The sequence below is a fragment of the Engraulis encrasicolus genome, chromosome 24 (assembly GCF_034702125.1).
Source record: "Engraulis encrasicolus isolate BLACKSEA-1 chromosome 24, IST_EnEncr_1.0, whole genome shotgun sequence".
NCBI lineage: Eukaryota > Metazoa > Chordata > Actinopteri > Clupeiformes > Engraulidae > Engraulis > Engraulis encrasicolus.
This window is the reverse complement of record NC_085880.1, coordinates 29,365,266-29,423,774: the sequence shown is the minus strand read 5'-3', so window position 1 is coordinate 29,423,774 and position 58,509 is coordinate 29,365,266. Positions and strand designations below refer to the sequence as shown.

General features: G+C 44.1%; 1 long non-coding RNA gene and 1 pseudogene across 3 annotated transcripts; both read left to right on the top strand.

Moving 5' to 3' along the window:
• The first annotated feature begins 18,218 nt into the window (after positions 1-18,218).
• On the top strand, positions 18,219-27,628 carry LOC134441061 (uncharacterized; annotated as a pseudogene).
• Positions 27,629-41,333: 13,705 nt separating this feature from the next.
• LOC134440738 (uncharacterized) lies at positions 41,334-44,072 on the top strand. 3 transcript variants are annotated; one of them, XR_010033022.1, is made up of 4 exons: positions 41,334-41,759; positions 43,018-43,107; positions 43,213-43,610; positions 44,057-44,072. It is a non-coding gene; the product is annotated as an uncharacterized LOC134440738 (long non-coding RNA). The 3 variants fall into 3 exon arrangements; XR_010033021.1 differs by lacking the exon at positions 44,057-44,072 and having other exon boundaries at positions 43,213-43,310; positions 43,517-43,983; XR_010033020.1 differs by lacking the exon at positions 44,057-44,072 and having other exon boundaries at positions 43,213-43,983.
• Positions 44,073-58,509: the final 14,437 nt, after the last annotated feature.

The following is a 58,509-nucleotide window of genomic DNA, read 5'->3' as shown; positions in this document are numbered from 1 at the left end:
GCTTTTGCATTTAATCAACATGGCATCAAATGTGCCATTTTCTTGTTGACAAAACCTGGTGTTCTCCTATCTATATGTCCTCTTTGTTGGGTCCATTATTGCCTCTGTTTATGCAGCTCTCACATGCATAATGAGAATCAGAGTCATAATATGCAACATGTGTTTGAAAAGTGTTATCTTCAGGCTTATTGGTTTTCTCACCAAGAAATAAATCTTTATGAACGTAGTCTGCAAATATAGGCTAACAGATAATCTTATATCATTTAAAAAAATACTGAAGGGTGGGTGCAATGAGAGCAAGGCAGGCACCTCACCCCACAATGCAGGCCCTTTATGAGAGAAATGTTCTCCCATCCTGTCACTAGAAACTAAATATCTGCTGTGGGTGTGAGTGCGTGTGTATTGTGCTTACAAAGGACTTATCATGTTTTATTTTATTTATTTATTTATTTTTATTTATTTATTGGGGGGGGGGGTTTGGGTGGTCGTGTCGGCCCGGCCCGGCCCTTTATTGGGAGGAATTTTGAAAAACTGGCCCTCGGGGACTTTTAATTGAGTACCCCTGCAATAGAATGTCTACCTGTTCCAGCGAGTCTCGCTGGCGAGTAGGCGAGGAGAGTACAAACGATGCGATGTGGGCGGGTTCCGAGATAAACTTATTTTATCTTCGAGCGACGCGAGTTAAGCGAGTAACCAATTGGAATGCAGAATACAGATTATTGACAGGTGACGTTGCCCCTGTGGTGTTCTGACCTCCCAACTTCTGCACGCCATCACACTTTGGTTAAAAGTGTTGAGGAAAATACATACAGTGTACACCATCAAAGGCTCATATGCATGGTTGTGCACAGCACACGATCAACGTTAAACAGCGTAGGCCTACATTTTGTTTCGTACGGACGTTACTGGCGCGGACAGCGGGAACCATGACAACCAGTAAATAAAATCACCCAGAGCGAGTGGCAAGTAGGCGAGTGAGCAAGTAGCGAGTAAATAGCAGCGACGTGTGTGTACGGCCCTTTAGCCTTCTCCTTGTCGGCCAAAGTTCCATCATTCTTCACAGAAGGGAACTTGTGCAAAGATATTCCTTCTGTCAAGTAGCCATTTTTGCAGCTGGCACCGTTCGGCCCTCCAGCAACACACTGCTTGACACTGCCCTTTGTTTTGGCACTAGCCGCCATTGATCTGAACAAGATGGAATGAGGTGAACTCTCCCCTTCTATGTCACGCATATCATTTGCATAAAATTTGCATGTCACGAAAAAAAGTAGACATAACACTTTTTGGGAATGTTTTAACATGACTTTTAGGACACAATATCACCCAGACAATATCCCATTTTATTCACAAGGCTTAGAACTTTCAGAATCTGTCCTGGAAATGGTCAAATTCCTTTACTTTGTTTTCATTTCATAAACCCTTTAAGGTACCTGATGAGGAAATAACAGCTAGTGAGATGTGCTGTAGATATTTTATACCACTGAATAGACTTCAGCGTAGAAAGCCTGATACGTACCCAATGTGGCACAAGACGCCAAAGCAACTCCGTTCAAAGCTAGGAGATGCAGCGCAGTGAGAGAGATAACGCACGCAAATTGGCATACTCGGTTGAGTGCGGATCTATACGCACAGACTCCACACAATCGACTGGCGTTATAGCCACTAAGAATTAAAAGTGCCGCTCTGTTGTAGCCAGCACATTGCTTGTTATAGGAAAACAAATTCAGACAATTGGTGTCGTCAGATCATCTGACAACCCCGGCAAGGCTGCATCCATGCTACACATATAATGCAAATTCTCACTGGACATGTGGTGGTATACCGGGAGGAGCCTCTGACCCACCTCCCGTGTCAGGAAGTTGGTCTTGTGTTCATTCTCCTGCCTCCTCAGCTCTCCTGTACCAGCACCAGGATGGATTGCACCGGGTGTGCATTGGGTTTTGGTCACTGGACATGCAGTAAAACAGACCGGCCCATATCTCTGCCTTCATCTGGTCCAGTGACCCCTGGTTGTTCAATATTGCTCCCCTGTAAAAGTTCTGAAGTGGTTTGCATTTTTTTTTGCTGTGAGCTTGCCCTGCCCTTTGCCCCCTAATTTGCGCTCCATCATTTTATGGGCATGATTAATGCATTCTAACTCTGACACTTCATAGCCAGGGTACGGATTCAGTGTCACCACCTCCTTGTGTGCTGCGCTGTCCCCATCTGCAAGCATCTCAGTGTTGCGCAGCTGATGTTGAGAAACAGACCTGGCCCACATCCTCCTAGCTGTGTCCTTCTCCATGGCCTTGCTAGACCCTGAAAAGTTTTTGGCGCAGTCATGGGTCTCCCTCCAGCTGTCGAGCTCCTCCTGCCTGATCTTGCCCTCCCGTCTAGCACTCTCTTTGAGTGTGCAGCCATGGCAGTATGTACTGAGCACCTCAAAGTCCACCACCCGCCCAGTGAGGATGTCGATGCACACCCCGATACCATAATGGGAGGTAAAACCCCTCTTCTGCCATGTGCCATCAAATGACACACTGATGTTTATGATGGCATCCTCATCCTCCCTGAGCATCTCAGCCACATCAGGATCAATATCCCTCTAGGCTTGCCTGACCTGGTTCCTCATCCTTTTCAGCGACTGCAGACCTCTCTCAATTTCTGCCACTGGAATTAATCAATAAAACCTCAAATCTTGTGATTTCCAAGTAGACTGATTTTAGCAATACCGTACATATTCATTCCAGAGGCAGAAATGTCCAATTTGAGAGAGGAGCGCAGCTGCTCATAAGAGACCACTCATTTTAGTTTTGTTTTTTTTTCCCCTTAGATATGTGTTGATTTATGCGGCCAATGCATTTACATATTTAGTCAAGGCAACACGAATACCCTGTGGATGAATCATGTGTCATAAAGACTGAATATTTATATGGAATTAACAATGGTATGTTTTAAACAGCCAGTGCTTATATCCAAAGTGACTAATAACACAGGACAAAACTGCTTTTTTTGTGTGTGTGATTTAGGCTACATGTAGGCCTAGGCCTAACCTGGTTCTCACTCGATGGTTGTTACCAACCATCTGGAATTTCGGTGGTTACCTAGCTGTTCTCTGCTGTGAGTAGGCAGGGGTTGTATTTTAAAAAAAAAAGATACTTGAAAAAACAGCCTATATAAAGTTTTGAATAGAACACATTTCACAAATCCCTTCAACACCACACAGCCCCATCATAAATTCAGTTATTGTGATGCCGATAACTCTTTTCATTGCCATAACTCTTTTCATTTCTCTTTGCTTAAACCTTTGATGAAGGATGCTGCGTACAGCATCAACCCAGGCGCCTGTTGAAAAAATTCACCGGTCAAGGAGCCCACCTATACTTCACTCGCCAAAGGCCGAATTCACCCACCTTTGGCAGGTGGACGGGTGCTAATTTCCATCCCTGGTGTGTTTGGGTGCGTGTGTGCAGGTCGGCGGGTATATTACAAGAAGTGTGTGTCTGTGTGGTGTGTTTGTGTGCGTGTGCGCAGGTCGGCGGGTATATTACAAGAAGTGTGTGTCTGTGTGGTGTGTTTGTGTGCAGGTCGGCGGGTATATTACAAGAAGTGTGTGTGTGTATGTGCACGTGATAGAGAAGGCCTATTTCCCCCTCCCTACTTTTCATCTCCATTGGGGACATGCACTTTCAATGACCTCCAGAAATGGGTTCTGGAGGCTGGCATCAGGGGGACATGGTTCAGGATGATGTCGTCCTTTTTCGCCTCCTCCACACCAACATCCTGCAACCTCAAAGTGGAAGGCATGTTTGTCTCGAACTTATTTTTAAGGAAGTCTACCTCCATGAACCGCTCCTCTCCATGTGAGGTCTTCACCCACATGGACCTTGACCCACGCCTCAGCTGGATGACTTTCAGGTTGGCAAGTTTTGGAGCTTGATTTGATTCATGAGCTTGATTTACACTGTAATAAATTGCAAGATCCATATTTAGGCATACAGTTCTTTTGGTGAAAGTAACTAAGGTAATGCAAAAGTAATGTAATGCCTTACATTTTAAATATAGTAATATTGTAGTGTAAGGGATTACTTTGAAAAGACAGTAATATGTAATCAGTAATGCATTACAGTTTTTGAGTAACTTTCCCAACACTGTTTGTGTCAGCATTCAAAATCAACTGAGCAGAAGATAGTAGGCTGGGGAAAGCATAATGTAGGGACGGCAAAGGGTTAAATCCCCTGTCAATGGCCTAATCCAATCACAGTGCATAAGGCAAAAAACCGCAGTTGATTCCCAGCTTCTGTGAGTCACATGATCAGATCCATCCAATGACCAAATTTATTTACTTTTATTGCGAATTAAAACGTGGGAGACATCCAGCTAAGGAAGTTACATTGGCTTAGTAGTCAACATTATTTATACCACGTACAGACCACACACTTATTTGCTGGTCAGTGCAAGTGAAACACTCGTGGTGGATTTAATGGATTTCCCCCTCTTGTCGATTGTTTAATATGGATTTAAATATCGATTTTAACTGTATTAACCCAAAATAGTGGCATATCCCTTTAACGCCATGAACGCCAAATCAGTATTATTCTGCTGGCTTCGACTAGCCTCAACTTTCCCACATAGCCCACTAGCTATCTGGCAGAAAGTTTTTAAAGCTCGCGGTGGATTTAATGCTGCTGCCGGTGTTGTTGGAGGTGCATACCTGCCAACCTTTTTTTAATAAAATTGAGTAGCAACTTATCGCGGCGCGGCAATTCACGGCGCAACAACTTGGCATGGCAAAGCAACGGGGTCGCCGGCGGGCCCATCTGAGAGGCTACTTTGTTTTGCATAGTCTGCCCTACACCTAGGGTTGCCAAATGTCAACAGGGAAGATACAGTATGAGACACTTCATTCAGGCAGGGGGGTCCTCCCCCAGAAAAAAATGCTTTTCTTAGATGCAATTTCCTGCATTTTAATGCATTTTAGCCTAACATCCCGTGTATCTTGCTCTTCACAGTACTTTGAACTACCATAATTTATTAAACTTTCATGAAAGATTTTTTTTTGTTTGTTTCACACCATAACACCAATAAAATGCTATGATATAGTGTGCTGGAATTCAGGCCTCTAAATTAACTTTAAGCTTACTGATCACCAGTCAATATTGCTGTTAATCTTACTAGTCAAACATACCACCAGTCTGGCTAGTAGGCCTAAGTGGCTATTAAGTTATCCTATGTACCAGCCAAACAGAGCATTTGGTCACTTGGGGGGTGTTAAGGAGCTGGAATTGAGTATGAAATTGAAGCATTTGCTGATTATTTTTTTGGCTGTAGAAGGTACATGTAGGAAAATGTATAATTTGATTATAAAATACCGAGGCATTTCAGTGATTTTATGAACAAAAAGTTGAATTGTAATGATTCTTACATCATCTCCCCCAATACTAATAAATGGTGATGTTGTCACCTACTGTGAAGAAGCATCAGCAGTAGAGAGAAAGATAAAGACAAGTGTTATCTAAGCTAGGATAATATCAGATTAATATTATTACCTTGGGGGCTAACATCAAAATCACACTTTCAGCATTCATTCAGTACAAAATGCGTCATGTAGTGGCTCTACTGAGGGACGGGGGCTAATGGCCAATGCTCTTGGAACTTGAGGGGCATCGCTTCTTCTTTTTTTCCCACTTGTCTGCATAATAGTAGGCCTATCTGCCCTCATGAGTTGGCTATTGTTCACTGTTCGGCACATATATGATGATAGGATAATTGATTGTATTAATAGATTGCCATACGTGATTACGGATAGTAGTCGTGGAGTGATGCATATTTGGTATGACGCACGACCTGTTACACCTGTTCACAGAATGGGCCATGACTCAGGGGGGAACAGTATTCCTATACGGTGTCATGGTAGGTTACGGATGTAGACCTACTCCGAGCACAACCGTTAGAACTATCGCTTTATTTTCCCGAGTTAAAATGATCCGGCGCAAAGGGAAACCGAATTTAGTTTGCTGCTAATCTGCTAATTTATAGCGCGGTCATCGACACATTTTCTCATTCGGAAGTAATCTCGTTTCGGTCCAATATCAAAACAAGCAACAACATATTGCCGTCAAATACGGCGAAACATTGGGTGAATCATTACGACAAACCTTGGCCTTTATTTATTTTCAAAAGTTTAGGGATTTAGCAACTGGACGCAATTCACTATTCCCATACAGGCTACCTTTCTCAAAGTCCATTTACCTTTGAAACGGTGATTTTGACGGTGCTCACTTGTAAAACTACAGCGACAGTACCAAGATGGATAATACATGATGACAGGAGGAGGACACTTGTTTCAGAGATTATAGGAGTAGGCTACATTAACCAGTCTCTCTGCTTGTGTGATTACGAAGCAAACTTTCTGTCGGCACGCAGCTGATGCCTCGGCTCGAGAGGAGCGCAGCATAACAAATGAAGACATCCAAACTAGCGCTCTGATTGGTCAATATTCCCCCCACACGTTGCTGGCCAATGGAAAGGCCAGCGCGAGACAATTGCAAGCAGAGCCATGTCTACGGCTCTGTCTGGTTGCAAGTCTACAGAGCAATTTATAAGGGCCCATGAACACACTTTGCTATTGGTTTTTCCCGTATTTTGAAGTGACAGCGCCGTAGTTTGATGTCAAAATCCGTATCTGCTACACAAAATGCGTAATGGTCGGCAGGTATGGAGGTGGTGTGTGTGTGTGTGTGTGTGTGTTCGTCATTGCAACAGCAATCCCTTAGCTTGCCGTCAGTGGACTGTCATTGAACAACAAACCTGAAGTGTCATAAACCGGTTTTATTGGCTGGGAATTGAAACATCGTAATATAGCCCAATACATCGCTTGATAACGGGCACTTATTGTGTGTGGTGTACAGTAAGTCCAGTTTGTAAAGTAGGGTTAGCCGAGTACATTAACATTTGCTTCTTCGTTGTCAACGCTACCTGCAGTCATCGCTGCTATAAAGTACCGAGCAAGATTAACTTTTTTTAATAGACCAAAATTCTTACCTTCATCTTGGTATTTACGTTTCAATGCCATCTCCAGCATCATTTTCCCTCGAGAGAATGCCATTCTTCACAACCTATAACTAGTAACAACTCTTCACAAAGTCAAACACAGCAAGCAACGTATTGCATGTACAGAACAACTTTTTATTTATGTGTGTATGAGGTGATTTAACAGTATGACAGTACACCGTAACTCCAGCGCGGGAATATTTTGATGGCAGTCATAATAAAGCAGAGAGCCGTAACTTCGGGGCAGTGCACAGAAGCTCCATTGGAATGTTCAGGAGTGAGTTATCATCAGAAGGCAGAAGGGCGCAGTGTTGCCAAAAGAAGATCAGCAAAAGTCGCTATTGGCTTGCTGAAAAGTCGCTAGATGACGTCATGACGTTACGTATGACGTCACATATGACATAGCGTCACGCACAGCGCGCTGATATACAGAAAACGTACCTACATCCACAGTACAAATAGGCGGTCCTAGCTACTTTTTGGAGATCAGAGCAAGTCTGCAGCCCTGCTGTGGGAAATGCTTCTGACAGCGGCGCAGTCAGAAAAATGATGAATTTGTCACTGAAAATGCACGTTTTAAAAAGTCGCCAGATGCACCAAACAGTCACTAAAGGCGCTAGATGAGGGGGGGTTTTTTGTCGCCAGTGCCCGGGATTCACTGCGGTCGGTGCGGCCAGTCTGCTAGTGCTCATTTAAATTCATATGCATAAGGAGCCGTTGTGGTGGCTTTTGTGATACGCACCGGATGTATGTAGGGTATGACCGAGTAAAGTTAAGTACAGGGTACAGTTGAGGTAAATCAAATATACCTGTGTAACAACAAGACTCTGATCTAATTACAAAGTGTAGGCATAACATAAATGACAGTCCCAAAACACTTGGTGAAGCACACTTTCCTGTTTCGGTTCCACAGGAATAATACCAAATGTGAATGAAAGTTGGTTCTTCATTTTTTTTTAGAAGTTCGTTGTTTTGTTTGGCGAGCTGCGAGTTGAGCTCGGCATGCTGGGGGTAGCTGGCCAGATTCTATCCGGTGCTGCATCCTGTCAGACATAATAAGCACAATAAAAATGTAGTGAATATTTTTTCATTTTTAGAATGCGTGTCTTTGGACATTTACTATGAGATGTCATTGTTTTGGTTACCAATATGGTTCCTCCAGTGGAGGCGATCCACAAGGAACCGGGAATCCTTAACGAACTCCGGGTCCCTTCTCAGCACGTAGCTGTGTAGATGGCACGCGTTGTCATAGATGACAACTTCCGGGCCTAAAACATAACACACATGAACAAAAGGGCATTATTTCAGCCTGCTCGGTGCCAAGTGGTCAGAGATCATGAATTTTACAATATGACATTTGGTCACAATTTTTCACTTTTGGCAGGTGGGGGTGAGGGCCCCTAGGCTGCAATCATGTCTAGCCTGTGCATTAATCTGGCCCTGACAGTACCCCAATATGACCCCCAATATGAGCATGTTGAACCCTTACACTTGGAAAACCTTGTGCGCAGTATCCTGGCACTAGGGGTGGGCGATATGGGCAAAAAAAGTTATCTCGATAATTTTTAGAATTGTCACGATAACGATAATTTGACGATAATGCTGTGCTGAAGAGCTTTCACTTTTTGAATTTAATAATATGCATATGCTGGACTGTAAAGTAATACTTCATCACTTGTCATGAAAACATATCCATGTAAATAAAAAATAGATTGATGATGTATTGCTAATGATTCTGTTAAGAGGACAGTCATTTTTGACTGGAAACAGTGCATTTGTAGATAGGAATCAGAACCTAACTATGGCAGCTGCAAATTGCATGTGTTGGATTTCACACATTGTAATTTAACTCACTGCGCGAGTCTAACTTAACATTACTTGTCCACCTAAGCAGTTATGATATCTATACATGCAGGTGGGTGTTTGAGTAGTGAGTAACAGCCAATGTAGTTGTAGAGAACAACATTGCTTAGCTTAGTTCGCTAACTAGCATGCTAACGCGATTTCTCAGACCAGAGACAAAGCTATTTCTCTTCCTAACTATTTGGCTTTCCATAATCACAGACAGTTGCTGATTAAAGCACATAGTTCCAAAACGCCCTCAGCATCATGTAATGACTGGTTTAATGGTTGAATTCCTCATGTAAATCCACCATTTGGATAACAGCAACTCTCCTTCACTGCCCAGCAGCAGAAAGCTGCACGAGTGACACGAGACCTCTCTCTCTCTGTCTGCTGAAAACGCTGCAGCCCGCCCCCTCAGCTCATTGGTTCACAGACTTATTCTCCAGTTCACAACAACATTACTATTGGCTCAAAGGCTTGGCTGTTGTCGCTGTCTGGAGGAGTCCTGTCACAGCGCTTTGTTGAGTTTAGCGACTTCATAAAAATATCTCGATATTGCAAAATTACTCATTGTCAAAACAACATTCACGATAACTTCGCAGACGATATGTATCGCCCACCCTTACCTGGCACATCTACAGATTCTGCCTTCTCCATCATTGTGAAGCCTAGACAGACACCTGGGCACAAAAAAACCAAACAACAACAACAGTGTTGAAAATTGATGGATGCAAAAGAGTTGATGAATGAGGCCCATTCATTCAATCAAGACAAAGTTAATTCATTTTACCATGCAGGCAGAAGAGGGTGAATAGCCTCTGAATGAGATGTGGATGTCGGGGAGCCTGCTTCTTGCAGTCAATGATGCCACTTCGCTCCGTTCTCACATCAACATCAAATATTCCCCTGTCCCGCACCATGGGAAGGGAAGGGAAATAGTCATCCTCTGGTTCCCTTGTTGTCAGTGGTGTGTTGGTGGGAGCCTTGTTTAAGGTGTTCCTGGCTTTTTCGTGCACCTTCCTGAAAAGAGGTATGGCAGCCTCTGGGAATCTCCCCTCCGCACCCACAATTTCAAAAAAAAAGGGGGCACTCCTCTGCCAACACCCTGAGGAGGTCCGGGTACTCCGCCACCCCCTTGAAATTCATGGCCTCCAGGTCCTGCGCCATCTTATTCACCCTCTCACTTGGGTGCAGGAGTGCACATGCAGGTGAATTCTGCGATGCCTCTCTCAGCAGTGCCTTGTAATTTTCTTCTGCATTTAGTAGAGGCACCAGAAATGGGGCGTGCGAATGGGCCAGTTGGACAGCTTCCTGTTTCCCTGCCGCTGTGAGGCCCTTGGCTACCAGCTTTGCCAGTTGGCGCCTGAGGGGTGCATGGGGCACCAAGACCCTTTCGGAATGACTGGTAAAAAAATGAAATAAAACACAAATAAATGTTATTATACTTACAGAGGTTGTGGTATTACTTATGGATTGTAACCAAGATTCAAAGGTGTTGAACTAATTTATACTCATCTCCCAGTTCGGCACTTGTGTGCCATAGTCCTCTGCATTCATCAGTGCATATTTGAGGTTATACCCCAAGGAGGTCCCATCCATGACCACAGCTCTAATAAGACAGAATGTGTGGTTTTGTTAATTTATTACAACGTATATGGCAAGTGATCACGAGAAAGTTAAAATGTTTCCAATATGAACATTGAACATACTTGATATCATCGTTGCAGTGTGGACACTGATATCCTTCGCTGAAGTCTGCCTCCAGGAGGTCAATGAAGGACAGGACTGCCTCCCGGAGTTTGCGATAGGAGAGGAGGTGTATGACCCCTCCATCTTTCAGGTGGGTATTGTACACCTCCAGATAATTGTACATTGTTGTGCTGAAAGAGTTTGTACTTGTAAGTCATTTATGGATTCAGTTATCACATTAACCCAAACATAGAAAACATTAATACCATACCAGAGGGGCAGTAACTAATTTGTTTTAAGGTGGTTAAGGGAAACCACTGTCTTTAATTAAGATGAGCATGTCATTAGAGGGGGGTGGGACATTGGGGGGTAGACATATAGAAAATTGACATGTTCAAGAGGTTGTATGTACCTTGAATTCAAGAAATGGTACAAGTAGTCCCTTAGGACCTCGTGGTGCACCAAGTAGGTTCCCATGTTTAAAATGTGGTCTTCAAGACCATCACATGGGTGCCTTACCCCGCAGGTCACGCAGTCCTGTCTGTGGACTTTGGAGACACAAACATTGGAGAAGAAGTTAAATAAAAAGTTGAGTAAGAATAAAGAAAGGTGTAGAGGACGAGGTATGTTCCTAGTTTAACTACTGCAACTACAGTTTTATAAATAAAATAAAATAAAATATTCTGAAATCTTTACTGTATATTGTCCTAAAATAAGTGGTGTTAATGTGAAATAAGTAGTGCATATGAAAGTGTAAATGTATTGTTACATTAATACTACATTACATGATATTACACGGTTATGCGGTTTCGGCGCCTATGATACTCACCATTCACCAGAGATGGCACAACTGTGGAAAGTTGTCGAATTTGAGGAGAGGAGTGCAGCAGTGGTGGCATCCAGTTGGCTGGCAGAGGTGGATGGCCAACTCAGCTGCTACTGGCCTCCCTATGGTCAAGAAAAGAACCAGAAGGCGGTCATCAATGGAGGCAGACCCAGCAACGGGAGGAAGAAGAGGCCACCAGCAATAGATTTCGATGCCACCCAGCTGGAAATTGAGTGGCAATTCCCCTCCCTCAGTCAAGGTGAATATCTGTACAATTTCCTCATTTGTTCTATTGAAAGACCTAGAAGTTGTCTCGCATGATAATACATTCACTTTTTCCCCCCAAATCATTTTAGCAACCCAGCCAGGCATGCTCAACAGCCAGCCGTTGATTGAACAAGGTAACTATACATATCCTTTTTAAGCTAAAAAAAACAAACAAACCCAACAACATCATGTAGATACATTTTGATCAACTGACTGACTGTATACTATGTTATAGGCTCACCCCAGGCTCACCACAATCATTTGAATGGTAAGTGAAAGACGAAATTAACCAACATACAAATGTAATTTTTAGGTCAGACTGTCTTCGTTTGTTCGGCTGTAGACCTAGACATATTTAGAGTGTCCTAAAAAGTGTTAAATAATACCTTCGCTTGTGTCTTTTCAGACAACCATTTTCTGAGTGGGCAGTCACCTCAGACGCGCCAGCCTTACCATGGTAAGTCACAGAAGAAATTGAATATAAGAATTCAAACTTTCAGATGGAAACAAAATTAAGGCACACCTTATACTAATCTAGATTTGACTCTCAACTACCTTGATTTTTCAGCCACACCGCAGCCAAGAAGCAATCAGTTGCTGCGTGGTAAGTCAATCTGATGTACAACAACTGGTTTCAACAATCTGTCAACAACAGTTCATTAATTAATTACCTACAATGACTTTGTTTCCTTTTTGAGGGGTTAGAAACTGTAATGTCAAAATTCACCCTATCCCGCAACGGAAAAAAGTCTTTCAAACTGACGGCTCCTACAACAATATTAGCATTTATCACCATAATAATTTCTTATCCAATTTATCGTCCAGCAAAATTTGTAATTGCGACAGCCCCAGTTTTAACCAATGAGAAAGCAAAGTCCTAATGTTAAAAAGTGTACCTTCACAGACATGGGGATCAGCACCATCATCGGCCTCCTTGAGCAGCTGAGGAAGGAGAACAGGGAGCTGAAGCGCGATGTTGCAGGTCTCTCAATGGAGATCAGGGGGTTGAGGAGAGAGATGGGGAGACAGAGGGAGACTGAAACCATGCCTCCCCCCCAATATAAACTGCCACTCTCCGCAATGGAGGACTTCATTAGGACTTCATTAGAACTGAAGCACTCCCGAAACAGAGACAGCTCATGGTACTTACCGAGTCTTTCCTATCCAGCCATCTGCAACACCTATAAAAAGAAACAAATACTTAGTCTCACAGCAAGCCAATCAAATAACGATAATGGGTTTTTAAAAAATATATATTGTGCTACATACTTTAATACTTGCTACTTCCTTGTTCTTGCAGGTGTCTACACTGGCACTCTGTGGTGGTAATAATGTGGGAGATGCCGTTGGGAGAATGATGAGGAGCCATAGAGGTAGAAAATAACACTAGAGAGGACCCCGCCCCCCTTTTTACGGCAATCTGTAGCGGCCATTATCTGTAGGTAGATCAGAGAAATGGAAATTAATGGAGAGCGAGGCTCACCTCTGTCAAAAATGGCTTAATCATGTGAAAATGTCCATCAACACACTATACAAGGACAATAGTTGAAGTGTGTTGCTAACTATGTTCATAAAAGATATTATTTGATTTTTAAATGTATTTTATCGACTCATATGATTTAAGTAGATATTTAGCCTGACATTTCAAATCTGGTCTTTGATTACTGTGTTACTTCATATTCACACAGTTTTAGTCAAGTTTTTGACAGGGGTGGGCGTGTTCTCCATTGACTTGCATTGCCTGAAGGTACCTACACTACCTACGTAAGTTGGGAAGCTCCATCTGCCATTTTCCAGTGCTGTCGCAAATTGCTGTGTCCTCTCTAGTGTTATTTTCTACCTCTATATGAGGAGCCTACTCCAGAATTGTTTGGCCAGCAATTTCACCTGGGCTGGGAAGGGGAGGAAGACGGCTTTCAAGGAGACAACAATGCACGATGTCCTGTTTGGTAAGTTGTGTTTGTGCATTAAGCATCCATATACAACCAGTGTTGGACAAGGTACTAACAACATGTAATACATCACTAGGTCATCTGAAAGGAACAACTTTGTATTACATGTGTAACCGAGGGTAGGTTGGAGATTTAGATAAAGTGTTTTAACGACTACGCCACTGGTGGCCTTGCACCACCAGATATACTTGTTGAACAATGGTTCTTAGACCAAGTTGTAAACCAGGGTTTCCCACACACAGGTAAGCAAGTAAGATCAGAGACGTAAATTCAGGTGAATAATCAAATGGTAATTATTTATTCAAAACAGAATCAAGTAGAGCGTTGTTAAACAAAACTGAAAATAAATCAAAAACGAATGACTCAAACTTAAAACAACAAAAAGGGCAACAACTGGGTGTACAAAAGGGCTAACAGAGCAGCAGTGGCAATCGCTCTGCCAAGACAAAAGGAAAACATAAGCTGCATGGACATGGGAAGGTTCACCTATTATGAACAATATTTACTGACGCTAAGCATGCAATACTATTTCATATGAAAATCATGCAATAAAAAGGTTAAGAAACGCCATAACACAAATCATGCAGTAATTTCAGGAAATCACACACACACAATTTAACCCTCTCGGCGCCACAGGTTTTTGCCCAAAACTGATGATTTTGACATGTTATATTCAAAAGGCTGTGGCTTAACATGGGTAATAGATAGAGCCTGACAATTAATGAGACAAATATTGAGGATGACCCAAAGTTTATTTTGGGAGTAAATTATCCCATCTAATTTGCATATTATGATGTCATATGGTGTCGGCCATTTTGAATTTATAATGAGTTATTGGATATTTTTGCATATTTTCAAAATATTTTTAATAATTTATCTAATTTAATTTATAAAACTTCCCCAGACACCTTCACTATTATGTTCTGTGAATACATTTTGGTCTAGAAAGCAATAAATTGTACACTAAAAGTGTAATTTGTAACTAATATAGTGCAACAATGTAGCATAGTGACAAACACAAGTGAATGGACGGTTGCCGTTTTGCCTGTAGGGGCTGGTCTGAAGGTGACAAGTTATTTTTAGTGCATGGAAACCCTTCACAGCAATGTCCAGCAAACAGATTATATCCACACTAGGGGTATTATGTGGATTTTGTCCATCTGTGTGTCTTTGAACCAAGTACAGCAGGCCTACAGTAGCCTACAGTAGGCCTGTCAGCGTACACCCTGAAGGACTCTGGGTATGGGCTACATGTCTAAAAACTTGTGCAAATATCTATTCAAACCCAGTGTTACATTTACTGATATACAAATAGGTGATATAAGGAAAGTGTGTGTCTGTGTCTCGGGCGCATACTCCTCTCACTCCATCCCCCACTGTTGGCAGGAATATGCGCACTTCTTTTGTCTTCATTTACTTTTCTACTTAGTATACAAGCTCTTCTACAAACATCCTGACCACTGTCACCCTCCAGATGATGAATATTGACTCTGTAACAGGCAAATTACGACGCGTTGCATCATTCCCCTGTCGTTGCAATGAACGTCGCCAGCATAGCGACAGTAGGCTAGCCTATACAAAGCAGCATGAAATTACCTCGCATCTCGATCGGAAAAAACCTTCCCTTCCTCAATATACAAGTCTCCTGCAGAAACGAACACTTCTATTGTGTACTTACAAGTGAATGAATGAAGGGTTTTCTTGTTACAGTCCCCATGATCGACGAATAGGCTGTCGATAGTTTCCCTCAGGCAACAGTAACATGGGAAGTATAACGCGGCAGAAAATACACTCCTGTTTGCATATTACCTCATTTAGGGGCGAAATATATGATGAATACATATGTACAATCATGACAAGTTACCATTTGAGTGCATTTGGTCGTTTATTCAGTAGAATTATCCACGTAATGTCACTACAAGGCTGCTTCCGTCTTTCGCGTTGTTTCACAGGGGAGAAGTTACTTCCGCAATGTCCGAGGTTTGTAGTTTTGTAGTTTTCTTAAACAAAATACCATATAAGGCGTCCCAATGTGTTTAGAACTGAAGTACTACATGTCTGCCACCCAATGGAGTGGAAGTTGAACTACATTTGATATCCTATTTGAAAAAAACGGCCGTTGTAATCAATACGGCATCTCGTCGACAAAAGTCGCCTGTGGCGCCCAGAGGGTTAAAAAAGCCATGCAGGTTATTTTAAGATTTCACCGTTAAAGGGACAGTTTGGTCAATTTCAACATGCAGTTGTATTGCTCACGCTACCCTTGACTTGTCAGTACCTGGTGATGCCACATTTTTCGGCTCAGCCCTTTCCGAGATATGAGCAATTCTAATGGGGCAGCGTTTGTTTACATTTTTAAAAAATGAAACATAGGCCAACTCCAAATATTTTCCCAAAAGGTACTGCTGTTTGCTAGTTGTCTGCTGATGTTTTATAACCTTTTGGATGTTTTTGGGAATAAATAAAAATGTTTTTTTGAAATGTAAATAAAGAGCTGCCCCCATTACAATGACCAGGATCTCGGAAACGGCTGAAGAAGAAAAAAAAAAATCTCAGGCACTGACAAGTCCAGGGTAGTGTGAGCATTACAACTGCATGTTGAAATTGACCAAACTGTCCCTTTAAACAAATCATGCGACGCTACAAGCAGCAAACACTATTCACAGATGTTGAACCACACACACACACAGCAAGCTTTACCTCTAGGCCTCGAACTGAGGATTAACCAATTGCGTCCGGCGTCTCCGGCCGTCACAGCAATGCCTACTCACAAAACAAGACACTGTTACACGTAGGGGTGGTACGGTTCACAAAAGTCACGGTTCGGTCCATATCACGGTTTCAAGGTCACGGTTTTCGGTTTTGTACGTTTTTTTTTTTTTTTTTTTTTTTAATAAAATGTATTATGCACTGGAAATGTATAATATAAAAAATGGAATGAAAATGTAAGCTTATCATGGGTATGTTGAATTTGACTTCATTCAACCTAACAAGGTGAAGTTACTGAAAGAGGAAAGATATCAATGATTTTAACATGCTTCCATTTATTTGACAAAAAGGGAGAATTAAGTCCTAACTTTTAAGTTGACAAATATTCAAATATTACATACTATAACACATTTGACGTGTAAAAATAAAACAGCTACACTCCTGTAGGCAATGGGACTAGGTCAGTGTAGTATGACTATTTTGGTTAATGGCACACTGAGAACGAATTGCACTTTTATTTTGATACCGCTTTCTGCGAGTTTTGCGCTTAGTATGAATCAGTTGCTTCCTATCAGAAACTGCCGGCCGTGAGAAGCATGGAAGTAAAATCAGAAGTCAAATTCAATTTTAAGTGAACAAGTGATAGGGTTAAGTTATGTTAAAAAGTGAAAGTTAATGTAACAAATAATTTAAAAAGATCGTTTTTTTAGAAGTGTAACGGGGTGAACTGTTTGTGTTCAGGGCAAGGTATGTCCCTCTGTTTTTACCGTAATATTGACGTCATGGGACTCTGCCAGCCGCTGAATGGCTAATTGGTCAGTGGCGAATAGGCCATGGTTTTTATAAAAACACCCGGAATAGTTGGCTTGTAAAGCTCCCTGGTGTTCAGGTGCCTGCAGAGGGCTTACCCTGTGTTCTTGTTGGTGCGCCGAGGTCCTGGGCACCAGCGCACCTTGCTACGCCCCAGCTACCAATGTTCGGGTTGGACAGTGTCTCTGTCACCCGACTGCTTGTTGCTCTCCACCCGCTGTCCAGTGGCGCGGAGAGTGCCATCGAGGGTCTTGGGCGATGAAAGCTCACCGTGGGCAGGTGGCCCATCGCTGTTTTGTCCTTTGGTAATTTAGTTTGCCTTTCTGTTTGATTTAGTTTGTTTGTTTGTTTTGTTTATTTCGGTCTAGCCACCCCCTTCTTTAGCTGCTTACAGGGCAGGTACCTGTGCGTTGCGCACATAGTAGACTAGTGGTGAATTACACCCAAAGGAATTATCATGTGTGTAGTGATTAGTATGCGAACTGGATTTGCTTGTGTATATTCTCACTCATTGAATCACTTGCTTGCCGTGGTGGCGTGCCTACGCGCATGAGTGCGTGTGTGTGTGCATTTAATCGTAGGCACCTTTTATACACAGTTAACCTGCCTTGGAAGCCCGCTGCAGTGTAATATCTGGGGCAGCCAATCTTTGATTAATTGTTTAATTTTATTTAGGGGTGTGGCTCCCAAGTGTTGTATGTTTTTTTATGTTTGTATAAATAAAGAACACATTTTTATTCCACTAACGGGGAAACACGTCTCTGTCCATATATCTATCCGAACCTGTTGTGCCTTTACTGGGTGAAATCAAAATATATTCTGGGGTGGAAGTCCCCCAGTGGCGTAGTCGTGCAATTACAGTTATCAATATTGATTATTATTTTAGGCAATTTAACATCTAAAGTTCCACTTGGTTACATTTGGCGTAGTAGTCGGCAGTGATAGATGGTTCAGAGACGCTTCTTTTTGTGTGGTTTAGTTTTTATTTTTTTGGTTGAAGGGCTTAGAAATTGGGGACAAAACAGCGGTGGGCACGGCGCGGGACGCAGCAGCGCACTGTGGTCGTCATCTTCATCCTCTTGTGCACTATGGCGACTTCTCCGGCCCATTACGACGAGCTCCACGAGTGGTCGGAGATCAAGGCCATCATAAGACGACAAGGGGAACAGTTGAACCAGCTCTCGCAGTGGGTGGACAGGTCCAATGCAGGCCCCATCATTTGTTGGCGGTGCCAGGAGCCTGGCCACTTCGCAAGAGACTGTGAAGGGGTACGGGTTCCACCCCGAGCGCAGCCATCACCACCGGCAGCCCAGTCGGGAGCCTATGGGCGCCCCCCTCCTCGTCGACCCTCGGGGGGACTGCCGTCTTCAGAGTGGAGGAGGCAGGGTTCGGACCAGGTGTTGCCGGGCACAAGAGACTTACCGTCCATGTCCACCTATCCAAGTTCAACACCATCCTGGGCCCTCCTGCAGTGTGTGTGCGTGTGCGTGTGCGTATGCTTGATGGTGTTAATCCAATCATTGTTCACGATGTAAGCAGAGTGTCCATGAGGGAGAATTCAAGTGGTGTGCGTACGGATATATGCATGCCAATGAATGAATGAATGAATGAATGAATGAATGAATGAATGAATGAATGAGAGTGTGTACCTGGATGTGTGGGTGCGCGTCTGGGTGTCTGCACCTGTATGTATGAGTGCGCGTGCTTGTAGTGTCTGCTTACTTGACTGGTCTGCGCACATGAGGGGGCGCTTTGCCTGTGGATACACTGGAACGGCCTACTGGTAATGGAAACGTCTATCGTCGGGACGACGATTCTAAAAGCGGGGGGTAAATGTAACGGGGTGAACTGTTTGTGCTCAGGGCAAGGTATGTCCCTCTGTTTTTACCGTAATATTGACGTCATGGGACTCTGCCAGCCGCTGAATGGCTAATTGGTCAGTGGCGAATAGGCCATGGTTTTTATAAAAACACCCGGAATAGTTGGCTCGTAAAGCTCCCCGGTGTTCAGGTGCCTGCAGAGGGCTTACCCTGTGTTCTTGTTGGTGCGCCGAGGTCCTGGGCACCAGCGCACTTTGCTACGCCCCAGCTACTAATGTTCGGGTTGGACAGTGTCTCTGTCACCCGACTGCTTGTTGCTCTCCACCCGCTGTCCAGTGGCGCGGAGAGTGCCATCGAGGGTCTTGGGCGATGAAAGCTCACCGTGGGCAGGTGGCCCATCGCTGTTTTGTCCTTTGGTAATTTAGTTTGCCTTTCTGTTTGATTTAGTTTGTTTGTTTGTTTTGTTTATTTCGGTCTAGCCACCCCCTTCTTTAGCTGCTTACAGGGCAGGTACCTGTGCGTTGCGCACATAGTAGACTAGTGGTGAATTACACCCAAAGGAATTATCATGTGTGTAGTGATTAGTATGCGAACTGGATTTGCTTGTGTATATTCTCACTCATTGAATCACTTGCTTGCCGTGGTGGCGTGCCTACGCGCATGAGTGCGTGTGTGTGTGCATTTAATCGTAGGCACCTTTTATACACAGTTAACCTGCCTTGGAAGCCCGCTGCAGTGTAATATCTGGGGCAGCCAATCTTTGATTAATTGTTTAATTTTATTTAGGGGTGTGGCTCCCAAGTGTTGTATGTTTTTTATGTTTGTATAAATAAAGAACACATTTTTATTCCACTAACGGGGAAACACGTCTCTGTCCATATATCTATCCGAACCTGTTGTGCCTTTACTGGGTGAAATCAAAATATATTCTGGGGTGGAAGTCCCCCAGTGGCGTAGTCGTGCAATTACAGTTATCAATATTGATTATTATTTTAGGAAAAGTAACATCTAAAGTTCCACTCTGCTACAGAAGTGTATGCACAAGAATGTTTCACAAAACTCCTGTGAAGCTGAGCATGTTAAAACAGTCAAACTTTATTTTGGTTAGGCTATAGTTTTAAACATCAATGTTAACTAGGCAACAGCACAAAGTCCCCGTCATTCCATCAGAGTTTAGCTACATATAATTAGGCCTACAGTTGATTGCAGTTAAGGAGAGCGCAGTGAATCTGATGGATATGTTCATATCTCGCATTTTGCCGTCCGGAATCCCCAATCAATGCCACGTGGATATAGCCTACAGTAGGCTACTGTAACGTAAGTCATAGTCTACTTTGTTCTGCTAATCTGTCATTATTTGTAAATTCATGCTCATTTAATTTAAAGTGGTCAGAATAAAGGCTGGGGGCAATCACTTGCGCTAACGTGGAGAGAGAGGGGAGAGAGGGACGCTGCTGACCGACCTGCACTTGCTTGTAGGTTGTAGCCTAGTCAGCTGGTGCATGCTGTTACATTTATGCCTTTCAGTTGGCTGATAGAAATCAGTCTTTCCACACGCAATATCCTACGTAGTCTTTGTGTTTTATGCTTGTAAAAGTAGTAGGATTTTAATTGCGTCGTCCGCCGGTGGTCACTCTTTTTTTTTTTTGGAAACCGTGGGCACCGTGCGGTTGCGCACTACCCCGTTCCTTGACATGCAAACCGTACGGTTTCGGTTTGCAACGCAAACCGTACCATGCCTAGTTACACGCCAGCCACAAACAAATAGACAATTCAAAACTCATTGCTTTCAAATGCATGTAATCATAAAACGTAATGAAACATACAGCGATCGCCAGTGCCAGGGCGCTCCTGGCGTTCTCTGGACAAAACCTTGGGAACAGAGAACAACAAATTGATTATGACAGTCTTTACATTACATTTTGTTTTACGTGCATGTTTACAAAGTCTTCTCCAAATACCTGCGGTACGTGAGTAGTTCACCTAACCGGACATAGGTCTAGGTCCACAGCACAACACCTATTTTAAAACATTTCATTAGGTTCTTACACCGATCACTACGTCTAACACAATCAGTTACAGAGCATAAATACAGCACATACCTCGGGCAGCGAGCACAGTGAGAGTGGGGATGACAAGTCAGAAGAACCAGTGACCCTTTTATGAATGAAAAGTTGATTGAGTAGCTACTGGCATGCTAACCGGGGGGGGGTGTCAGCAAGGGACTACTACGGTGGCCACGAGCAGCCAACAGGCTGCCGGTTACACATCATATGTGTTTTATATTAAGTTCCCCTGCAAAAAAAATATGAACTATTTATTTTCAGAATTTGTATCATCACATTTCATATGCAATTGCACAACTTGTCAAATGATGACAGTCCCATATCTGACACCCGCAAATTCCCTACCCGCCTTGACTAACAAACGTGCTGCTGGAAACACTGCTATAATTGAAAATATAAGGCATTACAGCATTTTTTGCATTACTTCAGTTACTTTCACCAAAATAGCTGTGGGGGTAATTTTGGATCTGATGATTTACAGTGCATATCAAGCTCACAAGGACTTTTTCATCTCCTGTACAGGACTAAAAAGTAGGTTGAGGAATAGAACTAGCTTCTTTCTGACCCGCCACAGTGAGCACCATTAGAATCCAGGTCATAGTACAATGCCTACTATCTTAAATTACTTAGCTTGGTATTGTTCCCTGTAATAGCACAGAAATGAATTACATGTGTTAATCCCAACACAGTACACAGGTCAGTAAGCTGCCAACTGCCATGCAAAAACATCCCGCTTGTAACCAAATGCTAAATGAACAGTTACCTAAAGCAAATTACTGCCGAAACCAGGTGGGTGTTAGCCCACCATGCGGCTCTGGGAAAGTTCACAAAAGTTGGAAAGTAAACCGACCTACCGTAACGGCAAAACAGCACACTTACTAACTAGGGGTGGGCATAGATAAAAAAAAATTAATCTAGATTAATCTCACTGTAATTATGAAATTAATCTATATCAAAATGACTCATTCAGAATAGGCACGCTAGCGAAATAATGCCAAAAAAACCTTGGGGTTTCTTAAGACAGATTGCGCATTAGACCAAAGCTCATCTTTTTTTTCCCAAAATGCATCTCATCTTCAAAAAATGGTCATGTTGATACTTGGTTATAAAGCATATGCACAAGCACAAGCATGAAGCATAAGATAGGCCTACTGAAATTTGAAAATGAACAGCGCTGTAAGTTGTAGAGGCAAATACAGATAAATCTATCAAACATTACATTTATACAAAATTATTTATTATTTAAAATACTTATATTTATCATTACTATTTAAACAAAATTACCTCAACGATTCAGCATTTCTAATGGAGAGAGAGAGAGAGAGAGAGAGAGAGATCTGCCACTGACTGTAAAAAAAAGAGAGCAGCGGCTCCTTTAAGAGAAGGAGGAGCTCTGCGCGCAGTAGGCGCAGCAGCCCTCAGCAGAGCCAGCCAACTGGCTATCTAGAACCGACAGCACTGGCACACTGCGATTTGGGCAAAACTGGCCAGGTGTTCTCAGAGTTAGAATGCCAGAGGAGTTACAGCTCGAAAAGAATTCAGTTTGCAAAAAAAAAAATCAAGCGCGACAACCGCGAGGATTGTTACCTACCGTTTGACATGAGAATATCTCACTGAGTCGCAAATGTGCGCGATTACAACACAAACATTCAGCGAGAGTAGATATTGACAGTTTCAGTTTGACAATCTTCAAAATGCATATCACACGGAATGTTTTACAATTATGGCACAGGCAAGATTTCTGGAAGTTGTTTAGGCTATGTGTTCCATGCAATGCGTGAGGAAATGAAGGCTATGTCGGGCTGGAGTCTACTCACACACAATAGCCTAATGTCTCTTTGTGCTTCACCTCAAACAATGTCTCTTTAGTCTACCACTTATGAAAAAGCACTCAAACAACACCTACCACGGCAGAGTGATTAATGTTTCCAGCATGCAAACATTTCATATTTAGTAGGTCTGCTGAAGCAACAGGTGGAGAGGAGAAACGACTGGAGCGCAGTCTGAACGCGTCTGTCAATTAAACGCTATGGTGACGTGCATACCCAAACTCCAAACCTACATTTTGAGAATAGATTAACATGCGATATTTTCTTTATCGCGCGACAAGACTCTCACATTATCGCAGCACGTTAACGCCGATAACGGCCCACCACTATTACTAACAAAGGCAAACAATAAAACACGGAATAGGTCGCAGTCGAGTTCAATCAATCAACGGCTGGCTGTTGAGCATGCCTGGCTGGGTTGCTAAAAAAGATTTTGGGGGAAAAAAGTGAATGTATTGTCATGCGAGACAACTTCACGCCTGACAGCGGTTAAACTAGCTTAGCACATGCTTACCTAAACGCTGGAGCCTGTTTCTTGCCTTCTTGAGTCACGGCCGGGGAAAACGGAAAGTATGATGTTATTAGAGTCAACTGGCGAAAGCAACAATTGGGGGAGGATTACTACATTTGATCACCGCCAAAACATTTTCTTCCTCAAGCTGAAATGCATTCCTTCATTTCCAGTACGCCCTGGCAAAAAATAGCTTACTGGGTAAACTGTTTGCAAGCTTGAAACATGATCTATTTTTTAATTTGAGACTAGATTACAGTAGATTGCATGAACAAGAAAAACACACAACAGATAAAAATAACAGATACCTTCGTGTAATTTCCCAATGCTCTTCTTTCAGACACTCTACAAAAGCAATTGCCGGGCATCACCCACGCCGCTTTTGGGGCCGCCTTAAAGAACTGGTTGAAGTATGCTCCGGAGAGAGATGGTGGAATGAGGAGGAATCAGGTAGGTTTGCGCTAACCGGTAAACCATGATAGCCAATGACTATGTAGGCCTATCTAATAATGCTGCATGAAATTAATTTTTGTTTTTGTATTTCTGTTTCCATTTAGATTTCTGCGCACCAGGAGGAGGAGTAGGCCAGGATTGACAAAAAAAAAAAAAAAAATTACTTTGCAAAAAACTGTTCAAGTGTGTTTATGAATTAATGTTAGACCAAGGTGCACCTTTAAAGACGTTTGCAATTTATAGCATCCTGTTGTAGATAAAACAGGACGTAGGCTACGAATGACCAAAATTCAACCTTGTCGACCATATTATTGATGGTTGAATAAAGGGTGAAAAGGGGGTGATTCTCTGCCGCCACACCGCCAATTTTCAACGTTGTTTCAACGCAAAACCATATGAGCAAACGGGCGTTGAAACAACGCCGCTGATCAACGATTATTCAACGCCGTATGGTCGCCGAACAGAACGATGATTCACCGTCTTTTCAACGCCCTTCTGCTATCTGGGAGTCCCTTAGGGCTTAGGACCTTGTGGTGCACCAAGTAAGTCCCCTCAAGTAAGTTCTACAACTGCGCTACGTAGTATGTTTATATGCATGTAGTAAGAATGTACATACCTATTGCTTTCTCCACTGTGGCCCTGGTGTAAAGCACCACACTGTCAGTGCAGGAGACTTGGAGAGCAGTGCCACACGCAGGGCACTGTCCTCCGTCGTGGTGGAGGCTGACTGTGTCCTCTTCGTCCCTCTTCAGGGCATGTACAGACTTCCTATACTGTGCCTTTTGGTATTAATGTAAACATTTACAGACGGTGGAAGACAGAGAGAACAGTGTGAAAGACAACCTCTTTTCCTCAAGTACTTTCTTGGATCAGTGTATGTTCTGATTACTTACCTTGTACTACTTCTGAATAGTGCTGTTGGCAGTAGGTGGACTATCTTGCGTAAAAAATTGACAATGAACAAAAGTAAGTACTTCACTTGTGTTGCCTATGTACAAGTGTATTGGATGTGTTGACAGATGTGTTGTGTTGCATACCCGCTCAGTTATCGGGATGTCGAAAGGTATTAGCTTCTCAGATATGGCTTTTTTTTCCCGCACGTCTGGGAAGATGGCATCTGCTTTCATGACCTCCCTCAGTGCAGCTGTTGTGGGATTGTCATTTTCAGCCATGTAATCTGACAAGAGCTTCATATGTGCACAGTTTGGAGCTGGGCACATTTGGCACAGTGTTTTGCCACCATTAGTGGCGCAACGGATCATCATTGATCCGTGGTCCGTTCGGACCAATCATTTCGGTTCGGCACACACATGGTCCGCGGATTGATTTATGAAATTGTGCGCATGTTCAATCTAGTCGTTTGGGACGTCTACCTCACGCACTGCATGGAACACAAACAACAACACAAACTGTTCCCGAAATCTTGCCTGTGCCATAGTTGCTAAACATTCCGTGCGATAGCCTACTGTACATGCATTTTGAAGACTGACTGTCAAACTCGAACTGTCAATGTCTAGAACTACTCTCGCTAAATGTTTGTGTTGCGATCGGTTGAGTTCAGCGCATTTGCGACGCAGTGAGATATGCTCATGTAACGTACCGCGATTGTCGCGTGTGATATAAAACTTTGGCAAACTGAATTCATTTTGTGTTGTGACTCCTGACATTCTCAGGACAGCGAGCAGGTTAAATCATCTGGTTAGACTTTCTGTGCGCTCTGATGTCCCTGCAGAGTCTCCGCCTTCTTAAAGCAGCCGCTGCCCTTTTTAACAGTCAATGCCGATTCTCTCTCTCTCTCTCTCTCTCTCTCTCTCTCTCTCTCTCTCTCTCTCTCAGAAATGCTGAACCGCTGAGGCAATTGTGTTTCAATAAAAGATTGATACAATTAAGGACATGAGTTCTGGTCTATGCGCCATCTGTCAGTAGGTCACAAGACTTTAAGCCATTATTTTGGTAGTGTGCATATTCTCAATTAGACATTTTGATATAGATTAATCTAGATTAATTTCATAATTGCAATGAGATTAATCTACATTCAAAAAATTATCTATGCCCACCCCTAACAAAGACACAGCTTATGTTTATTTGTGTTATCAATTTAAAAAAAAAAAAAATAATGATTTTTTTTGCTGATCCGAAAAATAATCCGATCCGTGGGCTCTGATCCGAGGAACGATCCGAACCGTGAGATTTCTGATCCGTTGCACCCCTAGCCACCATGTATTTTTAAAAGTGCACAGGCCTGGCCCTTTTGAGCAACAAAAAACTCTGACGCGAAAGGCACGGATGTAACTGTCTGAATGAGAGAAAGCATAGATTGAGCTGTCAAGAAACAGATTGTAGATTAAAATGTGTACAGGCAATTCATTGTATGTCAATGCAATTCATACCTCATTGATAAGAGTTGCGTAGTTGTGCTCTGCAGAGAAGGTGAAATAAAGCCGAAAGCGGGCGGAGTTAGGAGACGGGCGGAATTAGGAGACCTTACGATATAGCATGGGCTGAGGGACAGGTGTACAACTGTGATGAAACTGGATTTTCCATGGAGAGGAGCAGGGGCAAGGTACTGGCACGCCGGGGAGCCAAACACCCATACTTGCAGGCCCCCGGTACAAGGGACCACATAACCGTTCTGGCCTGTTTCAATGCAGCTGGGGGGGATGTACCACCGTTTATAATCGATAAGAAACACTTCCCTGGGGGCCGCTACACTGAAGGAGGGCTGCCCAGCGCCCTCTATGGAAAATCACAGACGGGGTACATAGACAGTGAACTGTTCCTGCGGTGGTTGCAGCACTTCCTCCTGCATGCAACACCAGCACGTCCTCTGCTCCTGCTTTTTGATGGACACAAGTCACACCTCTCCATAGATGTAATTGAGGCGGCGAAGGGGGCGGGTGTCGTGCTCTTACATCCCTACTACTCCCGCCGCACACCTCCCATGTCCTACAGCCCCTGGACGTGGGATTCTTTGGCCCTTTAAAAGCAGATTTTACCACGGCTGGCAATCTCTGCCATTTCAAAAATAGCTATATAATCAACAGAACTGAATTCACCAAAGTTTTCCGCCACCCGTACCAGCGGGCTAAGGCAAGGGGGGTTGTGCAGGCAGGATTTAAAGAGTGCAGCATCTACCCCCTGGACAGGAATGTCATCAAGTCCAGCCGCCTCATCGCCTCTGGCCGCAGCAGCACCACCACTACCACCATCACCACCACCACCGTTACCGGTCCGTCCTCCTCCTCTCCGGTGGGAACCTCCGCATCCCCCCAACCATCACCACCATCACCACAACCATCACCATCACCCACCCATCCCCTGGTGGCAGCAGGATTAACACCCCCTGACCTTGCGGCGGTTCTGACCCGGGTCGACCAACCGAAGACTATACAGAGGAGAGTCACTGGTGAGGCCCGGGTCGTCACTGGAGAGGAGTACGAGAGACTCCTCAGTGAAAGGGAGGAGAGATGTGCTGCGGCCAGAGAGGCTAAGGAGCAGAGGGCCGAACAGCGGAGGGAGAGAGCCAACACCATCGGCACTGGAGCCACCAACCCCAACCCCGCCGGGGCCTCCAGGGGAGCCCCCAGCTGCAGAGACAGGCCTAGCCCCTGCTCCACACCTGTGCCGCCCTCAGCCCCACCACCCTCCACTTCCTCTGTGGCAACGCTGAGGACTCCAGCCCGTGCCTCTTCTTCCTCCTCTTCCTCCACCCCTGCAGCTACCTCCTCCACACACAACACAACAGAGAAGACCAACAATCCCCTGGCACCGATGAAGGGTAATGTTAGGAACAGTAACCCAAATGACAGGAAAATTTAACACGTTCAAATTACTAAATATTGATTAATAATAGTAACACATAACAGGCTATTGCAAAGTTAAATTTATTTATTTATTTTTTGAAAGAAGAGAAAAAGGAAGATGGCAGATGAAGGGGGCAGACAAGCACTCATGACACAAGATGAAGGTGAAAAAGAATGATAAGCTAAATAGGATGTAGACATAGTTAGTATAATGTAAATAAGTAACACTATAACCATTGCAAACCTTGCACTTTGTTTTCCTCAGACACATGTGGCAGATGTCACAGAGTTTTTCCACCAGGTGAAGAAGACATAGTATCATGGGTGTACTGCCCCCTGTGCAAAGAGTGGTACCATTCGAGTTGTGAGGAGTTTGAGGACTGGGAGGAGGAGTTTGAATGCCGGAGGTGCCAGGGGATACGTGCCTGCATCATGGCTGAACTTAAAATAAAATTTACTGAGTTTTGATTTTTTTTTAAATATTGTGTGAGCTTCTTTGAAGGGGGAAACATTACACCATGCACCAAAACATGTGTCCAAATGTGTATAAAAAGGCTATTGAATATATTTATATTAGGTGGAGAAACAAACCTCAGTAAACACCATTTCATTGAGAGTAATAGGCCTATATTTTTGTCTGCAGTAACTGTCACACCACTAGGTGTCTCCCTGACATATCAGTATTGATTGATTTAAACTATAGACCATAGGTTTGGACATTGCAAGTTGTGAAGTTACTGACGACTCTGGACACATCCATTTGAGTTACGTAAGATAAATACGTTTTAAAACGATTCCTTGCTGCTTTCCCATAATTTTAACATTGTATGGTATTGTTAGGCTTATATACTTTGATCACAACTAAAACACGCAGTGAACCACGAAATTGCAGCGAAACAATAACCGGACAGCATTACGAGTCTGCATGGAACGAGGTGGGCGGAATTAGGAGCCTTGGTAAGACTCGCTAACTTTACAGCACAGTGAGCACTAAAGCGTCAAATACGAGGTCAAATGTTTTTAATAAGAGTTAACCTATATATGAAATAAAACACGAGCCTTTCCGCTGCTGAAATATGTTTTGTTATCAAACCAATACGTTTTCTAAATGGTAGTATTTTATTACTTAGTAGTACGAAATTTTGGTCAGGGTGGGCGGTATTTAGCGACTTGGCTATACATGAACTCAGTTCAGGTAGTGAGTGACTCCAATGTCCTGGCTGGAAATGAATTCTGGTACTCGTTAACGAGTAGTATATCGCAAAACAAGTAGTCAAGCCCTTGAACCATTAAAGCAGCTTAAATGTATACTTTTACCACTCCATTTTGTAAAGCAGAGCTCATCAAGCCCCAATCCTGGCAGTTGAGAATTAAATTCCGTTTCCTTGACAACCCAAATAGTTTACTTTGAGCTCGCGCTACTTCCGCAGGCTGGCTGGCCAGCTTTCATGCTGTCACATCCAAACTTTTTGACAGAATTTCGGTCCGTGTACCATTCGTTCTTTTGTTTTTTGATTCAGAACCAAATAACAAAAAAACAAAAAAACGGCTGGTTATTTCATTATTTCGTTTTAGTGACAAACAAAAAAACAAATTTTAATCTGTATTTCCAAATTTTATTTTCTACTTCATTTCAAAATAACGGCAAAGAAAAAAAACAAGACGTGCTACTTTTAACTTTTGATATTTTCATTTCTCGGCCGTATGTGCCCCGGAAGTCAAAGCTGACCTCGATTAAATAGGTTAAAATCATAACTAAATCCATACTGGATGTTGTCAGAAGAGGTGTTTTGTAACATATATGTGAAATTCACAGTCTATAACAAATCCAAACTGCAATATTTTTATGAAAATGAAGGCTATCAGTTGAGAGCTTTCATATCCGTCTACCTAGCCTGTACGCGCCAGGGTCTGTGCCAGGAACTGCATGGACTGGCGCCCTCTGTCCATGGTGCTGAAATCGAGGCACCAAAGATTCTTTTAGTTCTGACGTCTCTGGCAGCACTACCGTACTCTTAAGTATGTGTGAAGCACGTTACAGTGTCATGAGGGGAGACCAAACAATACTGTTGTACCCTTTGCCGACATAAGGCTCCCACATGCACGTCACAAAACAATAATCCACGCGGCGGGGCTATTTTGATTATATTCCTTCCAAAAAATGTCAATATGTCACAAAAATCAGTAATGTGCATTGTCCGTAATTATACCAAACTAAAAAAAGTATACACGTTGAAGATAATCCATGTTACAGAACTTCAACAAAAATGCGAGCTATAGCCTATGGCACAAATGGCCATCCAAAATGCTAGTTTATAATAAAATAAATTGAGGCAATTACCACAAAAACAATAGCATCAGTGTTACACTGGAAAATGAAATATGGGCTAAAACTTCACCCCCTATCATAAGTAGACCTACAGTAGGTTACACTTCTGAGTAGATCTAGGTGCGATCATTCTCTCCTGCATTTGTGGGAGTAATTGAATGTGTAAAAACACGTTGAATACAGTGCCAATGGCCATTTTCAGTAATGCTTGGGGAATTAGCCTACTATTTGTAAACCTATGCGTCTTGTTTCACCGTCGTGCTTGCATTAGCATGCCAACATTACATTTGCCAAACTAACATTGATGTAGTGCTGACATTTTACTGTAGCCTATCTCTACAAAATTGTGAGTACATTGAATTTAATTAAAGTCTCTCAACATGGCTTGCCATTCCATGAGGGATAAGGAGAATGTAGCTCACACACACGGTGCGTTCCTTTGATAGATGCCTGCTGCGCTGCGCGCATGCATGGTGTAGGTTTAGACAAATTACAGTGATAAACATATCCAGGTCAAAAATACTGATGTAACATGGTGAAGGTGTTGGCTTCACCAAAAATTCCCCAAAGGTTCAAAAGGATCCACAAAGACAAGTGATGTAGAGGAAAATAGAATTTGGTTTTATTTTATTTTTTTACAATAAATACAAAAAGGAAAGAAAATAATCAGAGGCTGGCAAAGCCAAAATACTACAGTGCCTGTGGCCCGATAACACACAAGGCCTTACTGTCACACAAAAGCAGGTGACCCTCAACCTTGTTCAGTATATAGTGAATACACGGCACCCATATATGGCAACCTCACAGCAAGCAAAGTATGGTTAAGGTGACTCACATTAAACCACAGCAAATCAGATGTGTTCTACACACACTAACTACTACCAGTGATCACACAAGTGGGGCCTTGCTGTGAGATAAGGGCGGATGGTGGGCACAAGACTAGGCCAGAGCCTCGAGTTCACAAAACAAAAAAGGGACATACAAGAAAAGAATATAAATTGACTTGGCCACAAAACCAACACAAAAACTAAAACATTAATGGCTTGGAGGTACTAAAAAGGGAGAGGAGAGAAGCGGCACAAACACCCCTTAACACTGCGCCTCTGCCACAATGGAGTCCTGCGTGTGAATCTGTGGGGTTACGGTGAGTAAACCCGGTCAACACGAAACACACCTCCTGATCATCCGACTCGTTGTGCATCAATTCCTCAGCGGCGTGATGAGTTACTTTTTAACACGAAACCGTGTGCACAGGTGATGTGCCACATGTATCTTTAGCTCAACGCTAACAAATGCAGACAAAGCCAGTCCAATTACAGACTGGCCATGAGATCAAGCTAGTTACACTGTATGGCGGGTGGTTAAGCCACAGAATCTGTGCTAAACTTTTTGTCTGCAGCCTTAAGCTGCAGACTCCCCATACATTCTGTGCAAAGAGGCTTTGAAACGGTCTACTCATCCATTTTATCCTCTTCCTGTGATGTCTCAGTATCTCACTTCCTGTTGAGAACCTAGACATGAGTATCAGTGCTCCCTCCGCTGGGAGGGAGTGTGTACGTGTGTGCATTAAAAACAAACAAAAAAAACCTTTTTAAAACAGTAGACCTGGTCACATCCACCCCAGCAATGAAAGCTCACCGTCCCGGTGAGAACATGACTTTTTATAACCGTCCTTGGGGGAGAGGGGGGGGCATTGGGATTCGCAAGTTTGCAGACAACGGCCTTGTCCATCAACCTCCCCAACCTATCCAGTCTGTCAGGTCATGAGGTTGGTTGGAGCAAATTCAATGGCCTGCTATGCTGGCCTGTCTTGATCCATGCTGACCGTCTTCCGGCCACGCCAGTGGGGCAAGGATGCTGTCCATTTTCCTCTGGGGGTGAATCTCGGGCCCCCACTTGCAGGTGATCTGCCGTGGGCCTAAGGGTAACCATGTGCATTTCTAGAGGTGACGGGGCCCACGCTTTTGTGCCGTCTTCGGTGTCCGTGTCTCTAACCTGGGAAGGTGTGTGGGCTGAAGCATGGCTGTTAAGCCACTGGATCGGGCATGGATGGGGAAGGCCACTGTGAATTTTCATTTGGGACTGAATCATGAGTCTCACTCACTGCATGGCTTAAGATGGCCCAGTGGGTCACGGCCTCTTTCTCAGAGGCAGACTGTCTCTTGTCAAGGACGCTCCTGCACGGTGAAGTGCATCCACTCCTAGCTCAGTCACTAGGATACCCTCTTCATTGCTCTCCTCTGCTGAAGATGGTAGACCTTCGGCACTCGTTGGTGGGTGCAGCCATCCAACGTCCCACGATGTGAGTGTGCTGCCGCTTCTCTCCTCCAAAATTAAACAAAAACAATCTTCCTACCTCCAAGCCAATAATACTGACAAAACCTGTCAAAAAATAGAAAGAAAGAAAAGAAAGCTCAACTCTAATCACAAGCTCTGGGATCCTGCCGACTACGCCAAATGTAATATGGTGAAGGTGTTGGTTCACCAAAAATTTCCCGAAGGTTCAAAAGGATCCACAAAGACAAGTGAAAATAGAATTTGGATTTATTTTTACAATAAATGGAAAAAGGAAAGGAAAGAAAATAATCAGAGGCTGGCTAGGCCAAAACACTACAGTGTCTGTGGCCTTACAATCACACAAAATCAGATGAGCCTCAACCTTATTCAGTATAGTGAAGAAACGGCACCCATATATGGCAACCTCACAGCAAGCAAAGTATGGTTAAGGTGACTCACATTAAACCACAGCAAATCAGATGTGTTCTACACACACTAACTACTAACAGTGATCACACAGGTGGAGCCTTGCTGTGATGAACGAATGGTGGGCACAATACTAGGTCAGGGCCTCGAGCTAACAAAACAAAAAGGACATACGAGAAAAGAATATCAACTAACTTGGCCACAAAACCAACACAAAAACTAAAACATTAATGGCTTGGAGGTACTAAAAAGGGAGAGGAGAGAAGCGGCACAAACACCCCTTAACACTGCGCCTCTGCCACAATGGAGTCCTGCGTGTGAATCTGTGGGGTTACGGTGAGTAAACCCGGTCAACACGAAACACACCTCCTGATCATCCGACTCGTTGTGCATCAATTCCTCAGCGGCGTGATGAGTTACTTTTTAACACGAAACCGTGTGCACAGGTGATGTGCCACATGTATCTTTAGCTCAACGCTAACAAATGCAGACAAAGCCAGTCCAATTACAGACTGGCCATGAGATCAAGCTAGTTACACTGTATGGCGGGTGGTTAAGCCACAGAATCTGTACTTAACTTCTTGTCTGGAGCGTTAAGCTGCAAACTCCCCACACGATCTGTGCAAAACGGCTTTGAAACGGTCTACTCATCCATTTTATCCTCTTCCTGTGATGTCTCAGTATCTCACTTCCTGTTGAGAACCTAGACATGAGTATCAGTGCTCCCTCCGCTGGGAGGGAGTGTGTACGTGTGTGCATTAAAAACAAACAAAAAACCTTTTTAAAACAGTAGACCTGGTCACATCAAAGGCTGGGGTATAATGTAGCAGGTGTACCCTAATGGTCTCGTCAAATTATTCCCCTGAGCCGTCTCGTATTGGTGGATTTGGCGGTGCCACTTCCTATTTAACGTCACCAGTCCCATGGGTGCGTAATTGCTGTCTTCCGGGGTGCCTGTTTGGTTTGGTGGCACGGTGCGCGAGGAGCTAAAGTGCGATATGAAAGTATGAATGTTGGAACTGGTGAGTTCACGCCTCTATTGTGTAACGTAATTGTTGGCTCAGCGTGTAGGCATACTGGCGCTAATCTGCGTTCTCTTGTAGTTGTGTGCTCATCGTTGACGGCCGTCCTGCAACGGCGTGTGTGAGCGGTCTGGGTAACGACCGTGGTTGATTGTGGTTGCTGCTTTCCTCTTTGCCCTATTCTATTCCATTCGCCTGGTAGGTGCATAATAGAGTTTTCTGTCCCTGTACGTTGTGTGTCGCTGTGTTTCCGTGTTAAGATCCTAATGGGTATTTGCTCACCTTCACAGGTGAGGTGGCGGTTTGGATAGGCTGCGCCCCTGCCAGGTTGCTGTCTTGTCCACCTGTGTTGTTCCGGTGTGCGTCCTTCTCCGTGCATCCAAGCCAGCGACGGTGACGGTCGCTGGTTTCCCCCCACGACGCGCAGTCAGCCCACTGCGCGATACATCTACATTGTAGTGCTAATTGTATGGACGGTCAATAAGCCGGTGCGCTACACCTTCCCTCTTTTAGGCCGGTGTGGGTCGTATGCAAACATTGCATTTCCATCATTTGTTTTAATTTTGTTTCTGTTGCATGCTGTGCTTTAAACGATTACATTTGCATGGTTTTGTTTTCTTTACTTTTGTTATTGTTATTATTGGTGTGCCAATTCTCTGACGTGGTCCCCTTTGGACGTGTTTGAATTGCATGGTGTGTTTTGTTTTATTCCCTTTGGAAAGTGCATGAATTGTAGGCCTATGCCCATTGCACCTAGCTACTCTTGGCAAGGTGATCTGTCCAAGGCTCATGGACCATGAATATGCAATGTACAGTTTTAAATGTTGAATATCTATGTGTACAGAAAATAAATTGTATTTTTGTATCTCACGTCTTTGTCCTGTAGAGTGACCGAACCTGTGTTGCCTTAATAGTATTATTGAGCTTAACTCATTTTCCAGGGTGTCCCCCTGGTGGCGTAGTCGGGATTAACAACTAAAATTAGTATTTCCAACTCTAATTAATGAAGCTAAAAACCACTCTGCTACACTAACAGGAAAAGAGGGACAATAACAAAGGGAATGAATTCGCCAGGAAGACAGAATTTATTTGGCAAACTAGATACTTTCTAGGGTTCATGACAAAAGAATGCTTTAGATCTGATGGCTACTGATGTGGGGAAAACGTGTCAGAGGGCAATTCTTTCCGAGAGTCCAACAACACAATATCAAAATGCCATGGTGGACGCGACCTGCCACCAAAAGTCAGCTCCTTTCGGTTCATAGAAAATAGATGCCTTAAAAAAAATCCAGATCCCATTAGGCTATAACTATGTCTCGACATTGGTCCAGAAGACAGCTTCGCTGATAAGCCTAGCTAATAGTTGTAGTAAGTCCACACCAGTGTTCGGTGGTCGTTGTCGATTACAGGGATTAAAGTTCTCCGGCATATACCGGATTTCCGGCTTGTAGCGATTGCCCGTGGGTTAATTTTTTTTTTAAATACTCGGAAATAAATTGACGGTAAATAAAAAAAAAAAAGACAACCGTAATCCCTCCTGCGTTTGTCAGCCAATGGTAGCAAAGGAGCTCACTAAAACTAACATTGTTAACCAATCAGAAGAAGAAGGGGGCAGGTCTTAGTGTAGTGGGCGAGACCGTTACAGGAAGTAGTTCGACTACGCCACCCCCGGGGGTGGAGCCCCCGGAGGAAATTAATTAGGGGTAGTTACAGATACCCCGGACCAACACACAATGTACCCGCACAATAGATTACCAGGCAAACACAGGTTCGTGCACAATGGAGGCAGAGACAGTGGTGACAATTAATAATTCAAATCTTTATTATTCTTTGCGTTATAAAAATATCTTTTTCTCACTCTTTGTAATAAAATATAAAAAGGTACTCACAATTCACAAAGTGCAGTGGGGTGGGTGTGCTGTCGCAATCACCCGCAGATCGATAAACACTTGCCCCAAAGTATGTTCACGTTCACAGTAAAGCTCAGGCCTCTATTACTGCGCATTTTGTTGCCACAGTGGGGGAAAATACATTCCCGCACCATTTTGTGGCTTTAGCAATCCCACTTTTCCTCCGTCCTAACGCGATCCCTAAATTTTGCTCATCGTTCTTTGGATTGCCTACCTGTAGAACTACTTCCTGTAACAAAACTCGCGTGACGTCAACGAGATTACACCTACTTTTAATTAGTGAGATTCACTGAAATGAAAGCATTGCTCTCAATGTCAATTATTTTGCAATACCATAATAATTTAAATGGCATTAATAAACTCAAATCCGACCAATTACGCCTCTGTAACTTAACATTTAGACAAATTCAGATTCATGCAACGAAACTCTCACGTGATTTCACAACCTGAACGAGACTTGCATTCGTTTTGAAATCAAGGCAACAATAACTATATACTGCTAGGTTAGCATTACTACATGTTGTGACATGACCAGTAATATTGCAGTAATGTTTTTAATACTTGAACACAGTTGTTTTAGAGAAGATAATTACTTCGGATATGGGAATGTCGGCCGTCGACTCCTTGGGCTTTCACATGCACGCGCACACCAACAACAGGTGAGTGACAGTCTTCTTATAAAGTTGTTTTGCAACGTCCCCATGGCAGTAACATGATAACCAGGCATATGGTTTTGATGGTAAGGCTTTTGGCTTCATTGCCGGATGGTTCATAAAGAGGTTTGATGTTTCTGTGGCGTGCAAGTTGTTGTTTTACGTGAGAGGTTTCAAAGTTGCCCCTTGGCTGCCACGTATTTGGCTAGTTTGACAGGTTGCGCAAACGGCGCAATCTTCGCACAGGGAGCGCCGAATTGCACCATTTTTTGCCTACGGTCAGTATTTGACCACCTCTAGCAATGGGATTTCGTTTCAAATGCCCCGGAGTGTTCCTTTAAGACCCACGAGTGAAAATATCGCACAGTGTATGCCTGGCTTTAGCAGACTCAATCTGGTCAAATCTGCCAACTATTTCGCTAGTCTTGTGAGAGGCAAATCAGTCTCCCTCCCCACGAGACCACACAATGCATTTTCAGTGGCGGGTAGAGACAGACGGGACACATGATGCATTACGGTGTGGCAGATTTTGTGGTACGCACAGGAATTCTCATGCACATGTACATCTGCTTGTATGCGGCTACGGCAAGCGATATGGGACAAAGATATGGCAGGAATCGAATGTCAACATAAACCGAGATTACACAATCTCGATATGGTCACCAAATGTTTTGGGACTGTCATTTATGTTATGCCTACACTTTTGAATTAGATAAGTCTTGTTGTTACTCCGGTATATTTGATTTACCTAAACTGTATCCTGTACTTAACTTTACTCGGTCTACCCTACAAGCAGATACAGGGGGCATGAGAATCCGGTGCGTATCACAAAAGCTACCACAACGGCTCCTTGGGATATGCATATGACAAATTTAAATGAGCACTAGCAGGCTGGCGCAGGCGCCTTTAGCGACTTTTTGGTGCATCTGGCGACTTTTTAAAATGTGCATTTTCAGTGACAAATTCATCCTTTTTCCACATAATTCTGACTCTGTGCCGACGTCAGAAGCGTTTCCCACGGTTAAGCAGGGCTGTAGATTAGCTCTGATCTCTAAAAAAGTAGCTAGCACCGCCCATTTGTACTGTGGACGAAGGCATGTGGGCACGTTTTCTGTAGATCAGCGCGCTGTGCATGACATTGTGACGTCATAACGTCATCTAGCGACTTTTCAGCAAGCCCACAGCTACTTTGGCTGATTTTCTTTTGGCAACACTGAACATAACCCGTGGCCACACTGGTCGTTTGGTCTGAGAACAGAATTACGTCTGTGTTGCTACTTTTTCAAGCATATGCATAAAATATGGGAGTCAGCTAATAATTTACATGGTAGCCAGCCATTAGCTAGCTCTGTCTATTCAGAGCGCCTCTCATTCACTTCGTTCATTGGTGAATCACCAGTCTCTGTCACTACTGTCAGTCAGTAGCAGAAGTGGTCGTCCAATGAGCATTTTAATCTGCGCAAAGGGGTGCCACTTTATCTCTAAATGTCCCCAGGTAGCAAGCATACGTCGGGCCAACGTATGTGGTTGGCTACATCGCCCCCAACCCAAACGGCATAAAGCCAACGTTGGCACGGTCGTCTGACCTTAACGACACTTGCCCAACGTTGGCTCAATGTTGGCACGGTCGTCTGACCTGAACGACACTTGCCCAACGTTGGTCCAATGTTGGCACGGTCGTCTGACCTGAACGACACTTGCCCAACGTCGGCGCACTGTTGTCACAGTCGTCTGACCTAAACGACTTTTGCACAACGTTGGGCCAACATAGGCATGGTTGGCGACCCGGGAATGGCCTCTATTTCGATGCGAACAAAAAAACGCAACACGACCATACCCTTATTAAAATGAACGAGGGGAGTTTATTTCCCGGCCGGATGGATAGCACCCTGCCAAGGTGTCACAAATTGTCATACGGTAATCACAAAGACATAGGCTACATCTCCCCTCCACCATGATACATCTTCCGAATGGAGTGTATTTCCCGACCGGATGGATAGCACCCTGCCAAGGTGTCACAAAGTGTCACAATCACAAAGACATGATACATCTCCTCCTCCTCCATGATACATCTTCCGAAGGGAGTCGAACCCTCGCGGATACAGCGCGTGTTAGCAAGGTAAGTGGCTATAGCAACAGAACTGTTTTACCATTATTAACATTTCACTTTTACGAATAGCCAGCCAGCCGAAGGTAACCATTTCTGTTTTAATTGTTTTATTTTATGTGTAGGACTGTTATATATCTGTCTGTTGTATATCCCCCTTCTAGGTTTCTGCTAGCACACTCTGGCGCTGTAGTTGTTAGCAGCCGAGCTATGTTTAAACATAGATTTAGATAAACAAACCGGCAGATAGCAAACGGTAGCTAACAGCATTAGCTGCCGGTTGTTTCTTGTGATTTCCGCCATTAGCTTAGATAAAGAAAACCCCCCTTTAAAGAATAACACAAACTATGTCTGACGACAAAATTTATTCCCAAAGAACCATCAAAAGGCACGCTAAATGGAGGGCTGATGTTATTCTTTCCGAGCTAGGTAGGCCACCGACACCAGCTAGTCCAGCCCTAGATTGTACTGCTGCTGCTGCTGACACCGAATATGTAATGATAGATGACGCCCCCATGAGTGACGTAGGTGATAGTGATAGGCCCACGTCCCTTGATGTAGGCAACGTCGTCTGGTTTGACGCACTGGATTGTGAGGAGAGTGATGAGGATGAGTGTGGAGATGATGATGAGTCTGCCAATTTTTTTGAGGGACAGCTCAAAGAGTGGGCAATAGAGAGCAAAACACCATTATCACACCTAAATAAGCTACTACTCATTCTGAGGAAGCATCATCCTAATCTCCCAAAAGATGCTCGCACCCTTTTAGGTACACCATCGGGGTATGAGGTGAGAGAAGTTGCTGGTGGGACCATGCACTACTTTGGGATTGAAAAGGGCATTAAACAAATATTGCAATCGATGAACAGGTCTACCCTCCCAGATAGTATTCACTTACAGGTGAACATTGATGGCCTACCATTATTCAAAAGCAGCAACCAGCAGTTTTGGCCCATTTTAGGACTGGTTGAAGAGGACAAAATGAAACAGCCATTTATTATTGCGCTGTATCTGGGATCCCACAAACCAGACAACATTAATCATTTCTTGGGCGATTTTGTAAACGAATGCGGTAAACTAAAATTAGAGGGAATCGACACAATAGGCAAAACTGTCCTTATTAACATTTCTAAATTTGTTTGTGATGCAGCTGCAAGAGCATTTGTAAAAAACAGCAAAAGTTACAATGCCTACCACGGCTGTGAAAAATGCACCCAGGAAGGTACTTGGTCTGAAAATGACTGCGCATGCCGAGAGGACGCTGGCGTGTCTGTCGCCGCTTCTCGCATCTCGCAACTTATTTTTACTACTACACTGATTTCGGATCTAGCTTCTCTACAACCGAGACCAAAATCCGCACCAGGAATTGAACTGTTCCATCTCGCCTGTCAAGTTGGTGTTTTGATGCTGTGTTGAGCGATTGGTCTACTGTTTATGCCGCGAGTTTTGGAGAACTCAACCAAACAACAGTACTGCGGTTTGCCTACCTCCTTCGTCTTTGGTGTGTACAGGGTAGTTCCATACTGCGACCTTGGCGTCTTTCTCCACCGCGACGCTCTACATCATCTTCGAAACTTTTCTGCTCGCTGTCCTCATCTTGTTAGCTGTTGTTGCCCTCCTGGGCGCACCGCTGGTTAACAAGCCAAGCTAGCTGACAAGGTGTTTGTGACTGTCGGTGGCTCCCTCTCGCCATGGCGCTGATCAAATACACCATAGGTGACCTCCTGAAACTCAACTCTGTCGCTATGTTCTCTCCAAGTTGCCTCGAGGTTATTAAATCCCTTCACCTCCTGCGCCGACCACCCTATGTGCACAGGGCTGTTCGTCACAAGTTTGTTTACAATACCAACAACGTAGCTTCGGCTATTCCAGTGGTTAGATGCTTTGCCCCTCCGCAGAGACGAGCTCAACTTAGGCCACGCCCCCCACCTGCCAATCTCCGGAGCCTGATCTGCATTGACAGCTCTGCACCCTCTACCAGGACTGCTTCATTCATGTTACAGAACATCAGATCCATAAATAACAAAGCAGTATTTATTCATGACATTATCACAGATAGAAAATTGGACTTTGTATGCTTAACTGAAACATGGCAGAGCCAACAGGACTTTGTCAGTCTCAACCATGCTACTCCACCTGGGTACACCTACACACATACACTGCATGAAAAGAGGAATATGTGGATGAGTTTTGCACCTTAAACTGCCTCATACCTCAAGCCACAGCATTTGCGGCTCCCCCATGCCCCCCTCCCATCCCCTTCTTAGGAGAGCCTTTAATATGTAAATGCCAGTGATCAGGTCGGGAGCTGCTACAGTCAATTTCAAGTGGGGTGGGGTGGGGTGAGGTCAGGTGGGTGGGAGGGAGTGGGGGGTCGGCAGGCCTGTTTCTAGGATTTTGGGGTCCCTAGGCAACGGGATTGTTGGGGGCCCTAGGGCATTTTTTGGCCTTTTACTAAAATGTGTGTGTGTGTGTGTCTGTGTGTATGTTTGTTCACGCTGCCCAGTGGTGTTTTTCAGAATCACTAACCATTAAACCAGGGGTAGTGAACCTATGTCTCGAGGGCCCTTGAGGCCGTTTTATCCGGCCCCTGATATCATTATAATGTTTTGCAACTTCACATGAAATAGGCCTATGACATATTTTGCAGGCCTAAAGGAATCTTAGAAATTACATTTCCAATGCAATTAAGTTAGGCCTATATTCAGGGGACCTAGAAAAGGTGGGGACTGTTTTAAATGTGTCTACCTTTAAAGGTGTCTATATGTCTATATAGGCCTAATGGTGTCTATATATGCCTAAATTTCATGGGGAAATCCTGATTTGTGTTCATAGTACGGCCCCCGGAGGATTTTATGACCATGGTAGGAATTTGAAGTGGCCCTTCGAATGAAAAAGGTTCCCCACCCCTGCATTAAACCTTTCTTCTAGCCACAGCTCTGCTGTCAGTACATTTTATTATGATACTATAAGCTCAGAAATGAAGTTGATCAAACATTTAAATGAACCGAATAGAAATCAGAATAGAAACATCTGAATGATCTTTCTTGGACATAGCCTACATTTTGAAGTGACCCTTTGAATTAAAAAGGTTCCTCACCCCTGCTTTTGAGGAAAAACATCAATGTGCTTGGCCACTCTGGTTTTTAAATTATTCTGAACTAGCAAGGATTGTTCAAGGAAGTTCAAAACAGACTGTCTCTGGTTAAATTAGTTCTACACCAAGCCTTTAGGTGGCAGTACAACTAATTCGCACAATGCGAATTCCACACACAAGCCACAAAGAAGCCATCTTCCGCGGTCAACAACACCGACCTATCTGAACAACACCACGCGCTGTCTGTGTGGTTTCACTGTTACAAGTTTCTTGGCGATATGGGGGAAAGTTCCTCACATACCAACGGAAAATGGGCTTCACATACATGTAAGTAAATTTTACTCAACTGTGGTTTAAAGTTTCAGTACTCAAGAGCGATTGAATAGCTCCTCTGAACACAGATCCGCCATTGCTAAGTTGTAGCACAAGTCCCCTCAATGAATGTGACTACTCTTGTTGCTGCTGTACGCTAGTAAATTCTGACAACTTGCGAGCATCGTAATGACAAAATGCAGTAGTGAAACGGTGAATATGTTAAGTATACTTGTTGATGGAAAGTTGTTTGACATTGCTCGTTCTCAATTGCCTTTCCCCTGCCTAAAGATGATTCCCAGTTTGTCGCTCCCAGCGCGGTTCGATCCCCAGTCGGTTCGCTCCCACTAGCCAGACTATCGAGCCCACCGAGCTAGTTATCTTTTTGATGTTAGTTTTTTTGTTACGTACCCTAAACCTAACCCTTACCTTAACCCTAAACCTAACCCTGAATTGCTTGTATGTGGTAGTGTATGATAATACGAGAAATGTAATCGGGTGGGATAGAACGCCTGGGATTGATAGAATCACCTGGGACTACACGTCCGGGAGTGATCTTACATGGGAGTGACCATCTCCCAGCGCTTAAGATTGACAAAGGCTACGTTAGCATGCTATTGCGTTAGCTCATCAACTAGTTGCTGGGCACTGCTCATTTTTCACGTCTGCCCGGCATTTCGCTGATGAACTAACGCTTGGACGTCTTGCCAATGTATTTTACAGCGGCAAAAATGCATCTAGGCGACGTTGGCAAGATTGGTGTGCCGTCTGGGTATGTTGGTTTTCAGTGCTGGGCAGTAGCGAAGCGACTAGTTTAATTACATTCCCTAGTAGCTTGGTCGTAGCGTCATTACTCGACTAACGTCCCTGTAGTTAGGAAAGAAATAGTTTGGAAATCAATGTGAAATACCCTGGCATTTGCAACAGTAGGCAACCTGTCCTTAAAAAGTATGGGTCCTCAAAACACCACTTGTTGCACAAATAAGTGTTGCAATAGAGCACGCCACCCCGAAATCAATGTGAAATACCCTGGCATTTGCAACAGTAGGCAGGCAGCATGTCCTTAAAACGTATGGGTCCTCAAAACAGCACTTGTTGCACAAATAAGTGTAGCTGGCCTCTTCAAGAAATTGAAATTATGCATGGTCACTTTTTCTTATTGTTTCACGTGGAGGTTTACTGACATTGTATAAATAATGTAGGCTAGTTTATGTCCATGTATTATATTAGGACCCAAGGTTAATGGGTTATTCTGTTTACCATGTTTTCACAGGCTGCTGTCTCATAATATGGCGAAGACGAGTCACTTGAAGGCCTAACAGCTCTTATGAGGAGCAGTCTTGCCATAGAAGACTGAAAGAATGTAAGATTAACTTCTTTGTGACCAATATGACTTGCTCATTGATACATTAGCTATGTCAATATGAGATGCATGGCAAAGTATTTAATTTATTTGTCTCTCTTCTAGGAGCTGTAGAAACAACAGGGTGCCTGCTGCAGTATGACGAGGACGCCCTGATCATAGAAGGTCCAGTGTCTTGGCAGGGTGAAATGGCACTGATATCGGTATGTGGTGATATCAGTTAAAATTAATGAATTAATTCTCATATCTGAATAATGTGAACACTGGATTTACCACACACTCACACACACCCTAGTCCTAGATGATACAACCAAGGTTACTTTTACCACAGCTCTGGCACTGCATCAAATTTCTTTTCTTTTTTATAGAACTGGACAGGTCATTTATTCGTTCCCCTTGTTTTTTGCAGTGTCCTGCAGGATGCTGTGTCCTGCAATCCTGTGTGCTGTGCTACAGACGCGTGTGGAGGTCAACCCGAAATGGGCACAGTAGAGTGAAAGAGGGTAAGCTTAACCTATAGCCTACGTCAGGGTTGGGGAACCTTTCTCATTCGAATGGCCACTTCAAATTCATCCGAGGGGCCATAAAAGTCCTCCAAGGGCCGTACTATGAACACAAACCAGGATTTTCCCTTTCACTTTAGGCCTATATTGAAGGCAGCCACATTTAAACAAACGCCAACTTCAGGTTCCCTGAATATAACTTAATTGTATTGCTAATGTATTTTCTAAGATTCCTTTACAAAATATGTCATATTTCATGTGAAGATGGAATTGCATTAAAATTATATCGGGGGCCGGATAAAACAGCCTCAAGGGTCGCAAACGGCCCTAGAGACATAGGTTCCCCACCCCTGTCCTACATTGTCAATATGACTTGTGCTACTTTATAGATAAGTTGACAATGCTGTGCATTGCTATGTTTTGATTTATTTTCTTACATCCTACAGATCCTGGCAGGGAGACAGCAGTGTCCTGCAGGATGGTGATGGGCAATCTTACAAGAGACCACAGAAAACTGATATAGTGTAAGATTATCCCTGTTGGGCTCAATATGTCTTGCTTATTGATATATTTGCTATGTCAATATGAGGTGCATGACGAAGTATTTATTTATTTGTTATTTCTACAGCTCCCAGAAGTGAGACTGAGTGCCTGTTGCAGTATGACGAGGAAGCAGTGACCAGAGACCTTCAGTAGACCCTGCTGGCATGATTGGCGGCTGAAGAACATAATCAACAGCAATGTTTACTTTATAATATTGTACATACCTGTATAGTCTGCACTAAAATGCTGTACCTGTACTATTTTTCCTCTTACTTTCATATTTACCACGTATTTACTATGAATTGACAACTTTTACTCAAATCCATTTTTGTATGTGCCCTGACTAAAACTATCCTTAAACCTAACCTGTCAGAGGTGTAATAACAACCTGCTCTTAGCAATGTGGCAGCAGTCTACTTGGATGCAGCGGGGAACATAGAACCCTTTTTTTGAAAAAGCATTGTATGTTTCTGAGTTTTATGAATTGTGCCCTTCCCAAACCTAACCTGTCGTAGGGGCCTATGAAATCCGTTTTATTTTTCCTCATTCAGTTTTTTTCTGATTTATTTTTTGCCAAATTGGTTTTTTTTTTTTACATCTTATTTTCCCCTTTCATACCCCCCCCCCAAAAAATAAAATAAAAAATAAATTCTTAGTTATTTAGTTCAAACTGGTGTGTGGACAGAGCCAACCACTCATGGTTGAATGGTAGGTAGAGAAAAGAAAAGTAAAATTACCTACTAGCTTTTTGTAATATCAGCCCTCAAAAATATTCCAGGTAATAAGGTAGCTGTATTGTAATTGTACATGCGCATATATTCTGTGAAATACACGTGACGCACACACCCAACTAGAAGGCGAATTCACTTCTGGTGCATTGAAGTTGTTGGACTCTGGCTGCATCAGGTTTTCTCGAATACTTGGCTATATTGCAACGTGCAGCTTAGAGACATTTTGGGTCACGTTATATGTAGGCATTAAATAAATAGCCTCGCAAAGTCCCTACCGTCTACCGTTTCACTCAAACACATGTTTTACAAGACGGCCGTTTTCTTCTGATGGTGACTTGACCCTTTTTCAAAGTTGATGCTAACTTTTAGTCACTATGCACGGAGAGCCGCCCGTCTTTTCTGTGTCGCATCGCATTGTCTTAACAGACGGTCAGGACAACGCGTTTATGCCTGACCTCACCTGTTCGACTTGGCAAAATTTGAGTGCTGTTGAGTATTAAGATTTCTTCAATGCTCTGACGGCCAGTGTTAGGACGTGGGAGACAATCGGAAACGCCGCTTGGGAGAGAGATGCCTGTTTGTTTCTGAGTTGTACATTTGTGACCTGAGTAGGCTACTGTACATCACTGCATATAGCCTAGAGTATATTGTTTGCAGGGTATGTGTGTAGTTTTAAATGATGTATATTTATGAAATGCACGGTTCCTGTCTAAGTGTGTGTACATTGTTTGGTGTGATATTAAAAGCATTTAAAAAATTCATTTTCATTTCATTCATTTTCATTTTATCAATAAATTCACATCATGCATGCTGAAGCCCCATCACAGTGCAGTCTATAATGATGTGAATATAATGATGTGAATATACAAAGTAAAATCAACCTAGGTATATTAGTAATAATAATTTTTGCATAATTATACGGACCTACTGTATAGGCCTACGGTATGCATAAATTAATCCAACGTGACCAATAGAAGGTCGTAGCTGCCGACCCTGCTAACCAACAGCGCAGCTCTTTTACTTTGAGTCACGTGTCTTTTTCGTCCAATAAGAGCAAGGCTAGTCCGCGTTCCGGGCTGGCTGTCATTGCCTTTCATGTTAATCGTTGGGCCATTAACACCCTGCTGTGAGACCTCTCCACGGCTTTGATTCGCTTCCGGGCGATTTACGTGTCACCAAAACTGTTAATTTCGCATTCTCTAAGCGCTCAAAATCAGACGAAAGTTAGGCAAGTCCGTGGGCGATTTGGGACGAGTTCATTGTCACAAATCCCCCTTTTCGTGCTGTGATAAGGCCCGCGGACATGGCCGCGGTGGTGGTCTTGCCATCATACACCACTCTGATTTTGTGGTCAAAGAACATCCTGTCAGTGCATCATCCTTTGAATGTCTCCATCTCACAGTGAATGGCGCTGCACAGCTACAACTGGTCCTCATCTATCGGCCTCCCAAACCCTCCACCAGCTTCCTCCCTGAGCTCACTGAGCTGCTTGCTGCTGTCTGCCCCATGTCCCCATCGACCATCTTACTGGGCGACTTCAACATCCACGTGGATAATAGCAATTGCTCTTTTGCGGCCGACTTTTTGTCACTTCTGGACTGTTTTAACATCACTCAGCATGTGCAGGGCCCCACCCACAACAAAGGACACACCCTCGACCTGGTATGCAGCATTGGCACACCCCCGCTACACCTCGAGTGCACTGACCTGGCCATATCAGACCATCGTACAATTCTGTTCACCGTCAACGTACCCCATCGCAGACAAGTCAAGTCAAGTCAAGTCAAGTAGGTAGACAGGTCATCGGCTGGGAAAATTAGGCCTTTCGTCCTACCGCACTTTTCTCTGTGGATTACTGACCAGAAGCCCTATTGGAAGAAATTAAAACATGGGGCCACGTCAATTTTTGCTCAGAATTAAATATGGCCGCCATTTTCCAAAATGACTTGTTTTCATGCATTATTACATTGTACTATAAGGTGATATTCATGAACGATGAACTACTTTCAGCACTATTCTGTCCTATTTCCTTACATACATGTTTACAAAGGTTGACTAAACTAAAAGAAATGAAAATAAAGTTGGTCACCTTGCAATATCCAAAGGAAAGTGCTGAAAATAATGATTGAAATGCACATACAGAGTCTATGGCTGCGAAAATTAGGCCTATTGTCCTGTCAGGGTTTTCACAGTGGATTACAGACCAGAAGGCCTATTGAAAAAGATTCACCAGCTGGTTGCCATCTCAAATGTGCTCCCAAATTCAAAATGTTCTCTGTTTTTCAGAATGGCAGACTTTTACATTTTCTCAATACTGTAAGACCATAATTATCAATAAAGATAACCTATTTTCAGTGAAATCTCCTATCTACAGACGTGAGTACAAAGGTTGGCAACAGAAAGATGTAAATTTCCTATAGACAATATCCTAAGGATTGTTGTCAGAAAATGATTGAATTACACATACACAGTTGACTGCTGAAAAAAGGCTATTGATCTGCCAAACTTTTCACATTAGATTTCTGACCAAAAGTTTTTCAGGCCTACATTTTTTTTGCATAAAGCAAGGGTGAGTGTGCGTGCCTGTGTGCCCACGCGTATCCCCCGCTCATCTTTCCCCTGCTCTACAGTGTCTTTCCCCCACACACTATTCTGCCTCCTCCACCCCCTCACTCATTCCCCCACCCCACACACTATTCTGCCCCCCAACCCCCTCACTCATCCTTCCCATGCTACTCTGCCCCTCCACCCCTCACTCACCCCCCACTATTCTGCCCCCCACGCTCAACCCCCCTGACTCATTCTTCCCCCACCCCCCCACAAAATACTCGCCCCCACCCAATGTGAAAAGTTTGGCAGGTCAAACCCCCCCCCCCCCAACTCAACTTACCCCCCCCCCACACACACACATTATTCTGCCCCCCCGTACCCCCCACATCCCCCCACACACTATTCTGCCCCCCCCACCTCCTAATTCAACCCCGACTCATTCCCCCCCAACCCCACTCTGCCCCCCTACCCCACTCACCCCCTCATTCATCCCCCCGCTCCTCCACATCATTTGGTCCCCCCTACCCCCCCACCTTACCCCCCCATACACACACACTCCCGGTCCACTGACACTGGCCATACACACTTGAGAAAAACGCACTCAGGCACACGTACACGCGCGCACGCACACACACACACACACACACACACACACACACACACACACACACACACACACACACACACACACACACACACACACACACACACACACAGAGTTTGGCAGGACAATATGCCTTTTTTCAGCAGTCCACTGTGTTTGTGAAATTCAATCATTTGACAACATTCCTTTGGATATTTCAAAGTGGCAAGATACAGGGGGTGGACAAAATAACTGAGACACCTATCATTTTAGTGTTGAAAGTTTAATGGCTCAAGTGGACCAGCCTGTTGGCCAATCTTCATCAATGGCACATTGCACCAGTAAAGTGAAGTGTGAAGGTTCAATTAGCAGGGTAAGAGCACAGTTTTGCTCAAAATTTTGCAATGCACACAACATTATGGGTGACAAGTCAGAGTTCAAAAAGGAGAAATTCTGTGTAACTGTTGCATCTTTGACCGAGACAGCAAGTCTTTGTGATGTATCAAGAGCCACAGTATCCAAGGTAATGTCTGCATACCACCAAGAAGGATGAACCACATCCAACAGGATTAACTGTGGATGCAAGAGGAACTAAATGACACTAAAATGACAGGTGTCTCAGTTATTTTTTCCACCCCGTGTATATATATTCATGCCTTTTCTAGACAACCTTTATACTCACGTCTGTAAGGAGATAGGACAATTTAACTGAAAAATAGGTCATCTTTATTGGTAATTATGGCCTTACAGTATTGAGAAAAATGTGTGAAAGTCTGCCATTCTGAAAAACAGAGAACATTTTGAATTTTGGAGCACATACATGGCCCTGAGTTTTCATCTTTTTCAATAGGCCTTCTGGTCTGTAATCCACTGTGAAAACCCTGACAGGACAATAGGCCTAATTTTCGCAGACATAGACTCATTTGTGCACTCAGTGCATTTCAATCATTATTTTCAGCACTTTCCTTTGGATATTGCAAGGTGACCAACTTTATTTTCATTTCTTTTAGTTTAGTCAACCTTTGTAAACATGTATGTAAGGAAATAGGACAGAATAGTGCTGAAAGTAGTTCATCGTTCATGAATATCACCTTATAGTACAATGTAATAATGCATGAAAACAAGTCATTTTGGAAAATGGCGGCCATATTGAATTCTGAGCAAAAATTGACGTGGCCCCATGATTTAATTTCTTCCAATAGGGCTTCTGGTCAGTAATCCACAGAGAAAAGTGCGGTAGGACGAAAGGCCTAATTTTCCCAGCCGATGACCTGTCTAAGGTTTATTGTCAATTTCTTTACATGCACTGGTCATACAAAGAATTTGAAATTACATTTCTTGCTTTCCCATACAGACATAGACTAATCTAGGTAAGGACATAGACAGTATAGACATAGACAGTACTTATACATGGACTTAAGACAGTATGGACATAGACAGTGCTCATACAGACATTTAAAGTGCAAGACTGGACAACAGAAGACTTGTAGAGGACATACATTAAGAGGTATTTGTTGTGCTTTTGTGCTTTTCCTAAAAAAGTCCTTTATAGCGTTCTGACATGGTAATAGTAGCATTTTGAAGAAAAATAAATATTAAAAGGTCTGTCAGGTACACCAGCAGTAGTGTGTGGGTGTGTGTGTGTGTGTGTGTGTGTGTATGTGTGTGTATGTGTTTAGTGCAGGTAGAAGGTGCGTTGTGCGTCTTGTGTGTGTGTTCGTGTGTCTGTGTGTGTGTGTGTGTCAGTGTGTGTATGTTTGGGTTTAGTGCAGAAAGTGCAGTGTGCTTGTGTGTGTGTGTGTGTGTGTGTGTGTGTGTGTGTGTGTGTGTGTGTGTGTGTGTGTGTGTGTGTGTGTGTGTGTGTGTGCATGTGCATGTTGTGAGTTAGTGCAGGTTGAAAGTTCAGTCACAAGTATAGTACTGCAGGTGGTATGTTCAGTCGCAGATATGGTGGTGGGGGATGGGGGGGGGGGTTGTCAGTGGCCTTGCTGGCTAGAGGCTGACATTGGAGGGAGAGTGGGTTGAGTGTTCAGCATCTTGATCGCTTGGTGCATTGTGCTGCTCGCCAGCCTGGTGGTACGGGAACGGAGGCGCCTGTACCTCTTTCCAGAGGGCAGGAGGCTGAACAGTTTGTGTGCAGGGTGGCTTGTGTCTTTGATGATCATCAGTGCTTTCCGGGTGAGGCGTGTGGTGTAAATGTCCTGCAGGGAGGGGAGTGGTACTCCAATGATCTTCTTCGCTGTGTTCACAACACGCTGGAGTGTCTTCCTGTTTTTCTCCGTGCAGCTTCCTCCCCACACTGTGATACAGTTGGACACGACGCTCTCTATGGTTCCTCTGTAGAATGTTGTCATGATGGAGGGTGTAGCACTTGCCTTCTTTAGTTTGCGCAGGAAGTAGAGACGCTGATGGGCCTTCTTCGCCAGTGATGTAGTGTTGGTGGTCCAAGAGAGGTCGTCGCTGATGTGCACTCCAAGGAACTTGGTGCTGCTCACTCTCTCCACAGCATCGCCGTCGATGGTCAGTGGTGGCAGTTGTTTTTGGACCCTTTGGAAGTTGACAACAATCTCCTTGGTCTTGTTGACATTCAGCAGGAGGTTGTTGTCTTTGCACCATCTGGCCAGCAGGTCTACTTCTTCTCTGTGGTGAGTCTCATCGCCCTTGGTGATGAGGCCCACCAGTGTTGTATCATCCGCAAACTTCACTAGATGGTTAGTGCTGTGGGTCGTTGTGCAGTTCAAGTTCAAGTTCAAGTAGCTTTTATTTGTCCCAGTTGGGCAATTGTTTTGCAGCAGTAGTAGCACACAGACACATACACACACACACACACACTTCCATAATACATTTAAGAACACATAGTAGGTAAAGGATAAGGGATTAAAAATAATAAATAGTGCATGAATAAATACATTTTGTCTTAGGAGTTGCACAGAGTAAAATTTAAAAACATAAAAGTGCTGGAGGAGTGAGGTTCACAGTATAAAAGGTTCACAGTATAAAAAGACCTGCCTAAAAGATAAATACATATAAAATACACACCTGACCTATGGCTATCTGCGCTTCTTAGTGGAATTTAGCAACTGGATGGCAGAGGGTATAAAAGAATTCTTGTATCTGTTTGTCCGGGCTGGTGGATATTTAAAACGGGAACCAGAGGGTAAAAGCTGAAATTCATTCTGCAGGGGATGGGTGTAGTTGTCCAAAATGGCTTCAGCCTTCCTGGTTGCCTGTTCTTCATACAAGATAGTCAGGCTTTTTTGTTGCACACCAGTTATCTTACTGCTTACATTAATAATGCAGTCGTGTGTCAGCAGCGTGAACAGCAGGGGGCTGAGAACACAACCTTGCGGAGCCCCCGTGCTCAGGGTCAGGGTGCTCGAGGTGTTGTTCCCTACCCGTACTGCTTGTGGTCTTTGCATCAGGAAGTCCAGCAGCCAGTTGCAGAGGGAGGTGCTGAAACCTAGTTTGTCCAGTTTTCTGATGAGTTGTTGTGGTATTATGGTATTGAATGCTGAACTGAAGTCAATGAACAGCATTCTCACATATGAGTCTTTATTGTCCAAGTGGGTGAGGGCTGGATGGAGGGCAGAGCAAATTGCATCCTCCGTGGATCGCTTGGCTCGGTATGCGAACTGGTAGGGGTCTAGGGTGGGGGGTAGGGTGGCTTTGATGTGTGACAGGACTAGCCGTTCGAAGCACTTCATGATTATGGGCGTCAGTGCTACAGGACGGTGGTCATTGAAGCATGATGGTGATGATTTCTTCGGCACAGGTATGATGGTAGCAGCTTTGAAAAGTGATGGGATGACTGCTTGCTCCAGAGAGATGTTAAAGATGTCTGTGAAGACATCCTTCAGCTCTTCTGCACAATCCTTCAACACTCGGCCAGGTATGTTGTCTGGGCCAGCTGCTTTGCGTGGGTTGATGGTGGCCAGTGTCCTCTTAACACTGGCAGTGGACAGGTAAAGGGGTTGATCATGGGGGGGAGGGGGAGTTTTCTGTGGGTGAGTGTCATTTTGTGCTTCAAAGCGGGCAAAGAAACTGTTCAGGTCGTTTAGCAGAGAGGTGTTGTTGTCACAGCTTCGTGGTGCAGGCTTATAGTCTGTGATGGCCTGTATGCCCTGCCACAGGCTCTGTGCATCTCTGCTGTCTTTGAAGTGTGTTGTTATTTTGTCTGAGTATTCCTTTTTTGCTTTCCTGATGCCCTGGGACAGGTTTGCCCTTGCTGTCTTTAGGCCAGCTACGTCTCCTGCTCTGAAGGCTTTGTCTCTGGCCCTCAGCAGTCGGTGAACGTCTCCTGTGAACCATGGCTTCTGGTTGGCCCTGGTAGTGATGTGTTTTATTTCTGTAACATCATCGATGCATTTTGTGATGTAGGAGGTCACGGTGTCTGTGTACTCCTCAATGTCAATGTGATTGCTGTGGGTGGCAGTTGTTTTGAAAATGTCCCAGTCTGTGGTTTCAAAGCAGTCCTGAAGTCGTGAGATGGCTCCCTCAGGCCATTTTCTCACCTCCTTCTGAACTGGTTTGGTGAGTTTTGCCTTTTGTCTGTAAGCTGGCAGTAGCAGAATCGTTAGGTGGTCTGATGATCCAATGTGGGGGATGGGCTTTGCCTTGTATGCTCTCTTCTGATTTGTGTAAACGAGGTCCAGGGTGTTTTGTTCTCTTGTTGGGAAGTTGACATGTTGAAATCATCATGTTGGAAGTTGAAATTTTGGAAGTACTGTTTTGAGATTTCCGTGGTTGAAATCTCCCAGTACCACTGTGAAGGCATCTGGGTGTGCATCTTGTTGTTCACTGATGCCCCGATGCAGCTCGTTCAGTGCCTCACTTTTGATGCCATTGTTGTTGCTGGGTGCGAGGTAGACGGCGACTAATAGGATAGCGGATATTTCTCTGGGTAGATAGAAGGGTCGGCACTTGATGATCATGAACTCCACTCGTGGAGAGCAGTGCCTCTGTACTACCGTAGCATTATTGCACCAAGCATCATGTGTGTAGACACATATTCCTCCTCCTCGTTTTTTCTCTGCAAGGGCTCTGTCCGCTCGGTGGCACGTTAGTTGTTCCAGTTGTAAAGCCGAATCGGGTATGCCGTCGTTCAGCCATGATTCGGTGAACACCGTAACGCAGCAGTTCCTCACGGTTTTGTTCGCTGATCTTAGTAGCCTTATGTCATCCATCTTATTGTCCAGAGATCTGACGTTTGCCAAGAGAATTGATGGTATTGCTGGACGAGTTGGGTTGGCTGCAAGCCGTGTCTCGACGCCACCTCGTTTGCCCCTTTTCCTAATTCTTGAGCATCTCTTTCGGTGTCGGCATAGCGAGGCAGACGGGTCCGATGTAGTCCTATGCCGCCGGAGAATTCCTAGTTCTTCCAGAGTCTTCATTGGTACATCCAATACATTGCTTAAGTTGTCCATTCTTATCTGCAACAGCTGTTGCCGACTGTACGTGCGTTCCGACATATTTTCCGACGATAGACATTTCGAAAGACACATTTTAACATAAATAAACACTGAAAGTTGGGAAAGCAAGGGGCTGCTGCAACCTACGTGCGCCGCCGCCGGAAGTGACAACACTGTTCCCGAACCATCACCTTTCGTAACATCAAGAACGTGTCTCTGCCTCTGCTCTCTCAAACCCTAGAGACCCATCTTGTAGCTCCTGACTCTGCCTCCTCAGTGGACACCCTGGTGGAACACTACAACACTGCACTCGCCACTAGCCTGGATGTCGTGGCACCCATTTAGGCGAGTACATTTAGGGTTTAACCCCAAAAAAATTGATACAAAAGGTTTTTTTATGGATTATATTACTATTGGACCTGCTAAATGACATACTAAAAATCTAGTAAAATCTGACTTTGGGAAATGAGTTTTTTCAACATGGCTGCCATAGGCTTATTATAAGGGTCAAGAGACACTCCAGGTGAATAGGCCAAAAAAATTAGCTTGCCGATATCACCATGAAACTTAATCCGGTGATTACTCACATATTTGTGAGAAAAAAATGTATTGCAAGTTTTCTGAAATGTTATGTTTTAATATGGTAATTGGACTATATCTAATTAAATATGCATTAAATTTCAAAATGCAAAACCTCAAAATCTGAAAAAGCCAAGCTCAAAATTACTCTTTTATTTTGTTTCTAGTAAGCCAGAAGATATCTTCAGAAGAGATTATGGACATCTCTTTTTGTTTTGTAGTAAATCTAAAAATCTTTGTGCAGACACACCAGCTAGCATTTTTTTTCAAAACATGATTATTTAACATCTCTCTTAGATAAACAATTGAGTTTTATGTGTCTCAAGTTCTTCCAGACATTCTTTGAGTCTGGTGGAATCATTCTTAGCATGTATCAAGGGCAAGGTCAGCTGTCCTCAAATCATAGCCTCTCCACAGAGGTGTCCTAATGCCTGGTGCTGGGACTCATATTTGCCATGTACACCACATCACTGGGCCATGTTATCTGTTCTCACAGCTTCTCATACTACTGTTACACCGATGAAGCACAGTTACTTTGTGCCAGATGACTCCACGGTCACACACATTTCCGCTTGCCTCTGAACTATCCACAAGTATGAAGGAATGCAACCTTCAGTTGAGCCTCGCCCAAATGCACTGCTGGTGATCCCAGCCAAAGATTTAGGTTGCCATGATATCGAGCTCAATATGGATTCTGCTACTGTTGCCTCAAATAAGGCCACAAGAAATCTAGGTATCTTTGTTGATGACCATCTATCATTCTCTGACCACATAGCCTCAGTTTCCCAGTCGTGTCCTCTTTTTCATGCCCTAATTGAATACAAGGTCTTGACCCTTGCCTATGAAGCTACAACAGGCCCTACTCTGGCTTACCCGAAAGCTATGCTAGAGCCCTATGTCCTTTCAGGACATTGTCTGTCTCCAGTACCAACCGTTTTACCTTGCCCTCTACTTACACATGTAGTGGCTCCTGTCTATTCAGTTCAGCTGCTGAAAGACCCAAAATACCTAGTGACACCATGATTCATCACTGATGATGTGCCCTGACAAACAGTACATGGATATTGTCATAGCAGTAGTGTCTTTATCCACCCAAACAGCACTCCAAACAAACAGATCCTGAAAACATGTTAGTTCATGCCAATGTAATTATCATGTAGTAACCTTTATTTTTAAAAACTTCGATCTTGAAAATGACACCTTTCCTGAAGTCAGATTTTCCTAGATTTTTAGTATGTTATTAAGGACACTTAGAGGTAACAAAATCAGTTGAAAAACCTTTTGTATCAATTTTTTTGGGGTAAGGTGTTTTTTTTGCATAGATGTACTCGCCTAATTACCACCCGATCAGTCTCTTTTTCCCAACCTGCTCCCTGGTTTACATCTGAGCTCCGCCTCATGAAGCAAGCCGGGCGTCAGCTAGAGCGACGGCACAAAAAAACCGGCCTCACTGTCCACCTGGAGGCCTATAGGGACCACGTCAGGAGCTACAAGCAGGCCCTCTCTACAGCCAAAACACAATATTTCTCCACTCTAATCAACAACCAACAGAACCATCCCAGAATGCTCTTCTCCACAATTAACCGCCTTCTCCGCCCTCCCCAAACACCCCAACCATCGGATGCTGCTGAGTTGTGCTCCAGCTTTCAAGACTTTTTCACACGTAAAGTCGACACCATCCACCAGCAGCTCCTAGCTTCACCCCAGCACCACGAGGACGAGCCACCTGGCACCCACCAGCCATGGCAGGACATTGCCATCCCCGCTGCCTGCCCACCGCAGCACCGCCTCTCCTGCTTTGCCTCCCTTGGCCATACCCAGGTCACCGACCTGGTGTCAAAAGCCAAGTCGTCCTCTTGCCAGCTGGACCCCATGCCCACCACCCTGGTTAAAGCCTGCCTTCCTGCCCTCTGCCACATCATGACAACTATCATCAACACATCTCTGGAATCTGGTGTTGTGCCTGCCAGCTTCAAAACTGCTGCTGTGATCCCCACCCTGAAAAAACCTGGTCTGGACCCTGACGACCCCAACAACTACCGTCCGATCTCCAACCTTCCTTTCCTCAGCAAAATCTTGGAAAGGGCAGTGGCGGCCCAACTCCAGCAGCATATGTCCCACCATGAGCTCTTTGAATCCCTACAATCTGGCTTTAGAGCCCACCACAGCACCAAGACTGCTCTCGTCAAAATCGCTAACGACCTCCTTACTGCTGCAGACAATAGCCACATTACCATCCTCATCCTCCTGGACCTCTCAGCAGCATTTGACACTGTCTCTCATTCCATCCTGCTTAAACGGCTCTCAGAGTTCACTGGACTAACTGGCACAGCACTTAACTGGTTTCATTCATATCTATCCAACCGCCAACAATATGTCACTCTCAAAGACTCACGCTCCACCACAGTTACCATCAGCCACGGCGTTCCGCAAGGTTCGGTGCTTGGCCCCCTTCTTTTCACCATCTACATGCTCCCCCTTGGTCGTATCATCCGCTCCCATGGTCTCAGTTTCCACTGCTACGCCGACGACACACAGATATACATCAGCACCAAACCCTCTCCTCTGTCCCCCCCCACCCCTCTATCCCCCCCACCCCTCTCGTCCACTGCCTGCAGGACATCAAAACCTGGATGACACACAATCTCCTCAAACTGAACAGCAATAAAACTGAGCTCATGGTGGTGGCACCAGCAATGCTGCAAAGGAAGGTTGGAGATCTCCACCTGGACATCGATGGATGCACCATCACCCCATCCCCCGAAGTACGTAACCTAGGTGTCATCTTGGATTCATCACTTTCACTTCACTCCCACATCAAAAAAGTCACCAAATCGGCATTCTATCATCTCCGAAACATCTCCAGACTCCGGCCTTCACTCTCTAAGACAGTTACGGAGACGCTCACTCACTCCTTCATCTCCTCCCGTCTGGACTATTGCAATGCCATCCTGCTTGGTCTACCCAACAAGGCCCTAGACAGACTGCAATATGTCCAGAACTCTGCTGCCAGGATCATAACAGGCACTAGACCCTGGCAGCACATCACCCCCATACTCAAGCAGCTTCACTGGCTCCCCATCAAGTCACGGATTACCTACAAAGTCCTCCTCCTAACCTTCAAGTCCCTCCATGGTCTGGCACCCCACTACCTCAGTGACCTCCTTCACCCCTATGACCCCTCAAGATCCCTGCGGTCCTCTTCCAAGGGCCAGCTGATCGTCCCTCGTTGCCAGGCTCAAGGCCACCAGTGACAGAGCCTTCCATGTTGCTGCTCCCATTCTTTGGAACAATCTGCCCGACCACATCCAAAATGCCCCTTCACTGGCCATGTTTAAGCAACACCTTAAGACACATCTCTTCCTGGAGGCTTATGGCTGCTAGTTCCACAAGCACTTTCATGCATTCACACACATGCTCACACACTGACGCGCACACACACTCACACTTTCCAACACAACTCTCTGTGAAGCGTCCTTGGGTGTTTTGAAAGGCGCTATATAAAACGAAAGTATTATTATCAGGGGTGGGCATAGATTATTTTTTTAAATCTAGATTAATCTCACTGTAATTATGAAATTAATCTAGATTAATCTAGATTAATCTATATCAAAATGGCTCATTCAGAATAGGCGCGCTAGCGAAATAATGCCGAAAAAAAACCTTGGGGGTTTCTTTAGACAGATGCCGCATTAGACCAGAGCTCATCTCTTTTTTCCAAAATGCATCTCATCTTCAAAAAATGGTCATGTTGATCCTTGGTGATGAAAAAAATCACTGCAATATTTGTAAAGTGTGTCGAATATGTTGGGAAGCATTTACAGTTATAAGATACTGAAATTTCAAAATGAACAGCGCTATAAGTTGTATAGGCGAATAGGCCTGCAGATAAATCTATCAAACATTTAGGCTATTTAAACAAAATTACCTCAACAGTTCAGCATTTCTAATGGGCAGAGAGAGAGAGAGAGAGAGAGAGAGAGAGAGAGAGAGAGAAGAGAGAATCTACCACTGACTGTTAAAAAGAGCAGCCGCTCCTTTAAGAGAGGGAGGAGCTCTGCGCACAGCAGCCCACAGCAGCTCCAGGCTGGATTTCTAGAACCTACAGCACTGGCCTTCGGGGATTTGGCCTAAACCCGACAGTTGTTCTCAGAATTAGAATGCCAGCGGAGTAACAACTTGAAATGAATTCAGTTTGCAAAAAAAAATCAAGCGCGACAACCGCGAGGTTTATTATTACCGCCTGTTGTATCTCAATAGTCGCAAATGCGTGATCGCAATACAATTACACAAACATTCAGCGAAAGTAAATATTGACAGTTTCAGTTAGACAATCTTCAAAATGCACAGGCCTATCACACGGACTGTTTTGCAATTATGGCACAGGCAAGATTTCTGGAAGTTGTTGTGTTCCACGCAATGCGTGAGGAAATGTAGGCTATGTCGGGCTGGTAGGCTACTCACACAATGTCTCTCTATGCTTCACCTCAAACAATAACGTCTCT